This window comes from Xiphophorus maculatus, chromosome 21 (genome assembly GCF_002775205.1).
Source record: "Xiphophorus maculatus strain JP 163 A chromosome 21, X_maculatus-5.0-male, whole genome shotgun sequence".
Lineage (NCBI taxonomy): Eukaryota > Metazoa > Chordata > Actinopteri > Cyprinodontiformes > Poeciliidae > Xiphophorus > Xiphophorus maculatus.
In genome coordinates, this window is record NC_036463.1 from 20906384 (window position 1) to 20967331 (window position 60948).

At 42.6% G+C, this 60948-nt stretch overlaps 1 protein-coding gene across 1 annotated transcript; it reads right to left on the reverse strand.

Annotated features, from left to right (window-relative positions):
* Positions 1-30738: 30738 nt before the first annotated feature.
* Positions 30739-37796, reverse strand: znf438 (zinc finger protein 438). Its single transcript, XM_023326799.1, has 3 exons — positions 37731-37796; positions 34534-36281; positions 30739-34428 (listed from the first exon to the last, which is right to left on the reverse strand). The coding sequence occupies exons 1-3, from the start codon at positions 37794-37796 to the stop codon at positions 33837-33839; spliced, it is 2406 nt and encodes an 801-aa protein (XP_023182567.1). The 3' UTR covers positions 30739-33836.
* Between the last annotated feature and the right edge of the window lie 23152 nt (positions 37797-60948).

The window sequence follows — 60948 nt, forward strand, 5'->3', positions numbered from 1 at the left end:
AAACCACTCTGAAGCATAGCGTGACGGTGTGTACTTCTGTCATCAGGGAGGCTGTAGTTTTGGTTTGGCATCAGCGCCTGGTGGAGGTTACAGGAGAGGATTGGAGGCGTAGACCAATCGGCTAGAAAAAAGAGCATGTCAGGAAAACCAAAAGCATTTGTGATTGATATATACATGAGTCAGAACATTTACAATTACAAATTTGGGTAGAACATGTACATGTCTTACTGTCTTACAAAATTTTTGTACAAAAATGAGAGCAAAATAATGTTTTTATTCTGTCCGGCCAGAATAAAAACATCTTCACATAGTTCATAGAGGCAAATTTGTCATTTTTGCACCTTATTTTGCTCTTATTTTTGTACAAAAATTGTACAGTAAGACAGTAAGACATGTACATGTTCTACCCAAATTTGTAATTGTAAATCTTCTGATTCATGCATAATATAAATCACAAATGCTTTTGTTTTTCCTGACATGCTCTTTTATCTAGCCATCCGGCAAACTGAAAATAGGAGCGTTTCAACTTAGAGACAACATTTATATTGCCATTGATGATGATGCTATGAAATGTATTTAATGGCAACTCAAAGGTCACAGCAATGTGTCCGCTGACTTCTGACAGGCACTTTCTCTGCTTCAAAATTGGTTGAGTCGCTTTTATGTCCTTTGAATTTCTCTCCACATCGTTGAGATCTACTTTCATCCATTCACTTCTCTTTCCGGGGCAAAACTTTTTTTTTACAGTCACGGTTCCTTTCTCACGAGCCGATAGCAGGCAGAGAGCGCAGCGCACAGAGGCCTTCTGTGTGCTTCAAACATCCGGACCGAACCCGGCGAGATAAAAACGTCCCGTTAATCTAACCTTGAAAGCTGCGGCGGCGGAGAGCCCCCCCCCCCTCCCCCAAACCTCAGCAAGAGAAACAGGCGGATTATTTCCATTTGAAAGAACATGCCAAATTACACAAATCTGTTTTCAGACGCTCTTTTCAAAAGTGGCAGATGGAGGTCGCTGTGAGCTGTGAGCAGGTTGGAGACGACGGTGTGCCGTGTGTTTATCAGCACACACACAGGTAGCCCGAGAAGCCATTATGCCGAGCACAGATCTTATTCAAGCAAACACTCTAAGAGACGGCTGCCTAGGTGTGCGCCATCCTTCACACATTTCCTTTTTTTTATTATTATTTGAATACAGACTCTGGACTTCATATGTAGCAGCTGCTGCATAACTTATCTCTGCTGGAGGACGGAACAAAAGCCAGCGAGTGATTAAACAACTGAGGAAGGAAAGTTGGGCGCTAGGTGAGAGCTGGGAGAGATAGCTTAAATCTGTGGCTTTATTTTAGCTCTGACAAAACAACAAAACGTGGTTTCATTGGCTGAAAACAGCTTGAAATGGAAGTTCTTTGCTTTTAACCATGAGATACATAGAAGAAGGCGACAGAAGTAAATACAGGTTGGTCTCTCAGCGGTCTGTGGACCGTCACCTGTCCGTCACACGAAGATACAAAACAGACGACCACAGAAACTCACAATTCAGGTAACCAGTTAGCATAATGTGGATTTTTAATTTTTTTTTAATAGACATGCAAACTCAATGAGGAATTACCCCGGATTTCTACGCTATTCCTGGGTCATTAGAAACTGATGTCTTACAGAATGCAGGGAAAACTCACAGTGACCCAGAAAGGTCGACGACAAAATGCAACAACAAAAGTTACAGAACAACAAAGAGCCACAAAACAATGGCAAAAGCACAACATGAGTTATTTTAAAAGTTATTCTAAGATGAAGTTTATGCTTGTGTTTGTTTGTCTTGTGTTTTTTATTACTGATGTTTTGTTGCTTTGTGGCTTTTGCATTTTGTCGACGCTTCTGTCCGAAGACATTCCATGACCTGAGCAAACACTAAATATTTCATATTCTTCTGATTTCACCAGATTTCCTGTAGTGATCACTCTGGTATCTGACTTTAGATGGTGCATTTTAAGGTTTACAGTATGTAAATAGGTTATTCATGCACGCTGTTTTCAGCTTGAATAAATAACACTTTTATGTCGCTAGTTACTTTCAAGCCATCGTCCATAGACCCCTGTATTGGGCTCATATACTAGCTTTTCAAATCCATTCATTGCTATAAATACAAAGGAATGCTGCTGTATTAAACCTGTCATTATGAGCATCATATTATGTAGATCGATGTGTTTTCCACATCAGACACTGGAGGATCATCTGCTGTGTTTCCACCCAGAGGCTGTTCTGCTGCTTAACCTGTTTTCTTACATTTCATTACATCACACTTGTTCCAAAGTCTAGTCTACAGCTCACACTCATTAAGGATACACTTCTACCTCCTGAGGTGAATTAGCCTCATAACATTGTTGAGTCACCTTCACTCTGCGTCCATCCAGCTGATGCCAAACATAAAGACTGGTTATATGATACGACGCAGCAGCACACATTTTACTGCGGCACGATGGCTATGATGTCATTTTCAGCTTTAAGGAAGGCTTGGAATAGTAAATATAAACTACTGAAGCTCCATCAAACTTCACTCTTCACGGACTTTGATCCAAGGACATTAAGATGACCAGTCACTGCTCCAGAGCGTGTGCTGACCTCCTCACAGGATGGGTAATAATCAACAACCGGGGGCCGACGAGAGTCTATTCAGGTGAGGAGCAGGGAGATGAGAGCCTCTTGAGGAAATGCTAGCCTAGCCTGAAGGTACTGCTCAACCTTCTCCAATCTGGACAACTGGATTGGAGAAGATTGAGCAGAAGATTGAGATGGTCCCTGTCTCAGGGCCAGCCTGAGAGCCCCTATCATCCAGGCCAATGGAGACCATGGACTCATAATTCCACGTCCAGTCCAAGGATTCAAATAAAGACAGGAGATTTAGAAACCGACTAGAAGAAGAAAAAGGACTGGAAACATAAAACCAGAGCTGCAATGGAATGGGTTAGAACAGTACTTCTCAATTCCAGTCCTCAGGGCCTCCCTGCTCTGCATGTTTTAGATGTCCTTCTATTCCAGAACAGCCTAGTCAAATGATTGCATCACCATCAAGTGCTGCAGAAGCCTGTTAATCACCAAAATACTCAATCCAGGTGTGTGGCAGAAGGGAAACACCTAAAACATGCAGGGCAGGGAGGCCTGAGGACCGGAACTGAGAAACGTTGGGTTAGAGCAGGGCTGTCAAACTCCAGTCCTCAAGGGGCGCTGTCCTGCAACATTTAGAGCTGCCTCTGCTGCACCACACCTAATTAGGTCATTAGCAAGGCCTAATGCAAGGCTCTGGAGAACTGATCTACACAAGGAGGAGGTAATGAAGCCATTTCATTCCAGTGTTTTGTACCTGTGGCACATCTAAAAACTGCAGGACAGCAGCTGGAGGACTGGAGTTTGAGAACCCCTGTCCTAAAATAATGACCTGAGTCATATTTTGCCAAAAGTTAATTTAGCTAAAAAAAAATCATTTTTGGCAAAAAATGACTTATGCCATTATTTTAGGAAGGTGAAGATGTTCAGATATTCATGTAAAAGAACGGCACAGTCAAAGTCCAGACTTAAATCAAAATAGGAATCTGTGACAAAGATGGAAAATTGATGTTCACAAACGTTCTCAACTGGATCTGACTGAGCCTGAAATAATTTGCTTAGAACAAGAAAAGTTTCAGCTTCTAAATTTGCAAAGACAAATTGCAAAACACCTGCATCTGTAATTCCAGCGAAGAGCCGTTTTACAGACACATGCCACACTTTGGGTTTTTAACATTTTTATAGTCTATCAACACAGCGATGGATGTTAGTCTATCAGGTAAAATCCAACTAAAATCCACAGAATGTTGTAGTTGTGACGGATGTAAAATTCCAACCAGGTCAAAACTGTCGCGAGGCAAACAGACAGGATGAAAGCTGTTAAATAAAACTTCCTCTGGGTCCGGGTTCTGTGTGGAGGGACAGAATCCACATCATGGTTCCGTGAAGAGGAAGAAAAACCAGGAGAAGCTGGAAGCTTCTGGTCCGACACATCAAAGATTCCACGAAAAACAGCCGAGATGGTTGAGTTATGTGTGGAGGTGTGTGAGGGGTACTTTCCATCCTGCATGCTAAACCTCTCAGGGCCTTTTCTGCCAGCTCTCACCACATGCAAGCCAGCCACACACACACACACACACCTACGCATACACACACACACACCCACATAGTTTCAGTTTCTCAGCCTATTTTGCATCCTTCTTCTGGAAGACTTTACCTTTCTCTTAGCATGCAAGTCCAATTTCCTGGACGGCAGGAAAAGGTTCTTTTCAAGCCTTTTCAAAGCTTTTTTGACACGCAATCCATTCAGCTGCAGCAACATATTGTCTAATAAATGGTGTGTGTGATGAAAGTGGGCTGTAAACTGACAGAGGGGCTGGCTGTGTCTGGTTATATGTGCCTTAATGTGTCTAATCTGATGTCAATGAGAACGGAGCCACCTCTGAACCCGGGAGCGGAGGTGCTGATCCAGAACCACCATATGGCTCCACATGGCACCTACGGCCCTGGAGAGGCTCCAAGCAGCCGTCACCACTTCCTCTGTGTGTGTGTCTGGGGGGAGGGTGTGTGTGTGTGGGGGTGTGTGTGCCAATGTGGACAGACGAGCTGTAACAGCTGTCTGGTGCCATTGGGAATTGTTGACCTTCTTGTCTCTCAGGTGATCGCAGCTCAGTGCAGTTTTGTCCTGCATCCCATCATAGAAACGGTTCAGTTATTTTCACAAATTTGTGCAAACTTTAGTGGTCAGGTGGAAGCAGAGACGAGACGTTTGCCTGAACAATACGTTGGAATTAACTACCTGGAAAACTGTTGAACGTGTCAGGAAAGCAAAACGAAGGGACGCTGAGATCGTTTCTGTTACAAATGTTTGGAAAACTTTGTTGATGTTCGGCTGACATCGGCGTTTCTATTAGAGTTTCTCTTGATTGTTCACACACAAATACTGGGCTGCTTAACACTCAATGGAAACAACATGAAACTTCTGAACCAATTCTGCTAAACTAGAAGCACAACTCTTGCTTTACACACTTCTTGTGAAAACACACTCTTTTTCCAAAAACAATCCACACAGTTTTCATGAGGAAAGTCTCTGACTGCCCTCCTGTGGACACTGACTCGTCATATAAAATAAAGTATATTCATATTGTATAGGTGTTTGTGTGTTTTGAGTTGAAAAACAATTTTTAAAAATATTTTACATCACACTTCTGTATGTACTGTCTGTAGTGAGTAACAGTGAGTCATGATGAATGGAGAGCAGGTGTTTTCCATTCATCATAGTGTTTTTCATTTCATCAACTGGTTCTTATAATTGTCTATTTATATGACGGCTTGTCATCTGAAAACAAAATACAATTTTGCTAATTGCTGCTGGCTAGTCTGAAGGAGCTGAATGGGGGCGTGGCTTCTCTGTGAGGCGGGGCTAAGTCCACCCAGGTGTTTTTCACAGCTAAATGGTTGCCATGGGGATTAAAGGATTCCTCAAACATCCTTGACTGAATCAAGGCAACACTCCAGGTATATTGTTGATGAGAAAATGACATTATAACGTGACGTAAAGCTCAAACATTTTACACAATACTGGCCATTTAATGAATGAACTTTAGTTGTTTTAATTGTTTTAATGCCCAACAGAAAAATAAATGGCAAGAAAATAATGGCTGAAATTTCAGACCTGTAAAGTATAAACAGGCTTGTGCCGTTTAAAACCAAACCAGGATCTGTAAAACATGAAATCATCTAATGTGGAGTTGCTGCTGAAGCTGAAGATGTTCTGCTGCTGCAGCTCTGACCCGGGTTCTGTTCTGTTACCACAGGGTGTCTCTGTGGAGCAGCCAGGAAGCTCTGCAGCAGAGAACCACGGCTTCACTGGACAACACACACCGTTCAAACACCACAACAATCTGCATGCGCTTCAGTCCGGTCAATATTTCTAAGACAGAAATGATTCGTTCCTCTGACAGATTTATTTAGATTTAAAATCCTTTTCATTCCACCAAAATGTTTTCTTCCTGGAAATGAGACAGATCTCTGAAAACACAGAGAAACCATGTGAGAGAAGGATCAATTAAAACCTATCAGTTTTTATTTCCTAACCATCCAGACCTCTCAGGTCTTCAGAACCAAACATGCATTCAGATTCTGTGTCCAGTCCAGAAACGTCCAGAAAACTGCAAACCAGCTGAAACACTGAGTCCCTTTAGATCCAGACTGACCTGAGCCGGAACATCAGAAACTGATTTCAAACCTGTCGTCGTTTTTCCGTTCCTTTGCTGCTGTAATGTGGCTGTTCTATTTCCCTTCTAGTCGTGTGAAGCACTTTGAGTTACCTTGTTGCTGAAAAATGTTACATGTAAATGTATGACTGTAAAATGATTTACACTGTTCTCAATAATCCTTGGAGAAATCTTTTTTTTTTTTTTTTTAAGAGTTACTGCAGTAATGATAAAACTTGTTCTAATTTCTGAGCAGCTTTTTGCTGATTGTTTGAGGAGCTGCAGGTGTGTGAGGCTGGAGGGCCTCCGTCCCATCACCCTAATGTTGAGCTTCCTCCTCAGTTCCACGTTCATGTCAGAATGCTGGCTGATCAGATCCAATCAAAGGTAACATGTTGGTCAAATCAGATCATTTCAACGTGAAATCTGTCAGAAGTTTGGATCATTTTGTGAATTCAAATATTTTTTTAAAATTGTACTGAAATTCTTACTTCTTTTTTTTTTTCTTCATTTTTTAAGATAATGCTTCATAATTTCTTGAAATAAATTAGATTCTGAATTTGAAACAACGGGCAATATTTATCAGCAGCCACTTTTTAAATCTGCTTTTGCTTAAATTTGTTTTATGTATTTAGTTATTTTGTTTGTTGAAGCTTTTTGTGATTTTTACCTTGAAAGTTAAAATGAAAATACATTTTTACTCACCGTCTTTAGACCAGGCTCATCTATTGGATGATCTTTGGTAGCAGAATCATGACTGTAATCCTCCATGTTAAACAGATACGGAAAATAATCATTTATTACAGAAAAAACAAGAAATGTTTTCAATCTAACCTCACAAAGAGGCATGTCAACGTCTCCCACGACAACCACAACTCCACCCTAAGTTGCTAAACAATCTACAGTTAGTTATCAACTAATATTTTGCATGCAAGACTCATTAAAAATCACAGTTTTTAACTTTTATGAAGTTGACATTTTCATTCTTATATTCATGTGTCTGCCTCTTCGTTCTCTGCTGGACCAAATGACAGAATATCAGGTTTTCCTGCTAAAATCTTTAGTTAAATTTCAGTCGAAAAGCTGTTTGATTACAACTGAAATAATTATAAGTGCTAATATTTAATACCTTACAGAACTACTTTGTACAATGTGTTTCTCTCTTTGCTCACCTTCAGACTGCGAGTGAGGGGATGAAAAAGGAAACGGCCGATACTGGTTGGTGCTCTGTGATGTTTGGAGCTGGGTCCAGTTTCCCAGACTGGTGGCGAACAGGTGCGGCCAGCAGTTGCTCTTTTTGAGCCGGACTGGAAACGGAGCCAGCACCTGTTCCACATTCCTCTCTGGTCATGTTGGAAAAAAGAAGAAAAAAAAACAAAACCCGGAGGCGTTTTATAAATGTTGAACAGGAAGTTCAAATCCAGCTAAAGAAACGGCAAAATAAGAATTCACACGTCTGGTAAAACTATCATTCCCAGTCTTGATTTCTCATTAATGAAGAGAGCGTTCATCAGGTTCTTCCTCATCTTGTGCAGATTGAGTTATACTTTTGGATCAAAGAAAAAGAAAAAACACGTTTTCACTGGGTCGTTTTGTTCCAGTTCCTGCTCTGCTCTGGCCACAGCTGTGCACAACTGTCCAGCGGCTCTGATGTCATGCATAATGGCTGCTGGAACCCGATCTGAGCGCCGCGTCCCGCCCTGCTGCTCACAGGCTGCAGGGTGAAGGTTAATGCAGGGGCCACCTGCAGCACATCTGACACCGTCCCACAAAGGAGAGCTGAGAGGAGCGAGGGCAGTGAAGCTGCATCAGGAGAAAATTCATGAACAACATAAACAGACTAAACTTCAGCTGAGCAGAAACAAGAAAGATTCTTTGGTTGGATCACAGGTTCCTCAACTTTTCCAGGGGCCCCAAAACAGCGTTGACCTCACCCACAGGCTGTGCTGCAAAACATGTTCAGAAACATCAACTTTTAGAAGGTTTTTTATTTATTATTCAACAATTATTACATTCATTTAACATAAATGCTGCCTTGTATCACCTGATGTTAGATGACCAGAGGCGGTCCTGGCCTGTCTGCTGCCCTGGGCGGTGATGTTGGGGTGATGATGATGATGATGATGATGGCTTGAATCAGCCCCTATGGACATTCACATCTTCCCCTCTTTCTCTTTTTTTATTTTCTATCCCAGCCTGAGGAGCAAAGCAGCTCCATGAATTTTACTGGCAAAAGGAGAATATTGAGAATATTTTATGGATTAGTTCATATGTTTCTGGTGACAATTTATCAATTCATTGTGTATGCTAAAAAAAAAAAAAAGCTGAAACACATTTTGAATTTCATTTAGACTTGCAAACACTGGAATAAAAATGTTTGTGATTGAAATATAAAATTTTAAATTTAAAATATAAATATATAAGTTAACATGTCAAAAGAAAAAAAACATAACTATAATTTTTTTTCCCTATAATTTCTTGCATCAGGTTTTAAAGAGTTGACTCTAAAACATGTTCTAAATAGGCAGGTTGCAAACAATTAAACCTCATGTTGCTATGGTAACTAGTTGGCTACAGTGTTTTCCTCAGATGTGCTAAGTCGTACTTGGGGCCCCCTTGCTGGAGAGCCTGGGGCCGGCCCTGTGTCCATGCATGGTCAGAGCAGAGAGGGAGTCCTGACAGTTATGGCTGAATCCCACCTGATGCTTCATGGAGCCGCTCTGGATCAGAGAGCTGGACGGAGCAGCGGACCGATGCCCTGCAGCTGCAGGTCTGTTTCTGCTGGACAAGGGAGAGGGTGGATGAGAAGGTGGATGAAAAGGTGGATGAGAAGGTGGATGAGAAGGTGGAGGGCTTTTGTGGAGATGCTTAGCAGCAGGATTGACAGCAGACATTCAGGTGGGCGTGATTCAGCGGCTTCTCGCGTCCTCTTGCACTTCCTGTTTGCAAAAAACTTTTTTGTTGGTTAAAAAAAAAATAATAATAAACCACGATAGACACAAAAATGTTAGCGAGCTAGCAAGTATTAGCCACTAGTTGCCTCAAGACACAGAATGCAGTGACTTTAGCTTCATGAATTTAAGGCCTTTAAAGGGTGAGTGGACGCCCTGGTGTACATGTGGACTTCATATCTGCAGTTTGCTCAAACTGATGACACAGAGGCTCATTTCACACACGGCCACAGAAACGGATTTTTAGAAGTTAATGACACTAAACTGTGCTTCACTAAATTGTCAAAAGAAACTCAAAATTGTCTAAGAAAACACAAGCTAAACATTTGCGGTAATTGTTAGCCTAGCACTGCTTCAGTCCAGCTCAGGATTTTTCTCCGTTTTGAATTCTGACATGTCGCAACGGAATCTCAGACCAGGTGTTCCAGCGAGGCTCTTTCATCAAAATTCCAAAACTCAATGTAGAATTACCGAAACAGAGGAAAATACATGAGCTCAGACAAATACCCAGTAGTGTGTCTGGGGCCTCGGTTCGCCGGTGAGCCCACCTCAGGGTACGTATGCTCGCGCAGATGCACGCGTGTTTGTTTGTGCGTGCATGTTTCCCGTCTGCACTCATTAATCCCCGTCTCCAGCCTTAATGGATAGAATCGGGTTCTCTCCTCCTCTCCTGCTGCTCGGAGAACAAACGCGTTAGCATGCGAGGCCCTCTCCTCCTCATAAGACCCTAAATATGGAAACGGTGATTGGAAATTGTTTAGACAACCTGAAATGGTTTATCCCGGGGCTGCGCACGGCTCCCAGATCAAAGCGGAGGAAACATGAATCATGGAGAGTTTCTGTGCGGAAACAAACCCTTCGCCTTACTTTCTTTTCTGTTTTTTTCTCTCTTTCTTCCTTTTGACACACACACTGCCACAAACGAGAAAGTAAAGGAAAACAAAGGGAAAGAAAAGACTGTCTCTCTCTCGGTTCTGATGTGAAGAACTTCTTTGTTTGATCACAGTCTGCGTGACATGCTTCTGCTGCCACTTCACTCCCACCAGTAAACTGTCTTGCATTAGTAAAGAGCGCCGAGGCGCCCGCCGTCGCTTGTGGAAACTCAAAGATCGAATTCTTCAGAGAAACATCGTCTTCCTTGCTGGACCGTTTCCCTCCCCTCCATGAAGACCCACGGCTCTCCTCAGGAGCGGACCGAGGAGAGAGGGCATCATCACTGCGGCCGTGTCCAGCCTCCTGGACACAGCCTGCCCGAGACTCCTGCCGTGTGTCTCGGGCAGGAGACACACGGCAGATCACAAACTGCTGAAAGACGAGCCCTGTAGACGGCTAGAGAGGGCCAACGTCTGACAAATGATGAAAAATCTTTCCCTGCTGGTCGGCAACTCTAATGAAAAACAAACAAACAAAAAAACATTCTGTCTTCTTCTATGGTTTACATTGATGATTGATTGATTGATTGACTCGGTTCTCCTCTGTTCTTGAAGTTCTTTGGCCTGAAGAAGTTGAGATCTTAGCCAGGTCGCGTTTAAAGCTGCAGTGTGTGACTTTTTGCAAACATGTTAAAGCTGTCAGCATGTCGTAACGGTGCAGAATGAGACAGATAATCTGTGAAAAGATGGAGCTCCTCCACCTTCTCCCAGTGCTGCTATTACCGTATGAAGTAATGCACAGTCAGCCAATCAGCCAATCAGAGCCAGCAGGGTTTCATGTAGATAAGCCTCAAACATCTGAGAGCTGCAGCTGATGTTTACAGAGCGCAAGAGTAGCTTTAAGAACAAACCAGAAAAGGTTTCCTGCGTTTGTACCTGAGATTATCTTTTATATTAAAATTTGGTTTGTGTTCAGGAACACTTAAGGGTGACAAAAAAAAACAACTAAGGATTTGGTAGAGGAGGAAATACTTTTTCACAGCCCTGAAGATGATGGGATAAAGTCATACGGATACATAATGTTTTTTAAAACATTTACATGCCAGTCATTTGTATTCCTCCTCTTTTCCCTCCGTCAGGCGGACCGGAGTGGCTGACTCACTGGTTTCAGGGAAAAGAAGCGGCGCTGATGTCATCCTGACGGGCAGAGCGGCCCGGTGAACGCAGCGGGATGGCGTCAGGTCCCAGACGCATCACTCTCAGCTGACGGAGGTGCCAGGTGATGTCAGCACGGGATGAAGCACCGGCTCAGCACTCTGGAGCTGCTTCACCCAAATCTCAGCAGAACACAGAACGACGCTTGTAAATGTGCGATGAAGATGTTTCAGGATCCTGTCACTTCACAAACGTCAATATATGGATCAGATGTTGGCATTTTATGTGACAGACCAACACTGAGTAGATTTTTTTTTAGGCCATATTCATATTAAACCCACTTTACAGTAGCAGCATTTTCATTGACCATATCATTGCACAATTTGACATTTCGAAAAATAAATTTGCTTAATGGAATTGCGCCTATTTAGGAAAAACCCTCGTTTCCAAAAAAATGTTTTGCCACTTGGATGAGATCGTTTTTCAGCCATATCAACATTAGTTTATTTCGTAAAAGTGAAATAGAAACACTTTTTTGCATCACACGAGTCACATGATCAACAACTGGATGTTACTACTGCCGGAAACAGCAAAGAAGACAGGAAGCAGTGATCCTCCAGATCACGGCGCAGAAGGTTTTTAATGACTTATTGTCTGAACAAACTTATTTTTGTGTGATTTTAATTACATTTCTTACTTAATGGAAATTATAACATAACAAACACTGAAAACATATGAAAAAGTTTGAGTGTCAGTATGTTTGCTACACACTGTAATTAATTCAATTACAACATTTCCCATTTTTGCAATGTTCCAATGTTTGTTAAAGACGAGGGAAGCTGGAGGACAAGGCAGAATTGCAAAGATACACCTGGGATCCGTTGGAAAGCAGTAAGGATGAACTTCAGCTCAGATGTTTAAAACTCATTTTTGAATCATTAATACATCAGTGGTGGTTGTTGTGTGTCTTGTCTCTATGCTGCTGTAACTGCGAAATAATTTCCCTGCTGGGATGAATAAAGTAATTCTATTCTATTCTATTCTATTCTATTCTATTCTATTCTATTCTATTCTATTCTATTCTATTCTATTCTATTCTATTCTATTCTTTTCTAATTAATAAAGAAAGACCAATTGCAGAAAATGACATCTACATCAAACACAAAGTCCCTGTCCTGGTGTGAGGCTGCAGTAATATGAGCTTTTTTCCTCTTCATTTCTGCCTCAGTCCTTTCAGTACTTGCGTGTTAGTGAACATGAGTCTAAGCTGTTCAGCTGGAGACGTTGCTGCATATTTTCCTCCACAGAACAAACCGCATTCTTTGGCTAAAAAGCCCATAAACGCCTGTTTCCCACAGGACAAAGTCCCACCCACAAGCCACTAACATCTGGCTCTGCTCTGGGTTTATATGTCCAGTGACTCTGCACAGCTATCAGGTACAGATTCTCTCTGTTGCTCTGACTGACAGCTGCAACAGGCAATCTGGATTATTTCCCTTTCTCTCACACTATGACGCTGAAAACAACGACGGTAAATAAAAACGTGGAGGCTCATGGTGTCCAACTGTGGTGAATCTGTCACAGTTAAACTAGAAATGATATCCATCCACATTGTAGGGAGGATAGAATATTCTCTACAGGATTGTCCGTACTTCATCTGAAAAGTTGAAATTGTGTCATCTTGTTCACAGGAAGGTCTTTTCCTCTTCTTGACACCAGGCTTGGGTCGAACTTTTTTGGACAGAGCTCTGTATGCAGTGTTGTGTGATTGGTCAGAATTATGTGGCTGTGTTTTACACAGGAAAGTGATTGGACAGCAATGTTGATATTTTTGCTTCAACTAGTTTGTCTCCGCTATCCTGTTTTTGTGTCCGCAGTTGACATGAACACTTGAGGAAAAGGAGGAGTTATGTACATTTTTATGATTCCTGTGACAGAGATTGTCACACGGCATCTTCATGCTCACCCAACATCATCTCTTCCTCCAACGAATCAGTGTCTGCCCTGGCTTCTGCTGCTGTCTTTTAGTCTGTCAGGAAACTATGAGGTGTACTGAAACAGGAGGGGTGTGTAGGGGTGTGTGTGTGAAACTTGTGCGCAAATACAAACTTCCCACAACTACATGACCGCTCATCAACTGGTCGTCTTTGGGTGTAGTATGGAAAAGTCTTATATCACCCTTAGGTATGAGTGAGTGACCTGAAGGTCACTGGCGTCTGCTGTGGATGCAACTGGAGGACCTGTTGGTTGACACTACCAGTGATAGAAGCTGTGAACCTGCCATTCAGGCCAAGTTGTCATTGGATACTCCTAAATCTGACAGGTATCAGGTGGAGAAAGATTGTGGCATTAGAAAAGTAAAAATTTGGGCATACAATAATTTGGAGAGATTCTGGAGGACTTTGATTTGTTTCAAAGATTGGGATCAGGGACCCTTCCATACTCTGCATGTTGTGGAGGAGTGACTATAGACCCAAATGAGCAACTTCAGGATCTCTTTAATTCAGGCGGTGTGTCTTCTATCAAAGACTCGGAATGAGCATCTGAGGACTCGAGAGTAGGGGTGTCCATCACTGTGACATCGGCCACTACGATAGTAAAAAGCTCACTGGGGCTGGCTAGAGTTTGACAAGATTTGGCTCCAGATGATGTGGCTTCTGGACTTTGTTGCAAGTGACAGGCCTCGTTAATGTTGGATAAAGGCTCTCTAAATTTGAAGCTACGGTTCTGAACCAGAAAAAGGTGGAGCTGTCTCTTCCAGTAGCCTGAAGTGAATGAGTTCACAGAAAGATGGGTAGATGGATCTGGACTGGGACTGCTCCAGTTTATTATAACAAAGGTTCTCGATGTAGCAGTCTGCCTTTGTTTGACTATTATCGGACATGATTTATGATGAAAAGATTGACGATTAACTGATTAATTTCCTACTCAATTCTTTAACAGTCGGAGTCTAACTTCACCAGACAGCGTTAACACACCTTGCTCTAATCGTTGTATAATTCTGCTTTCAGAAGATCAGATGATCAGGATTGTAAAGCATCAACAAGCACTGCTGGTTCTCTATAACAGTGTTCATAAACTAAAGGGGTCCAAGTATAACATCCATTTGCAGGGATATGGAGATAAATAATGATATTTGTGAGCATAAATTTTCTCCGTGCTCTGTAATCCTTCACAAAAACTGAATAAAACAGGAGGAGCTAATAGGTTTATAACGACATCACCTAGACTCGGTTCCCGAGGAGAAGAGAGCAAAGCAGTTCTTTTACAGAACTATGTAATATCTGGCTGTAGCACCAGCTCGGATTAGGAACTGGAACCTCTTTGGTGGAAAAGCCTTATAAGAGCACTAATACCACAAAGGTTAACACCCAATCTCACAGTTCTCCTTTCTTCACACTCTGGGCTGCAGTAAAGTACCCTGAGGCCTGAGGCAACAATTTCTCTAGGAGCTCTGTAAAATATTAGGCTTTCAGTCTGCAGGAACATTAGCTTCACTTCATTTGCATACCACAACGCAATAACAAATACAAGACGACAACACCGCATCAACAAATGCATCTTAGAACTGTAAAAGCATAATGAAAAGATAAATCAAACCCAAACTGCTTGTGTTTATTTCTACGGCTAATAGTGCTTCAGGTTAATGCTTGAACACAAACACACATACACACGCCTACACACACACACACATATCTTGAGGACTTTGTATTGACTTGCATTTATAACTGCATTTCTGCCTAACCCAGACATTTTCCCTAACCACAGTCTGTGTTCTAGCTAGGGACGTAAAGCATGGACTGCCCTTTATTTTTTGAGTTTCTTCAGGAGATTCATTCTGCACAGTTTAAGCAGCTGAAGCTTAACGAACAATTACAAAGCAAACCTGAAACTTGAAATTTGGCCTGCATACCTCAGCCTAAAACCCTCTGAAACAATCCCAGCACTATCCCGGACCAGGGAACACTGGCAGCAGGATTAAACACTCTTATGAAAACACCTGCGCTGGAAACAGAGCTGAGTAAAGTGGTCAAATGTAAGAGCTGTTAGTCACGTACATGTACATGTACAACCTGTACATATCAAATACAGAACGTAGCCTCGTCCACAGCGGTCAAATGAAACCCCACAATGCTTTTGTGCAAGCAGCGTGAGTCGTTCAAGGATTCTGTGTCGCTTTGTGTTTCCCTCCAGACTCAGGCTGCACTCGGTGCACCACCTCTCTCTGCGAGGTTGCCCATCTCTCCCGTATCACGTGTCGCTTTAAATACACCTCTGTGGACGGTTCATTTCATGGTCACTTGAACATACAAGGCATGTAGGATTTAGCGCCTTATTGTGTCACTTCCCGTGTTGCTCAGCTGTGGCCGGCCGAGCTCAGACAGGATTAGGTGGAGGAGAATTTCTGCCCTCCGTGTTTCTGGACTTCATGGAGGGCAGGTGTACTGGTCACCCAGCCTTCCACCCCCCCAGACTCAGCTCCCCCCAGACCCAGCTCCCTCCCCACTCCAGAGCACGTTGGAACACCTAGTGCACACTCGATCCGCACTAACTCCTAGAGGTGCTCGAGTTGCTGGGAATGAGAGACCGGTAAAAGATCTATCAGCAGGAAAATCACGAGGTAATGACATGCTTAACTCCCCCGGTGTGTGTGCGTGTGCCGGCGTGTGCCTGTGTGTTGCGTTCATGTGGGCTCTCGTTCGTTTTCACATGTGCACAAAATACTGCCGAGGCAAGCCCCCCCCAAACCCCCTGCCCCCTTCTTTCCTCTTCCTTCCCCATGCACTCGCCAACTTTTGCCTTGCCTCATTTGCTTCATGGTGAAGGGGCTGATTAAATATTTAAAGTATGGAGTGCTTTCCCTTGGCATCAGGTGTAATTCACCCCTGTAATCTCAGATAGCCTGGTGCACAGCGCAGTAATTATAGCAGCGTTAACAGTGTGAGGTGGGGGGGGGGGGGGCAGGGGGGTCTACGACAGGCGAGGCTTTGTTGTAAATGTGTGCTTACGGTTTTATAGGCCGTTCCTGACTTCATTTTGTGCTGCGAGCAGGAACGCGGCATTTCTTGAATCTGCTCTTGCAGGAATGATGTTGTGTTTGGAGGGAGATGGTGATACTGGTATGTGAACATTGGGGATAGAAAAGATTTAGCTCATTTCTAATTGATGGATGTGATGCAAAGCAGAGGTGTTTGATCTTCTCTAGGTTGAAACTCACAATGCTAAATTAGAAAAGGATCAAATAAAACACACACACATAGATAGATCGATAGATCGATAGATAGATAGATAGATAGTGAAACTGACTCTTTTGAGCTTCTCATTGTGTTATGATTTTTCCTCTTCAAAAACATTCCTGGAGTTTCGCCTTGATTCTTTCATGCATGTTTAAGAAATCCTTCAAGACGCAGCTCCACCTTGAATCTTCCACCTCACAGAGCACAACTTCCCTCTGCCCCCCCCCCCCCCCCCCTCCCCCACCCACCGCCCCCTTCAGCTCCTTCAGACTAGCAAGCAGCAAGCAGCAAACACCTGGTGGAACTACGCTTCTGCTGAACTCATTATAGAAGCTACTTCTCGGTGCAACACTAGTGAAAACATTGTTAAAGGGTAAATAGAGGAGCCTTGTGGTGTTGACTTCCTGAAGGCAGAGTTTCAGAAAGAACAGGAGCTTCTTAAAGAGACAGAGGTCCAATTTCAAGGCCTTATTACAAAGTAAAACTTTTTAAGTTATATTTGATATATATAGCATTTTCATGACTGAAGTTACTTGATTGTGCAATAAAATGGCACTATGTGCCTGGAAAACACATAACACTTCCTCTAAGTGAAATTAGATTTTTTTGAAGGGCCTTCAAAAAATGGTATGACTATAATTTTATCCCATAATATTTTCTGGCTGTCTGGATGTTTGGATGGACAGATTGATTACTTTATTGATTCCCAAAGGGAGGAAATTGGTTTGTCCCAGCATAGCACACAACAATAATAAAAATAAAAACGCAAAACAAAAATGAACAAACAATAAGCAATAACCAGTCATAGTCTTAAAGACACACATCACTCAATAAAGCAAGAAATGATAATGATCACTTAAAACAAACAACTCTAGAGTCTACGTGTGCTACTGAATTACATGCCTTGGCTGAGGTAGCATCAGGAACTTTTACTTGCAAACTTGCACAACATGACGTCCATCTAGCGTTTTAAACAGTTCTAAAACTTCTGTTTCCAACTTAACGTTTGTGAAAAGTGCTGCCATTTATTATTTCAGCCCATAAGTCCTGCTGGTCTTGCAGCAGGGAGTATCTCTGCTCTCTGTCGAAAGCGTCTGCAAGGGATGTTTGGCTTGAACTCACGTCCTGCTGAAGCTTTTCCAAGTTTGGATGTGGAGGGTGCCAGTTTTCATTTTAAAACATCTTACATCTTCTTGATATAGTGCAGCATCAAGTTTTGGAAATGGAGATTTTTTTTTTTTTTAACATTATGCTGCACTAACAATAACTCTAGATTTTAAATACACGTTCTTCTTTTTATGTTGAACTGGTTCACACAAAAACACTACTTGTTCATGGAGGTACAAAACATGACTAAACAACGTTGTTGACAATTCTTCAGGGGTGCAAATAGTTTGTGGATCTTTTTAAAAATACAAAAACAACACTGCGACTGAATTTCTTGTAACGTATGCTGCGGATGTGATCCAACATTTCCATGATGGTTTGTTGGGAGACGTCCATTTGTTGAAAATTGAACAGGAAAACATAAAAAACAAGAAGAAGTAGTTTGAGCAAAGCAAACCCTCCAATCACAGAGGAAATATGAAAAAGTACTAAACCCAGGTAAGGTGAAGGGGTAGCCAAACGCACTTTTGACAAAACTTCCACCGTGTGCAGAGAATCTCCACAGACAGGCTCCGTTTTAATCTGTGAAAACAATACGCTTCCAAGCATGCAGCGCAGCCCAGGAGCTTTAAAAAGAAGAACAATAGATGGCAGTGTTAGGCACCTCCAAATGTTTGGAGCTAAGCTGCACTGAACAGACAATTCAGCAGCTGGAAGAAAGTCACAGTGGGCGGCTGGTTCGACATCAAAGCATACAGTCACAAAGATACAGAGGAGAGGATATATGCCTAAATATCTGTTTTGTGCAAAGAGCGAATTGTGACTTTAATCCATTTAGGTGCGTACCTCCTCCAAAAAGGATCCTCTGAATGTAAGATGAGTAATAAAGCAAAAGGAACCACATCCATGCTCTACCTTAATCCCACACACTCGTTTTTTGTCACTAATCTGACAGATTTACACCCTTTTATTACCTGAATACACCGCCCTCCACATAATTCACCTCACCGAGGATCCTTTTGGAGCATGTTTAAGTTGTGGGAGCTATTCTTTGTGCTTTCCGAGAGCCCGTTATCTGAGACAACAGCTGAATAGACTTGGAGGGGGTTAAAAAAAAAAAAAAAAGGTGCAGCTCAAGCTACCAGTGAAGCAGAAGCAGTTTAGCGTTCAGGCCGAGACAGCTGTGAAAGTTTGGTCCTAAATAAACTTTATGGAGTTGTTATTCCATCTGGATTTTAAAATACAAGCACCGTAATTAGAAATTAGAGCATCCTTTAGAGGACATGCTGTTAAAAGTTTAGGGAAAAAAAGACAAAAAATAACTTCTATTTTCACACTTTATCCTCAAGTGGAGCAGAATGAGTTATCGGTACTTGTGGTGTTGGTGGAAACCTTCCCACCGTTTCCATTACGCCGCCTGGGTCGTCCCGCTCTTTTGCAGTTCTTCTCTTGCAAAAACTGATTTGTTCATTTGCTCGGTTGCCAAGGATATTTATGAGTTTTTGGCTGCCAACGCACTCAAATAAATACACTCTCGCTGTTTCCACGGCGAACCGCAGCGATCAATGAGGGGTTCCAGCCTCTGACTAAGCGGAGGTCCTCGTCACGTCGAGCCGCGCTGCCAGGCCGCTCATTAACGCCGCTCACGTGGAAGTGGTTACAGATAAGGATTCCACTTGTCTTGCTTGTTGTAGTTTTACTTGTATATATATATATTTGTTGATTGACGAACTGATTTTAGGAGACTGAATGTGGAGAGGTAGGTGGTTTGGCCGCGACTCCTTCCGGCGGGAACAACGAAGGTTTTCTTTGATTGTTTCACGTTCACCTCTCCAACTTCGCGGCCTCGGATGCACTCGGAGGTGCTTTTTCCGCATGTGCTTTCGAAGAGAACATCTCCCCGGTTGTGTTGAGTGGGCGGAGGTGAGTTTTCGTGAAACGGCTGAGTGAGAGGTTGCTTGTTTTCCCTCAAGTCTCGGGGGGATTTCCCCTCTCATCTCGGCACTGTAAACCAGCCGCTGATGGACGTCTCTGTTTGGCAGGTGCTCATATATTTGGCGCCTACCGTTGCCCACAGCGATGAGGCTGCCAGGGCAGGATGCCTTCTCCAAGAGTGCAGGGGAACATTATATTTCACATTATCTCAGAACAATAGGTCATTTCCTGCTTGCTGCGGGCCAGAGAGGCTGATCAAGAGCTGCCAAGCTCCAGGAAGGGAGCAGAGAGTGCAGGAGCAGGTTGGCATCTAAAGATGGAGAAGTGATGGTGCTGATGAAATGTTCTTGAGGTGCCTCCAGAGTAAAGTGTAGTCCTGGAGTGTAAATGAAGCATAAATTTGAATAAAATGTGTGTGGAATTTTCAGAGACGACCCACACAGTCCAGAGGATGGGCCCTGTTGAGTGTGTTGATCCGCAGACTTCCTGCAGTCTTTGATGTAATATCAACGGGACGAGGATCACGGTCCTGTTTCCATTCAACGCTTCTTTCGTAAAACAATTCGAGCCAGTCCCACTTCCTGGCTTGTCCGTCATATTTCTGAAAGCATGAAAGTGGCGAGTGGGGCCTAAAGTTAACCGTCCGCTGTTACGTGAGGTAGTGACAGTCCTATAACGGTCAATTTATGAAAGGTTAAGCCAGCTGAGCAGTCAGCTGAAACCCGACTGGGTACAACTTGCTTTTTGTTGCCTTTAACACTCTGCAGATGAATCAAGCCGGAAGAGATTGCTTGACTTTCACGAGTTGCAAAGCAGTTGTGAAGGATTGGACACTTTTTGTGTGGGTTTATATTAAAATACGAAAGAGGCACTTTTTTTTTTAAACATACATCACTGGCCGCTGATGGACCTCTGATGGGCAATCCGGTAGACGTCCATCACAGATTTTATTAAAGGATTCATGGAGCTGGTTCTCAGTGAAACTGTACCAGTGATCCGAGTCTCTGACACCGGTACCGTTTGAAAGCGGGTCTCAGAGTGGAACCTTTCGGGAAATGCTCCGAAGTACTAGACAGGTGGGAAGGCGCACGTTCAGAACGCATGCAGATAACAGTAAAAGAAAAAAGAAACAGATAGCATTGTATTGTGTGTGATACTTAACCTTTTCAGTTGAACACATTCTCTGGAGTATAAGGGTGTTACATGAGTTCTAGGGTTATCATAGAGGTCAGATGGAGGTTAAGGGTAAAAGCCCAAGTGTGTTTCTATGACTTGCGAACATCACAGTGCCATCTAGTGCCCTGGCATGACAACTACAGCTGATCCAAGGTATCTTGGCAGTCTCTTATAGGTGTGGAACTTTTCTCCAATCAATATCTGAAAACAGCATCAGTTTCTAAACAGCGGTTTGGTGTATACAAAGACCTTTTCCCTGTTAGGTAAAAATTATCCCTGAATTAATTTCTGTTGTATGTGATGCGTCAAAATCAACAGCATAACAGCAAATTCATGTTTTTAAATAATTAATTGAGGCAGTAGAAACTTTATTACATCATTATACATAATAAAAGTTAATATTTGTTGATTCACTAAGAAAGTCCACATTATTTTTCTATGGACACGAATGCAATTTTACATTCCTAATGGGGTAAATATGCTCCTTATTAGTTTTCAATGCTCCTATTTTGTTTTAACTGAGTCATGTGATTCCCTACATGCAACAATTATCACATGCATTCATACTTCAGTCAATAGAGACAGACTTGCCTCTCAAAGACTTTTCTTGGACTTGTGAAAAATATCTTTGAAGGAAAAGTTGGCTTCGTGTAAACAGATTTTCACCTGCAAGTTATTGTGCTTGCATAGAAACTGCAACCAACAACTCAGCGGGTATAGTTAAGAGTTGGAAGCAGTTAACCTCCTCTGTGTTGTCCTGATCTGTGAGGTCACGGTGTTAACACTGGGCCCTAACCCCGGCTGCACCGCCTCGCTGACTCACCTCCGCCTCTGTTTATCCCAGATTGTTTGGAAGCTGTTAACTCTTTGCAGCTGCTCTCGGAAAGGCACGAGTGTGTTGGTAAATCAGAAAGATTTCAGCATGCTGTTATTGCATGTAAAACAAGCCGGAGTCCGGCTAAGGTCATTGGCTCGCCCTCAACCCCACCCAGATCCATCTGAGCATTAAGCCCGGGCGCCAAAATGCTGCGCAACCCCCTGGAAACACCTCCATACCGACTGTTCCTTCTCCCCCCTTCTCAGCCCCTTTTCTTCGGGTTGCGTAACCGCTCCTGTGTTGTATTATTGAAACGTTTGGCTCTGATTAGTGCAGCAGATGAAAAAGCTAAATGCTAATGTGTGATTTCCCAGGGGGTCGCGGGGGCTTCATGGGCTGCAGGTGTTTGCGGAGGAGGAGGAGGGCTTTTAAAGCACATCAGTGCCAATTACACCAAGCATTGTTTGTGTTTTATGTTACTCATCGGGGCAGGTAAACACTCCGGGTCTGCCTCAGAAAGGGTTTCTTAAGGTGACTGTGGATGCCAGTTGGTGCTGAAGCACTCTTCCTCCTCCCTGCACATGGAGTGTGTGAGCTATTAAAGTCAGTCAGGCATTAAATATGAAGAAATACAGCACGTCTCTTTCACTCTGCTCTCGCGGCAGAGCATGGTATTGATTATCCTCATGGACACATATCCACCCCCTGGTCACAGATCTGTTGTTTTCATCTCAGGATGATACCTGGGCTTTTACTTTAACAACTGAACATGGCAGACCCAATGTGAATCTGCTTTGTTTTAATACTGGAGCTTATTTTTTACAGGTCTGGTTCATAGGGATGTGCTAACAGCCTCCAGCTTCAAGATACTCTGTGAGAAACTGCTGCTGACTTCAAGGGTGTATTCACACCAGTCCTGTTTAGTTCACTTTAATCAAACTCTGGTTTGTTTGCCTGGAAAGTCCCATTCATTTGGGGAGGTGTGAATGCACAAACGAACTCTGACACAGACCAGAAAAGTGAACTCTGGTCTGTCTAAAACCTAAAAGTGAACTCTGCATATGTGAATGCTAAGTGGACCAGCGAGCGCTCCAAAAGAAGGACGCGGCCTTAAGTGCAGATCATTCTGGGCACAACTAAAACAAATCCACATGTCTATTGCAAGTGACTGGTGGTCTTTTACCAAAGACAAAAGAGAAACGGCACAGCCTCTAAAATTTGACGCCTCTCCATTTTTGTTTACATTTTGTGAAGAATGAAGTTGTGCTCAGTGTCTTCGGAGGTTTTCATGTTGTTTCCTTCAACGGTTCTTGGTGCAGCGCCACCACAGGCAAGGAGGGGAACATGTTGTTCAAAGGGTTTTGTTTGTATGAACAACCAACTGTAAATGTAACAGCTGGTTGCAATTTTGGTCCCCAAAACAACAGAACGCTTTTCCTCTCCTGATAATTTTCTACTTTTCAGAATTATGACAGTAATCCAGGGAGCCACACTGCCAGACACGTTAAAAAAAATATATTTTTTTGCTTCACTCTGTTTCTTCTCGTGCATTGTGCTCTTTCTTCTCAAACCTCCAGTTGGTTGTAGCAGAGGTCTGCTCATACTGAGCCAGGTTCTGGTTCTGGTTTTGCTGGAGGTTTCTTCCTGTTAAGACTTTTTCCTCTTCACTATCGCTACATGCATTCTCAGTGCGAAGATTTGCTTTAAATTAAACGACAACGCAAGTGATTGTCTTCTGTTGCTCCATAGTCGTACAGGAGGAGAGAATGCTGCAAGTCAACGACTTGTTGCAATCTGCTGGTTTTCCTTGGACATACGTGTTAACAGCTAAACCTTGATGCAAACTTTGGCTTCCTTCTACTGCTACCTTTAATGAATGCATTTCAGTTTTCATTTTACTAGTATAGCTGAAGAAATGCTGGTATAAGAAAGATACCAGATAGTGAAAGCGGACTAGTTCAAGCGAAACATCAATACTGCAGCACAAACCTCTGACCAATCACACAACATGTCACAAAGAGCTCTTTGCAAAACAGTCCGGTGTCGAGAAGTGAAGGAAGACGCCTCCCTGAGTACAAAATGATGCAATTTTGTTTGCACAACTACGCCAATGTGAGCTGATTTCAACCCTTCGGTTGAAGTATGGTTACACCCTTGCTCCATTTCCATCCTTCCAGGACAGACTATTCTTCTCAAAATTTCTGCTGTGCTGAGCAGTCTGTACTGCTGAGCCTCCAGGCCTCCTTTCTCTTTCCCTTCATTTCATTTTCTTCTACAGTACATCGCCACAGATTTATCATCTAGTGCTGTTTTCAGCCCCTAAGCATGGGATAAGCATTGGATCGGTGCGGCGGGGAGGGGGGCGAGTCTGCCGTGAAGACGCATGGTAAGGAAAGAAGGAAGGAGAAAAATAACGGGTCTGAAAAATGTGAGTCATGTAAACGCTGGCGAGGAGAAAAAGGGGGGGATGAGGATAATTGATTCTGACGACCCGAGTCGGATGGCGGTCTTCCCCAAGGGGGAGACGGTGAGTGGATCCCAGCTAGAGTCACTGTCGCGGGGTGGGCAGGAGGGACAGAGGAGTGGAGGTGGGGAGAGTATTTCTTCGTGTTTCACTTTTAAAAATCGAACCCATTCTGTGGTCTGATTCTCCTTAAAGAAATAAGACGCATCACGCCAAGACCCGCCTGCTTTTGTCTGGCCAATCGACCGTCCACAGCATCGCGCCTCACATTCATGAGCTAGGTGAGCTGTCAAAACCATGGTGGATACTTCTCCATTGCCCTCTTTTAATTCTGGTTGTTGGAGAAAAGAAACAAAAGGGGAAATGTTGGGCCTCCTGAAGATGAATCTCAGTTTTCCTTCCTATGTTCTGTTCTCCACAGAACAGCTCCCCTCCTCTTATTAGTCCCCGCCCATGGCTCCTTGGAGCCAGACTAAATAAATTAATTACACATTCAGATGCCTGCTCACTTGCTGACCTTGTTAGCTTTTCTTGCGCTACAGCAAACAGAAACCTCCTTGTTGGTGTGTGTGTGTGGAGTGTCTGCATTGATGGTTGCTATATCTGTGTATGCGTGTGTGTGTGTGTGTTTGAAGGATCTGTTCGTCCTCCAGCAGGTCTGATTCGTTTAACCTTACGTGTAAGAGTGATCAGTAAATGTAGGTTACGGCTCAGGCAGACGCAGCTCCCCAAAGGCAAAGAGTGGGATGAGCATCCGGTCGTTTCACCACGTTCCCCGGAGCTAAAATGACTACAGAAAGATGCTCTCTGTCTTGTTTGAATTCTATTGGACACACACACACACAGAAGCCGCTGTGAGACTGAGGAATGAAGACGAGGCAACGCTTAACAGGAAAAAGCTTGAGACAGGACAGACAACCCACTGTAGGTATTAATCAGCCATAGAGGAGCATGGAAGGTAATCCGACAGACGCGAGGCTTTATGCACAGCACTTCCGGGACTTGAGACGGTGAGTTATACGAGTAGAGAGGAGAGGACAGGAGCAGATGGCAGGCCTCCCCCTGGGGCGGACGGCGCCCAGCCTGCGGAACGCTGGGAGCTCTTGACCATCTGGACCAAAAGGCAACGAGCAGCAACCCTGTAGCGGATTTCCCAGTGAAGCATCATGGAAAAAGGAGGTCTGACTTCGAGCAATGTCACCGACAGACATTCCATCAGCTCCGTGTGAGAATAAACTGTCCCATTTATTGAGTTGAGTGACCTGCAAACAAAGCGGATCTGATGTTCCGGTTGCGTAGAGATCACAGCAATGTCAAATGTTTGCATCTGTCGAAGCTTTCAAGCGTTGATGAGGAATGTTTAGGCGCTACAGTGAGGGATAGTTTTCAAAATCCCATGTGGCTGGACGCATTAAAACCAGACTGTCCAGGGACTTAGCATGTAGGTGTGAAGTGGAAAATTCACTATGAAAGTGCACATCTTTATGAAACATGGTTAACTTTAAAGGATGACCTTCAAAGTCTTCATCTTTAGAACCACAAGCACATAAATAAAGGCTTTGTTCCACTAGAACTCATCAGCCCAACTCAGCTCAACTCTACAGTTTGGGCTGTTCTTCATTGCCACTGAACAACAGCTGTAATGGGTGGGGTCATCATACACTCAGATGGCCCCAGAGTTCAGAAAGATGTATGATGTAATCGGTTCCTTACACAAACACTATACAACAATTGAGAATGTAAGCTGTATTAAAAATTACATGGAAGAGAAATCAAAAATTCTTCAAAGTAGATTATTGTAAGCACAGCTCTCAAACCACGTGCCTTGAGAGTTGGAGTCCTGCAACTTTTAGATGTCTCTCTGCTTCAGTGCACCTGCCTCCAAAATTAGCTCATTAGCATAGCTTTGTAGAGCTTCACTCCCTGCTAGTGAGGCAATTTAGCCATTGAATTCAAATGTGTAGGACAAGAGAAATCTAAAAGTTTCAGGACTGTAGCCCTTGAAGAATGCACTTTGAGACCACCTTTGTAAGGGAAGTCGTTCTTGTGACGCAACCAATGAATTCAACTCCTAGCTAATCAGTGACCGACAGTCTTCTGACGTAGCATTTTATCCCCGACTCCGTACACTTGGAACTCCAGAAAAGTAGGTTCTAAAAATGGAGTTACGATTGAGTGACAGCTCTAATGGTTGGGGTCGTCTATTGCAATGGTTAGTTTTTACAAATACCAGTCGAGAGGGAGTCGCTGTTGTGACGCAACCAATGACTCCACCGTCAAGCCAATCACTAACAGTCTTTTAACATCAGCCAAACTCTACAAAAGTAGGTTCTGAAAGAGGGACTGGTACCAAGAAACCATTACTAGTGGAAAACTGATTGAACCACATAGAGCTGAGTCAAGCACCACTGAGTTCAGACAAGTGGACACAGACCAAAAATCGTACATAATGGTAAAGTGGAAGCAAAGATGAAACCTGATTGTCAACCTCTCAGATTGAAATTTCTGAAGGTCTTCCGTTTACAGTTTTCGACTATTCTATGCAACGGTTTTGATTTTGATTGGTAAAGCTCTTTAGTCAAGGATGGTTTCTTGGATCTGAATCCCATCTGGCCAATAGAACAAACAGCATTACAGCGAAGAATCTACGGCTTCTTGTCCTCCCCAGTCGCCTCTTTCTCTGCTCCATTTAGAGCTGCAGCCCCGCTTGGATCGATGGCTTTCTCCAAGCCGCCCCGCCATCAATTATTTACCTGATCAGCACTGCTGCTCATTAGATGACTAATCTGGGAGGGTGAGGAGAGCCAGGACGCTGCGTTGAAACCTGAAACCGAGAGGCAGCAGAAGAAGAGAAGGGCGGATCCAGGTCTCCAGATTCATCGAAAGACATCTTTAGGGAGGCACTCGTAGATGTGGGGCAACCGATTTGTATGCCTGGGCTCTGTCACTGGGTAGAGTTGAATTACTTTTGATGAAGGTGCGCATGTATCGCTGTCAAAGTCCGCATGCGGTCCAAAGCGTCACGGCTGTTAGTGCATTGAGAAAAAAACGGCATCAGAAGGTGAATGAGGGGGCCTTCAATTAGCCTGAGTCTGCGAGCAGGACTCAGGTTTCACCCCACCTAAGTGGTTCACAAAAACATCTGTGGTCAGTGTGGGTCACATTTTTACTGTCCCATAAATCTCTCCCCTGGTGTCCCTCCATGTGACTCCAGTTCTGTTATTCCAAGTGTCCCTGCGTGTTGTTTGACGCTCTTGTTTCATTCCTGCCAGCTCCGCGAAATCAGGGTCAACCGTGGAAGAGACAACAAAACCCGAACAGGTACAAATTAGAGCGCTTCACTATTAATCCCTCGTGCTTTCTCGCTCGGTCCCGACACTTCCAAAGCTGTCTTGAAGGGGGGTGTTGCTCAAAGACGGAGATAAAGAAGGAGAGCAGCCCCCAGCTCTCCTGATCATGTACAAGCGAGGTGTATGTGTGTGTGAGTGAGTGTGTTTGGGGGTGTTGCTTTGATCTCCCCTGTCCCCCCCTGAGAACCACAGCGAGGTGGGAGTGCACTGTGAAGGCTGTGCTACACGTTAGCTCTGATTAAAAGGAAATATGCATCACTGTACAGCGAGCTCCTTTTTATCTGTGCCTGCGATGAGGTGCGATGGCGACACTAGATTGAGACCGGGTTTGTGCTCGCGTGGCAGCATTATCTGTGTTCTTCCAGAGCTGGAAGCCACCCTGGGGTGACCTGCCCTCATTTCAAACCCTCTGGATGCTCGGAAAGTCGAGAGTTGTTTGTTTGGGCGACGGCAGGAATTATGCCGGCGTTGCACTTTGACCTCATGATACAAGGTTGTGCTCTTTCGAATCAATTAGAGCTGAAGATGTGCATTCCACACCGGCGTGGCAATGGCTGCCAGGGATGGGCCTGTGGAACACCACGGCAGGGAACAAACACCCCATTTCCTGGGAACTGCATTCGTCTCGGTTGTGAGTGGAGTCAGATCATTAAATATGAAGCCATTGTACCACACGGCCTGTATTTTTGAGAGTTCTTGTCAGAGGATCACAACTTCAACTTTCACAGGACAAATGAAGGAAGGACAAACTAAAGTTTTTAATCTTCCATCTCAAATCCACAGCTGGAGTGTTGAAACTTGGACACTCTTAAAAAAATATTTTCCATAATACTTCAAGCTGTTTGTTATATGATAGCTGTACATTGGGAAAACAATAACCAAATACTCCTTAAAAAAAACATTATTTTAAAAATACTGAGAGCGGGAGATTTAAAGTTCTCACCTACACTGTATATGGAATCTGAATGAACTGTGACACTAAATCAGGCAGATGGAAGGCCCGCTAAGTGGGGGAGGAGCACAGAGGTGAGGCAGATGTAGGTTACCAACAGCCCCTTGGCTTCTCCCACTTTGCTTGATCCTCCTTCACTCCACACACACTTCTCCAGTTAATATCAGGCTCTAAAACACTTTTTCTGAGCACTTTCAGTGTTTGTTGTTCCCTTTTGCTTCTGTTAAAACACGCCGGTTTAACAATTTGTCTCAGCCAAGACGACACGAGAGCCTAAATAAAATCTGTCACATCAACTTTCCTGTCGGCCTCTTGTCATTTAACCTAAACAGGGCAAAGGAAAGAGAATATTGACTATGAAACATGTCAAAAAGGGTGACAGAAGAATCGGGCTCCGTCGCCCAAGAGATGGAAGTTCATTTAGGATTCCCAGTTAAAACTGTACAAAGGACGATCCACTGAGACTTGTCACGCTCATCATGCTGCCAGGGACTCGGTGTGCTCATAGCAGTCAACCTGAGACAACCTGGACCTGAACGTTAATAAAAAATGTCTTTAATTTCGCAAAGCTCCACTAACTCCTCCCTAGTGGAACAAAGTGGAAGAAAGCTTCTTGAAACTACTTTTTATTGGGTTTTCACTGAATAAAAATCTAAACAAGCTACTAAATTAGATGATTAGCTTTGGTTACTTTCTCTGTTTTTGCTGCTACAACCCTTTGAGTGAGTGTAGGGTGTAACACAAATTGTAGATTAAAAGTAAAGCCAGTCATTTACTTTCCATTAGTCCACTGGCTCAGGGCCTTACTGACACAAGGGAAGTAAAACGACTTCAGGGTTTCCAAGGCCAAATCAACAAACAAAAATAAACTCCTTCGAGGTCAAAAACAAAAATCTGAAGTCTGAACAAAAAAACAAAAACTACAATTTCCAAACTCTGGCTGGCCACAAAGACAGGGAAGAAAATGGCAGAGAAACCCTACCAAGCTGCCCATCTAAACACTTTCTAACATGCAAGAGTTCAAATGTCAACATGACCTAAACAGAATTTGCCACAACACTGAGTACTCTGTTCAGAGTTAAACACAGAAATGCCCGGCACCGGACCAGGAGCCGCGTTTCAATTACCAATGTATGCAAATCTTTGTCAATATTCCGCCAATGTAGAAGAAAACAATATAATGCAATTGAGGTGTTTCCATTAAATAAGAAATGCAATTAAAATCTCGTGTGAATCCATTTGTTCACGTGATAAGAAACATGTTGCGCCATCATCCTCCAACTACTTCCTATTGTTTATTTCTTTGTGGTTAATGCCAGTGGCAACATCCAGGTGTTGATCTTAGTTTTGATGCGCAAAAAATATTTTCATCGCAGTTTTGTGAAATAAATCAATTTCGACACAACCAAAAAAAAGAGAAAAAAAAACAAAACCCCGACATCTCATCGTAGTGCCAAATGTTTAATCAAAAACAAGGTTTTTTGAAATTGAAAAGTTTCCATTAAACAAATGTATTTTCAAAATTACAAATTGCGCGATATGGTCAACGGAACCACAGCTACTGGTGCATTTTTTGCACTGCCCTGATGAGAAGTGATTCCAGGTGTGACAGTAAGCCTGCAAACAAAAAAGGAGCAAAGGTCCACTGCCCCCTATAGGCCAGTGGATGTAACATTTGCAAAAAAAAACAATTGATTTTCATCTGTAGAAAAGTTGAATCCAATGTGTGAATACAAGTCAAAAAAAATTTAAACAATGGGACTACTAAAGACAAAACTTTGGAAATTGTATTTCTTTTAATAAAGGCTCATATCTGGATCTCTAATGGTTTACAGATTTCATTAAAAATGTTGTGCAAGTAAAACTTAAAAATAATCATAAAAATAAATAATTTTTGCATTCTTGATTTAATGAATTTTGTGGCCTGCTAGAAGTTAGAATTTGAAAATTTTGACTAAAACTTTCGACATTACTGCTATAGAACATCTCGAGTTATTGAAAATGTGAATAACACTCCACTACTACTAATAAATATCTGCCTGTAAATGCTCTACATGCAGCATCCTGTACACTAACCTAACGTTTTTGAAGGATCTCCGGGGTTTTACGTTTCCATTCACACCTCTGAGTGAAACGCTGAAGTGACTCAACAACCAGCCAGCTGTTGGCAGCAGAGTCAGACTCTGTTTGGGGTGAATGTTGAGTAAAACCTGGGAATCACTGCTAACCTGTTCCACGGCGTTTTAAAGGCACTGTATTTTGGGCTACTTGTCACTTACCTCATCTGAACCAATCACCAGAGATGACTGCTTTTGTTTTCACCAAACAGAATTATGAAGTTCAGTAAGGGCCTCTGATAACTTAGCAGTGCACAGCAATAGGTTGCTAAAGGAGAAGAAAAAGTGACAGAAAAACATTTCAACCTGCGAAAGTCTGTTCCTGTCACCCTAAAGAACAACACGACATCATCAACGAACAACGTTTATTCTCACATCAGGTTCTTCAGGTGCACAAACAGTCACAAGCACAAAACATTTTCAGTCTTTTTTCCTTCCTTTGTTTAGTTTTTTTTTTTTATTTACCCGGGTGACCATCAGCGTGTTAAAGTGAATAAAACATGAGTTTTTCCATTTCCAAGCGCGTGCCGACAGTGGCGCGTATTCCTCCTGTTGCTGAGGAACGAAGAGACTGACCCTGAACTCTGTCACTTCCTGCCTGATGTTTAAGGGCTTGAGAAAGAAATAAAAAATAAAGGACAACTCACCGATGACCCCCACAGTGGAGCTTACTGTAGCCGACTCCCATCGGTGCTTTGGCCTCGGCCCGGACACAAAGACCGCTCTGCATGGCTTTTGTCGTAATCATATCTGCACCTGCACTCTTCCATGTAGACAGAACAAAGCAGCTGATTCACTAGTGACTCTGTAAATATAGATATTTTCTTCTCAATATATATCTCAAGGTATCTATCCATAGAATAATGTCTATATAGCATATATTTTTAATATATATTTACTTTTGTTTTTTTTTTTTTGTTTTTTTTTTTAAACATTCAGGTACATTCACTTGACCCTGGGAACTTTTATATGAAACATAAACACAGACATATGGTAACAGAGCTACATATTGTGTAATAATGCCAACCCAACCATGAAACGGGACATTAAAGGGATAGTTTGGGTTTTTTGAAGTGAGATTATATGAAGTTGGCAGTAATAGATACCCTATCTATAACAGATAGTCAGATGCACTAGCGAAATATTAGTCTGTGGGACACAACAAGCCAGATTAGCTGATAACCTTCAAATACTTAGCTATGAATTTGTTGCTGGGATTAAGGTATACCGATGCTTTTACAAAGTTTCAGAACTCCCTCTCTCACCTGCTGTTGTGGATTACTCATCATCTGGCTGCTAAACTTCTTCCCTTGCTTATAAAAAAGACAAAAATATAGTCATTTGGCAATACTTCTGCTCATGAAACCGAAGGTCCATGAGCAGAAAGTACAGTTCGCTGTAAAGCGCCGAGCAGCGTGTTTTTAAAACAACCTGCAGCAACAAATTAAATCAGTTAAGATCAACTCAGAGCTTCACTTAGAGAGAGAAGAACAAAAAGGGTGACCTTTTGCTTGACAAGAACTTGAAAATCAAAATGAAATTATGAGTGTTTATTCCACATTGTGGCTTGATTCATAGATTCAAGGTCACAAATAAACTAGAGACGCACCGATAATTCGGCCCAGACTTTCTTAATTTTGGGAAATTGACAAACCAAGCTTATTCACCGATCTTGATTACCTCTGTAAAGGTCTGAAAATCAGCCGCTAAACCCTTTTTGCTCTGCCAGGTCACGTCCGCATGTGCACGGCTAACAATACTCACCCCACTATTTCCAATGAACCACTTTGTGGCTGTATTTAGCAACTTTTTGGATAAACAAGATTTAAAGATTGGTCAATAGCCAGGAAACTGCAATTGGAGCACTGCTAAAACAATTTTTCTAGCCCCCCTAATATTCTTTTTAAGTCTCTAGCAGCAGAAGGAATAAATAGTGCTTCTTTGTTTTACAAAACAGCAATTAGATCATGTAAAATATTTTTGTTTCACCTTTTGACACCATGAATCTGCGGTGTTTTTACTCAATATTTTCCTACTGTGACGCTACCAGCCCTTCACTTTTCCACGACTCCATACCACATCCTCCTGCTACAGGCGGGGGAAGCAACTTCCGAAGACTCACTTCATTAAATCCAAGCTAACCCTTGAGGGAAAAACACCCCCAAAAAACACCCCTTCCCCAAAATATAATGCGGCAAACAAAACAAAAATGTTTCAGTGCTGGTTCTGTAATCACCAACCACAAGCATAAATATTCTCTGTAGTAATCTAAAGTACAAAATAGCATATTCTTCTGGATTTAACGACAGTTTCTATTAACTCTACTCAGTCTGGGTGCACGAAACTCCACAGGTGCATACAAGAGCTGGCAACAACAGCTAGGCAATCCATTGCGTATTTACTAAAATCAGCGAACAGTACTCATTTCAACAATCACTACTTTGAATAGACCCTGGCATATCACAGAATACACACACACACAGGCATTAATCGACTGAAACAGGCCTAAAGGGAATCATAGTAACGATTAGCCTCATGAACACTTTCTGCTTTTCTCTTCTATGTTTCTTTAAAGGCCACGAGGATGTCACTTGGTGCTGTTTACAAAACTCTTTCCTTCATGGGTCTTAATAGAAACGGGACCCTGCAAAACACGGAGCTTGATGACAGATGTCGTTTTTTGACTCCGTGAAAAATGTTACATCGGAGGATTGTACAAACACTCATTTCTTTTCATCTTTGATGACCAAAAGCCAATGGAGAAAACTGTCAGCCAGCACAATAAGTAGACGACGTCCTACAGTCGTGATCTTTACCTCGTCACTTGCTCCAAGTTTTATCTAACCATGCAGACTTTTTAAACACACTGTGTTGGTTGTGCTCAAAGCTTTTCCAAGAGACATCATTTATGAAAAATATGACTTTTGACGACGGGTCAGGATGCTAACAGAGCTAACAAAAGACCACTGATGCAGCCAGTTTTCCTCTAATCACCACTCAGCAGATGTTGGGTGACAAAACTAAATGAGGAGAACTCCAGCACAAAATGAACCAATGATCTGCATGGTTAGATTAGTTAAAGGGTGAAGAGACCCTTAATTAGTTAACAGTTGTGTCAGTTGGATTAAATATTAGCCACAATAACATTTAAATAAAACGTAGAAAAAATATTTTAAACAGTATCTTAAATACCTCCAAATTCACAGAACAGAACAGTGCAATCAGAAAAATAAAAATGATCGTGTTTCTATAAGTGAATTGGTGAGAGAATCTCTTACGACTTGTAACATCAGACACTTTCATTTCTTATGCCTTGTCTAACCATGTGAAAAACCAAACTAGAGTTCAAAAGACCTAAGAGAAACTCTCCATCCCTGTGCTGCTGATTGTTAGGACTGAGTGAGTATGAGGAGGAGCTACGGTAAGGGCCTCGCCCGTTCAGCCGCTTAATGTGGGCTTGGAGAAGGAGTGTCTAAGTCTCCGTCCACCTCCCCCTCTTCTTGTCCAGAGTAGGAGCTCAGGGCGTCCCACAGCAGGACCGGCTGCTCACAGTGATGGTGACTTCTCCAGTGCTCCATAATCAACTCCTTAGTGTCCAGCACCTTACTGCAAAGCACACAGTTAAAGGCCGCCCCTGCAGCCAGAACCCCCAAGTCACTGCCGTTCTCAGGAGAGGTCGATCTCGGTTCGTCGCCGTCCCCGTCCCTGACACGGTGGTGGGACATGATGTGCTTCTTAAGTTTGGAGAAGGAAAAGAATTCCTCGTCGCAGTTGCCGCACTTCACCAGGTTGCGCTTCTCGTTCAGCTGGTGCCAGTAGTGAGCGGCGTGCTTTACCAGCTCGTTCTCGACCTCGCGGCCGACACATTGGGCCACACCGTCATGGGCACGGATGTGGACTTCCTCCTCATGTACATACAGCAAATGCATCTTCATGTCAGCAAAGGTGGGAGTGGTAGCTTGACATCGGCCGCATTTGATCTGCAGCTCTACAGGGTCTTCCCGATCTTGTTCGTCCGACGGCTCTGGAGAGACAGTTCTGGGGAGAAAATGGGAAAATGCTTAGTTAGGCAATCAATCTGCTTCAAGCTAAAAGGTCAAGAGGCTTTGCACATGTTCAATAGCTATCCAAGAGTTACCTTACCCCTCCAAAGACACATCATCCTCATGACGACTGATTGAGGGCTCCACGGTCAGCACAACCCTGTGGACCTCCCTCAGGTGACGGAAGTACACCCCCACATATCCAAAGACCTTGTCGCAGAACTCACAACACAGAGATCGGCGCGGCCGTACTTCAGAGTGATGAAGCTTCATGTGAGTGCTCAGGCTACCTCTGTGAGCGTATGCTTTGCGGCACAGGGGGCAGATGTAGGGCCGACTATTTGTGTGAGTGTTCATGTGGTTCTGGAGGTGGTGCTTGAACTGGAAACAGCGGTTGCAGATTGAGCAGCGGTGGAGCGGACGGCTGCCAATGAACACTTTTGGGTTGGAACCGGCTCTCAGGTGAAGGGTCACTGGAGCCGTTTGGGGGGAACAGTCCAGAGCCTTGGTTGTGGCAGACGTGGAGAGTTGGTGACCAAGTAAGAGCTCCTGTTCTTGGCCATCTGGTGCTAATGTAGGCAAGCTCACCAGTTGTGGAACCGTCTCCATAACCAACATGGGCTTGGGACGGATAGTTCGGTACTTCTTGGAAATATCAACTTCTTTTTGTTTGAAGCCTGGAATTACTGCTGGAGGTTTTTCAGGGACCCTTTTACGAAAGAAAGACAAAGACCTCTTCTTTCTGGCTTCAAAAGCCAAGATGTCTTCCATTGTCTTTCTCTTCCTCCCTCTTTTCTTCCCAGGTGGCTTCTGAAGAGTAACAGGAACCAGTGAGGGTTTGGAGTTCAGCACCGGGTTTTGCCTCAAGACGTCGGTATTCTCCATGTTCTTGGACGTAGTATCTCCAGAAGAGAAGACCCCTGCCTGTCCACAGAAGCCTTTTCTCTCTGGGGTCAAACTGCTGAGCTTTGTAGCTGGTATCAGAGAGCTCTTTATCTTAGCATAAGGCAGAATGGGTAGCTTACCCTTAGGTGGTGAAGGAATAATCTGAACTGCTTTACTGAAGATGGCTGGTGACAAAACAGTGATACTGCCCTGAGGCTGAGCAGCAGTCGATTTAGTTTGGCACAACCCCACTGTGGTCTTAGTTTCCTCAGGGGGGTTGCTTGTAGAGTTTGAGGATGCTGCAGAAGAGTAATGGAGGTTCTGAACAAGGCTTGCTGAAGCAGGTCGCTCATTGCCATCTGCCGTTTGCTCTAACTTCGAACCAGGACAGAGGAGAGCCTTCTCTGGTAATACGGCAGTGACAGAGATGTCAGAAGAGGCTGGGTCAATCAGAAATACCTTTTCTAAAGATTCTTTTGTGGTTTCCCTTGTGTGCTTAGTCTCTTCTAGCTTTAGTTTTGACACTGCAGATGTTCCACTCCCCACTGACTTGGTCTGAGGCAGTACAGGAACGTTGAAAGCTGCTTTTGTACTTACAGCAATCGGTGATTTGACCTTTTCTGAGCTCCTCTTGCTTCTCGCCGATGGATATCTGGGTATGGGTAACTTGAGGTTTTTCTGGATTGACTGGGTTTGTTGCTGTGGCGTCTGAGAGGAGACAGAAGGTGGGAGTGCAACCAGGGAGAATGTTCCATCCTGACCTGCTATTTGCATCAGTGCATAGTTTTGTGTGGGTACGAGGATGGACTTGGGGCTAGAGGCAGTAGTTGCCTCAGGTAAAGCTGATAGAGGCTGGCAGGATGGGGCCAAAGGGGAGGTTGAGGGCACCACAGCTGGGGCCTTGGGAGCAATGCTCCGGAACTGAAGGCTCTTCATCTGATGGGATGGATCACTTGCAACCAACTGAAACACATAGAAAAAAGAAAATCATTTCTTACATGAGCTATACTGCCAAATTCTGGACAACACTTGAAAGCATCAACATCATTGATGCTTTCACATTAACATCAATATTAGAAATGCATCAAAATATCAGCTAGCAAGACAACAGGTTTTCAGCCAATGTTTTTGGCCAGTTAGTGTGGGAAACTGAAAAATTCCAGGATTTTCCAATTTGTGAATACCCAAGTGCTAAATGTAGCAGTAGAAATGACCACACTCTTCAGAGTGGAAGCTGTTACTGAAGGAAGAGTCTAAATTTAATGGGATGTTTAAGCAACAGAAGAAGCTAGATGCTATGACATATCGAGTCATGCCTGGGGTTCATTCAGACATTCAGAAAAGCATTACAGCAACGTTGCTGTAACATTAAATTCAAGAAGTTGGTATCTGATAGTAAATGAGACATTTGACTCTTAAAAGATTGAAGTATGTAAAAGGAGAATTAAATTAGAAAAAAAAGCATAATGGTATATTAAAATATGACAAATTTGCACCGGTTTCAAAACTCAACTGAAAAGTCTATTTTCTGTATATCTATCGAACCCTTCTTAGAATTTCCACTGTTTTTTTGGTTTTTTTTTAAACAATTTCTCTTTGGTGATGAGCTCTAAAGTTTGAGGTTGGACACCCGCTTCAACATCACAGATTCTCTGTCAGTCTCATGCTACTTACCCTGAATGGCCACAATAATATGACTTTCAGTCAGAAGAAACACATTTGTATGCCTAAAAGATCTGTTTAAAAATATATCTGCAAGGACTATGAATAATTCTGGGCCTAACTATACCATTTTATATTAAAGTTTTTAAAAGTGAAATCAGAATTAGGTAAATATTGATATGGGGAGATTGAAACTGGCCACTTAGATTAGTGCATCTTTATCCAACAATGCTGCATCATTCAAACTAAAATCTCTGTTCAAAGATAAAGATCAGAAATAATGGACATTGCTGCAGAATGTTGTGGTCATATAACAATGTATTTAATGTATATATGTGACTTTTCCATTACTATATGGTCTGATTAAGTGGAAAGCCAAGCAAGACAAAGCAATAAAATACATCGTCAAAAAAAATCATGGATTTTCATAAGTGTGACAAGGTGTCCTATTATCCATGGCTCTCTGGTCCCACACAGCACAGTCTCTCTGCCCCAGGCTAAGGGCAGACTGCCCCCTTTGATATGTACTCAGCATGCTGCCACGGTACATGCTGAGGATCTGCAGGGGGCTTCTTGTCCCTCCCACTTCCTGGAACAATCAGCCAGTGCGTGAAAGCTGCCCAGCGGCAGAATCTTTAGGAGATGAAGAGGGGTTTCCCTCTTCGTCGCCCCATCCACTGACCAGTTCTACAACCTGGCCGAAGGCAACGAGGATGTTTCACACAATCTCTAGAATTTACTTTATCCTACCTTGTTCACTAATAACATTTCATGCTTTCGCAACGGGGGTGAGGCCGTTCCACACCGTTCTGCCATTCTGACAGCAGTGATACAGAATACGGCTGAACTCCGCAGGGAAACAGTAACCTCAAAGTGAGGTTTTACACAAGTCTTTATTATCTCAATCGACCGTAGAGTTTCCATCCATCAATCAAAAGCCACAGGTATGGCTATAAAAACAAGAGAGAAATTCCCGACGATTGTATCAACACAGCGTCGTCGTATCAAAAGAAGGAGAAGATTACAGAGGTAAACTTCAAAGGGCCTAATTGTCAAAAAAAATGGTAAAGGTTTGAATTTCACATTTTGAGCCAATGTTCAATCGCAACATGTGGTCCTGCCAAAGTTCAAACTGCGCTCTGAAACAATAATCAGCAAAAGGAGCAACAATCTGGAGGTGTTACTAAAGGCAAACATTCGAGCAATCATTCCTCAATAAATAAAAGGGATTCTTTTCACTCAAAAGAATGAGAAGAAAAGAAAAACCGCTCAGGCATATTGTTTAACAGCTGGAAGTATTTTTGTGCTGGCAGATTATTTATACAGTACCCTACCGCATTACGACTCCATAAAACTGGAGATATTCCTCGTCTGTGCGGACAGTTAATTCTAGTTTGACTGTGACTTTGGCTGAACACGGAATGGAATAAAAACCACAGGATGTGTGTTTCTCTGGGCGTTTTATGCAAGTATAGAAAGAGGGATGATGGGCAAAGGCCATGCATGTTGAATAACACTCCAATGTTAATTTAAACCGTTGGACATTAAGGAATGGAAAAATAAGGTGTGTATGAACAGCTGGAGAAGTAGTCAGGAGGATCGTAGTACTTTTGTCACTTTTGGCTCTCGGAAGAAAATTCAACTTCAATAAATCTGTCTCAATCCATTGAAGGAGAGATGGTACAGTTTAGGGGGTATGACTTGGAACTTTCTTACGTGAAATTATCTAAATCTTAATCTTGATAGATGTAGCACAATTTACCATTTGTGGGTGGTAAGTTTCTAACTTTAAACAAACCCTAAAGTAAGAGAGATTTGTCAGTGGTGCTGCTGGAGTTTGGTCCTGATTCAGTGATAGAAGCATTTAACTTTGACTAGTAAGGTTGGTTTAGGTACAGTCCAAAAACATGACTGTTGGGTTAACTCAGTGGTTCTCAAATGGGGGTACGCGTACCCCTGGGGGTACGTGGAGGTACTGCAGGGGGTACGTGAAGCTTTTCAAAATATCTTTAAAAAATCAGTAGGCTCCTCATAATAAGTCTTGGGAAAAATTATTTTGTAAAAAGTTCGATAAAATATAAATGTGTGTTCATGCACTGAAATTTATATTCAGTATTTAGTTTCAATATCCTTTAAAATAAAACGGTTTGACTGGTTTTATACCTTCCTGGTGGTCACCGTCTTCTGTTTTTCTTTTTTGTTTAACCATGCAATGTTTGCAATATGGATGTATTTGTCAGGTTCACTGATATAAGTTGTTTGGCTTTAATAAATCAGACAGTGATTTTACAGCACTGGACCTCTTTTTAATTCCAAAAATGTTTTGCCCGTGTCAGGGGGTACTTGACTAAAAATATATTCTTAAGAGGGTACATCACTGAAAAAAGTTTGAGAACCACTGGGTTAACTGGTCTCTCTAAATTGTCCTTAAGTATCTCATCTCCTTCCCAATGACTACTGGAGATAGGCAGTCTCTTATTTCTTTTGCTCAGTCAATAAAACTGTCCCTTTCAGTCACATTTTCAAAAGGTTCATAATTCCCCCTGTGAACTTTTTGCCACCCTTCAAAAGATGAAAAATATCTCCTAAACCAGTTTTTTAAACGATGACAATTGATCTCCTGGTTGGCAATTGGTCAACCAGCTGCTTACTAGTTTTATACCACCATTGAGCCAATAAGCAAACTTGACAATAATGAAACTGCCTCTACTTTGTTTAGCAGTTCTAAAGTTGATCACACCTCCAGAGTGCAGTTGTTTTTGTCAAGAGGCAACTTTGGTAAAGTATGTGGATGCAGATCAGACTACTGCTTGCAAGGGCTCTGATTGGTCGGGTTGAACTGCCCAGATAAATTCTCAGTGTCTCAGTTGTAAGACGAAAATTGCATCATTTTGTACGTAGCCTCATGTCATCCACCCCTTCTTGTCACAATTCTCCTTGTGAACGTTTTGCCATCCTGTGGATGGAAAAAAATATTGTGTGATTGGTCAGAATTTTGCGGATGTGATTGTTAATACAGAAGACATTCCCAGTTACTCAACTTCCAGAAACCGATTTTGATGTACTTGATGAACAGAACATCAAGTACTACTTCAGTTGTTTCACAGATCCCACCTTGATGGCCTGAAGACGCCTCAGGCCTGGCATGAAGAGGCGTTTTCTGGAATAATCTTTACTTTCTTCCAGCAGAATCTCAGAAAGTGTGCTGTGCAATCGGCGACCGCACTGCTTTAGGCTCCATCAAGTTGTTCACTTCCCTGAACAGATCAATCATCAAGCAATATTACATTTTAAAAACAGACAGTCTGGGCACCAGGCAACCATTACGTTGCTCTTCTTACTATGTGCTTCCATTAGCCTAATGAGAATTTTAATAAGTTTCTCCATCTTGTGGTTAACCAAAGAAGATACATGAGGCAAAAGGAATGACAGACAAGAGTCTGCTCTCATTGCTAATGTAAAGGTAGTGAAAATATGACCAAGTTCATAATGACACAATAAGAAAGACGCGAGTAGCAGAGAGGAGTGTTTCCTTTTACGCTTGCCTTCCTACCCAGGCTGGGTGGCTGGTTCTTCTCTTCGCTTCCAGACCTCAAAGGTAAATCAACTGACCGCTGTCTGTTTACAACACTTTGAGATGTTTGGAGACGTTCCATAACCCTGGCCAGCACACATTCCTCAACACAGTTTGACCTCGAAGATCAACAGAGACACATCTGTGTGCTCACCAAATCATATCCAGTCAATTCGATTTACCACCAATTAAGGATTGTGCCGTGTGCCAAAAAGACAGAACAAGCTAGGAAATTTTCCTGGAGCTTAATTCACTTGTTTCATAGCAACCTTTTTGATCAAATTGGCCATTTCAATATATAAGCCTTGACCCGAACAAAAGCTTTAAATGTTCTGTAGATTTGAGAAGCCTCAACTAATAAAAATAATAACATGGCATGGCTGGGAGAGAATTGCACAGAGAGGTCACAGATGCTACTCAATCTGCTGCTCAATTCGAAACGCCAAATGCTCTGTTATGCCCGAGGTCAGAGGTCGGAGCCAGGGAGAGGGTTACTGATGGAGAGACGGGAGGGCTGATCCAGAGAGACATATTATCAGGTAAAGGCAACAGGGTGAGAGGTGACAATCTGTTGTTTAGGCTGGAAACGGGTCAGGGTTGAGCAGGAGGGCAGACCAGGGATCCACCTGGAGCAGAATGGAATGGGATGTCGTAAACGGACAAAAACACCAATTTCAACCTGGACCTGGGTCACATCAAGAGTTGGACAAGCACTTGCCTAATGGGCTGATCAGTTAAAACAATGGCCCAATTGTTAGCTGGTAATGCAATTTAGTGCGGCTGAACGAGCCTTTCTGAGATTTTACAGTATGCAGAGGACATGCTGTAAAATGGGTTTATGATGAATTCACTTTCCACTTTGTCTCACTAATACTCAATCTGCAGTCAAACTATTTATTTCACCCTCTGTTTATCCTGAAAGCAGCCAAGACCCAAATACACAGCAACAAAAAAAAGAGTTAAAGCTTAAAAGTAATTTGTGTGTTAAACAGTAGAAAACAAAAGCCATAGCTTCACTGCCTTTTTGTGCTGAAGATTTCAAAAGTCTGATCAGAAGCGTATTGAGGAAAACCAAGCAGAGAGAAAGAACAGTCGTATAGGGCTTGTTATCTTCCATGTAGGTGAGAGCAAAGCTCATCTGGGACTCCCAGATAGAGCCGGTGCATGGAGGGGGTCTGGAATGGAGTGTATTGGTGTGTATGCAGGAGAAAGAGCTGAAAACCCCAGCAGAAGCCAAGCAGCCCCCAGGTTCTATCCCAGATGAAAGGCCAGGATCTGGGCTAGATAAGAGGGAAGATCATGGGGGAAGTGGAAGGGAGGGGGGTTGGGACCAGCCAGCTGTGAGAAGCCATGTCCAGCGGCCATATTTTACCACCCTCCTACTTTTCCCTCAAACAAATACCCAAACACGTACAAGCAAAATGTCGGATTAGGAAAGAGAGGCCAGATGAGTAAAACGAGGATGAGGATCATCTATTTTAGGGGTTAGGTGTAGGACTAAGGTGTGAATTGAGTTTAGGTTGAGTTTAGGTTAGATTTAGGGTTTTGTATCTAGAGGTAATGGTTAGGTGTAGGATAAGAGTCAGGATGTAGAAATAAATGGCAGTCAATGAAAAGTCCTAGTAAAAACAGAAAACCATACCTCTGTGTGTATATATATATATATATATATATATATATATATATATATATATATATATATACACTGTATATACTTGTATATAATGCATTTAGAGGACTACTTTCACCATTTTCAGTGATAAAGGGAGGTCATTTGTGGCAGTGAGGACATTTTCCTCAATTTTTTCTCACTTCTAATGCGTTCTACTAGTTAAGTTTAGAGGTGTGGTGTGAGACATATTATCAGGTCAAGGCAGCAGGGTGATTTACCCACACCTTATGATTTGGGTAAGGGGTGGGTAAATCACTTTATATCACTTTATGTGATATACCCATAAGGTCTATCCACACCTTATGGGTATATCACATAAAGTTATATACCCACCTAGGCCAAGGCATTTTTGGGTAAAAATGCCTAGGCTAGGCATAAATGTAGTTACTAAAATGAATGAAAATCATTACAAAGTCCTCAGTTGGATAGAAGTATAAGAAGGTTGGGTGTGTGTGATTCGTGTAGCAGTGCAGGGTGTGGATCTAAAAGCAGTCATGGGGAAAATGAAATCAGTGTTTTGCAGAGGTCCTGGTTTCATCCCAGGGCCCCTGAATGAGTTAAAAGACAGATACACACACACACACACACACACACACACATCAATGCCAGGCGATTCAGTAACATCCAGCTGCTCCGTTTTACCTTTTCACCCGACAACAAGCAGCGAAAGGTGTTGCAGGAAGGACATTAGAGCACCATATGGTATTTGGAGGACGAACAAAAAAAACCCTCATGGCCACAAACAAATGTGCATTTCTGTCCTAATCCAGACGTCTATCCATGTGTAATCCTAACCCAAAAATTGCATCTCTCTTTTGGTCACCATAAACCGACATTCTAGGGCACAGGTGTCAAACTCCAGTCCTCGAGGGCCGCTGTCCTGCAACTTTTAGATGTGCCTCTGCTGCACCACACCTGAATAGAATAATTAGGTCATTAAAGCTCTGGAGAACTGATCTACACAAGGAGGAGGAAATTAAGCCATTTCATTCCAGTGTTTTGTACCTGTGACACATCTAAAAACTGCAGGACAGCGGCCCTCGAGGACTGGAGTTTGACACCCCTGTTCTAGGGGATTACACCAGAAAACGTCCTAAAGAGGCAACAAAAACCAGGTACACACACAAACACACACTGCTGTATGTCATCTACTGTCACCTGAGCAAATCAATGCAGTGGAGAAATCCATTCCAATTAGAATCCAGCTGCTCCCCCCTGCATGAGGAGGCTGATTAATCAATACAGAAATCCCACAGCTGACCTGCGATTTTTCATAACGAAACACAAAAATGGGGCCGGGCCAGGATGCAGAAATGATTGCACTTATCTTCACATTTATTGCGACAAGTTTTTTTTAGGCAGGACAGAAAACTCCAAGCCGAAACATTATGAAGCGGACGCTCTAGCACCGATGTCAAATTGGACCTTTCCATTTGCAGGCAGGATGCTATAAACCTCTGACGAATGATGACCTCTGACCCGGTGTCCAACGGGAGGCACGTTGAGGGCATGTGTCATTCCGGGGGAAGCTGTAACGTTCCCAATCATCCGAGCGAATGCAGGCAGAGTCGCGTGCGCCAACGTGACATGTTTGCTGGCTCGGAGCTGAGTGGCATTGAACTGGAGCGGAGGTGACAGCAGTGTGTTCGAATGTGTGTAAGCATGGAGAGGTGTGTGTTCAAGGTCTCAAGTGTCAACTTGCCCCCAACCCCCTCGACTACCACGCCCTCAGGCAGCCAGGACTGTATTAGCCATTCAGACTTAGCTCGGTGCTAAACCTTTACCTGACCTTTCCCTTGACGGTGACATTTGGACTCCACTGAATAGGTCAAACAGCACTAAAGAGTCGCAGCACAAAATAGAAGAGGAGGTGGGGGGGGGGGGGGGAGAAAGGAAAAGGAAATTCCAAGAAGTTAAACTGAGCAAACATCAGGAAGCTGATATATTGGACCGGTCAGAAAACTGCAATCTGTGCACCCTGAATTCAAACTATCAACCTGAAAGCGCATCAAGGAGAATGCCTCTCTGAGAAATATTGAACTCACAAACTAACAAACTCTATTCTAAATGCAGTTCTCAAATGATAGTTTTATTTATCAGGAAGAAAACGGCTATTGAGACTAACCTGATCCAATGTAAACCAGGGTCCGGACCTGAAATGCTGAGCCTGATTAAAGGTGCAGAATCAAGAATCACTTGAGTTCTAGAACTGTGCTGCAGAGCAGAAACATCTCTTCCATCAATCCTAACGGACAAGAGTTGTATCCCCTACTCCAGCGTTTCTCTGCCCGACTTTCTAAACAAACAGCCAGACAGAGATTTAAAGAGGAGCGGCGAAAGCAAATGCAAATGGATTAGCAGAGCTGGCCAACAACCGATGTCTTCCAGAATGTGTTACTGTGGAATATCATCTCTGTTGCCTTGATCTTGAGCTGCTGGCATGTCATGACACTCATTAGACTGTCTTCCACCAACAGTCTCTTTGGTCAGAGGCTTCTTCGGATTTTTGCAAGACCAATCGCTAAAAGATATCCTTCCTGCTCACAGCATCACCATCCACAAGGACTCTGAAGAATTTTGGATGATATGAGTTACAACAACATTTAATTTCACTTTGGGAAGAATAAAGTAAAGAAATTCAAGCACAGATGAGAAACGGTCACTGTCATCCATCAGCTTGGCAAGGATGGCTTCTGGACTCTAGCGAACTACAGAGAGAACTGTCAGAGTGGCTGATGTGACGTTAAGCTCAAGAGTGGTTTTCATTTTTTAAAAAGAGTTTTTTCTCCTACACATAAACTCTGAGGTGGATTTTGCTCCAACTCCAACAGGAACTCTAAGAAAACACCTACACTCCCAGTCCCACCTTAAAGATTTCTCGATGTAATGGAAGAACGTTAATGGCTCCCCCGGAAGGAAGGGAGGAAGAAAGGAAGGAAGCTGCCAAATTGCTAATTTTAGGCACTCTGCGTCTCAGATGAAACGCTGGAAAAGGCAGAGGGGAGGCATGGGGAGGCGGGAAACTTATCCGTCTCTCACTTTCTCGACTCAGAGCATCATGTCTTTCTAACCATCATTACACCCTTCATCCGGAATGAGGGAGTCTCACGGCTCTTTGATTGTCTGCACAGTTTCTCCCTCTCTCCCTGTTCCCAGCCCTCTCTCCTTCCAGCTTTCTCCCTCTCCGTTTTCCCTCCTCAGCTCTTTCATTCTCACCCCCCTCCACGTCTGAAGGTACCTGGGTAAATAAACAGTGTTGTGTGGGATGCTAATTAGAGCAGGTTCAGGGACGTGACGAGCCCTGAGACGGATAAACAGCTAAGGGAGGAGGAGAAAAGATGAGATAAGAGGGGGTGGAGGTGAGGGGAACGTTGCCCCAAGAGGGCAAGGCAACACAGACGCACATAAAGCAACTGAGCGGTGAAGGACAGGCAAGAGTGGTCCTGGTCTCACCCCAAACTTCAGAACACAGGTAGCACCGAACACTGAGCAGTGTGAAAACGTTCTTAATGACGCCGGCTCTGTCAAGATCAAACGATTATGCAGATGAATCCAACAGTTCCTCGCCTGTTAAGGTGAAACATGGGCATCTAAAAGCAGGTCAATGCAAACCAGCTTGTTCCCAATGAACAGGAAATGACCTCATACAGTTGAATTAGGTGCTGGATAATCAGATGAGACAGAGGAAAGATGGGACCAAACATGCCTGCTCACACTTGCTGGTAACTTTGACAACACTGTGCAAGAAAATTTTAAAGACAGCTTAAGGAGCAAATGTGTTTGCTTGGTTCTCTAAATGGGTCTTGAAATTGGGGATGTGTTACAAGACACACACAAAAAATGTGGTTTTAATTTTTAAAATCCTTTTGGTATTTTGTCAGATGTGAATGGAAACGTTCAATCTTTTCTACCATGAGTGCTGCCTATGAAGCCTACTGCTCAAATGAGTGGATGTATAACAAAACTTTCAGCTAACAGGACTAAGACAACATTGAGTTCATGAAAAGAAGACAAAGGTTTAAAAGTATTTCAGGGTGTATTCACACTAGCCCCGGTTAGTCTGCTTTACTGGAACTCCAGTTTGTTCATCTAGAAAGTCCAGTTTGTTTGGGGAGGTGTGAATGCATAACCGAACTCTGATGCGGACCAAAAATAAGGAAGCTCTGGTCGGCCTACAAACCAAGGTCTTAGTTCGGTGTAAGTGAACTCTGGTGCATATGTGAATGCAAGTGGACCGAAAACCACTCCAAAAGTAGGAAGCGGACTAAAATGCAGGGCGTTCTGGGTAAATGCTACCAAAAACAAACACAAGTATAGGCCTAGCAGGAGAAATGCCTTGTGGTTTTTTTTGCCAAAGATGAAAACTGAAATCCTACAAACACTAAAATTTGACATTATGCCATTTTTGTTTACATTTCGTGAAGAAGAATGTTGCTCTCAGTGTCTTCTTCAGAGGTTGCGTGTTTCCTTTGCGTGAGTTCTTGGTGCAGCGCCATCACAGTCGAGGAGGGCAACAAGTTGCTCAAAAGATTTGGCTAATTTGACAAAGTGGAATGTGAAAGCGAGACACACCAAATGAAACTGGAAGAAATGTTGCAATTTTGATCAGTATCAGTAACAATGTTGTGAACTTTGAACAAATCAAATAGCCTGAAGTTTTTGGCCAACTTTCCTCATTCTTTGCTAAATTCTATAATCAAGCATCCTGCTTTGTCGTCTTTGGTGAGTCATTTAAACAATAGCGAATAGAATCTGGAACAATAGGAGCCAGCCGTGAATAAGAGCAACCACTGAAGCTGTTGTTAAATTAAACAGACATGAACACTGCTTAATACGACAGAAACGGTTAGCTTCCATTTTCAAAAAGAAAAAAGAATAACGCTAGTTCCTTAACCAGGAGACAATGGGAACAGATCAAGCAAACAATCTGAATTGTAGCACAGAGGTCTTCATGATTAAAAGGCATCACAGATTAAGGCCAGATTGGGCATGGCAGGTTTACGAGAAATTTTACTATTACAAGCACTTGCATAAGCTTTAATCTCATGTTAAGTCTGATGAAAACACTGACAGAGAGACAAGGGAGCAGCAGGTAGGACGGATCAGTCCATATCCAAGGCTGAGGAGAAAAAGGAAACTGGGATTGCTGGATAGACGAGCTATTTTTATAATGAGGTCAATGTGAGCTGTGGGACTTTATTCTCTTGGGGAACACACAGAAGCTGTGGCGAAGGATGGCTCCTGCTGAGAGGGGCTGCCTCTGTCCACAGCAGGAAGATGGCAGAGACAGAACGGGAAGGACTTTTTCCAAGATGATGATCACAAGGTTCTCTTAATTTCTACTGAGAATAAAATCTTATGCGTGGATTTTACACAATGGCACATCTAGATCATATGGTCTTTGACATGTCATGTTTCAGTCTTACAGGAAAACATAGAAGATTCATACAACCAGTATAAGTAAGATGAACTCCAAGTATATTAAGCAAAGCATTTACCAGTTGAAAGACTCTTCCTTCCTCAGCTGCTGCCCCTGCCCTCCTCTCTCTGGGTGGTGCCCCGGTGGTCCTGTCCCCCACTCACCACACTCCCCCTGGTAACAAACAAAACAACGTTAGCAACAGTTGTTAAAAATAATAAGAATAAAAAATAGCACCAGAGTGAAGCCCTGAACCTCTATTGTAAAATAGTTTTAAACTAAAATGATTTTTTTCCCTGAGTTTCTCATGTAACACAGTGGGCAAAAACACAGTTGTGAAGTACAGTAGATATACTTCCAGTGTATATCATATTTAGCAAAAACAAGCCACAGTGAAAGCCTAGCTAACAATTACTGTTTGCTTTCATTTTTAATCAAACTGTTACGTCGCGCTAAAGAAATGATCTGATGTTAATTATTTGAAGGGTGAGTTTAAGTTCTGGGGTTTTATCCTTGGAAGGCCGCATTAAAAGGCTGATTATGTCAAAGTGATGCAACAAAGGCAGTCCGTTTATCTATGTTCTGGAAAGACAATCTTTGGTTTCTCTGTGAAATTGCCCCATTTTTGTTTTGTTTTTGCTCAACAAAACTTTTTCAAAAGCTCTTTGAAAAAGAACTTTTGGTTCTTTTCATTATTTTTTGTGGACACAAGAATTAGAATTACTGATTGGAGTAAGACGGTTAAATGCATGTTTGAAAACATGATTCCAATCTATATTTGTGACTTTTTTTTGTTGTATTTTGATGGGCTAAACTCCAGCTATTTTATCATTGTAACATGTATGCATCATGTCACTTTATTTATGAATGTGGACCTTTTTTTTTCAATTTGCAAAAAAATATCTTAAAGACAGCACTACCTGTGAACATGATGAACAAATCCTATAATCAGCATATTGAAAGGGACAACTATTTTCCAATTGTAATTTGTGTATTTAGATGGAGTGGGGACCATCAGAAGGATTTGAATTGGATTCTACTGATCCAACCACATAACGAGTCACATTATTCTGCTTTTGGTTTTTTGGCTACATTGTTTATAGCAGTAAATTTATTTAACCTTCTGTGATTTTTCATCAATAAATGTTACTTTATGTACATGAACAGAATAACTGAAGGTGTTCTATTTATGTAGTCACAGAAAACAAGAGTGTGCAGTGTTTTAATTTGTTTTTTTTATGTCTCTTCCTTACTAGGTTCTAAAATGTATCTAACCTCAGGTAAACAAAACCACAAACCACAAACTCCTTCACGTAATAACTTATTAAACAAATATATATTTAAAGAGGTAAAACCCTTGAATTTTAAAGGTGTTCTTCCATTTTTCACGACTGAAGTCCTGACTGCTTCATAGGGACCTTTACTTAGAGCCTCATATAGTAGGACACAAAAGATTATAGTAACTATTGTATAGGCATTAAGCTATCCCTTACATTTCAGGAAGCATTTTAAGATTGGGGAGAGGGTCTAAATAGAGACGCACTGATCCACTTTTTTCACTTCCTACACCGATATCTGAGGTTTAGTATTGGCCGATACCGATCTGATGCAAGAAATCACTGCTGGATTAATTTAAAATGTTTTTAAAAAAAAAAAAAAAAAAACACAGACAAAAATGTAATGAATTACAAATTAACTTGACAACTTTGTACCAGTACAGCACACTTAAATACACCAATAGCTTCACAAGTTTGGTCAAACATATAAAAACAACAACTTTAACCTGTTCAGTCAGAGCAGTTAGGAGTAGAACAGAAAATGGAAACTAAATGATAAAGAAACTGAAACTGACAAAAACAACAGTTAGACTACCTCGGCAAAACGTTGAAAAATAAACTGCAATAAACCTCCATTCAAATCACCAATATCCGATTTAGAATTTTTTTCAATATTGGGACCGATACAGGTGTAAATATCGGTGCATCTCTAGCTCTAATCTGACCTGGGCTCTTTGAAGGCATGGTGTGTTGACCCTGAGAATACAGCAGACAGCAGCTCTGTGGTTTTACAGACTAGCTCAGCTCTGCGTGGCCCGTTTTGAGAATGCAAACACTCAGAGATGCACAGAACAAACTCTCCGTTGCAGCCCCTTACTCGCTCTAAATGCCTGTCGCCTTGGCCCTCCATTAAGCTGAGTGAGAGCTCGTTTAGCCAACAGCGTCTCTGCAGTTGGGGACGCACGCTGCCCACTCAGTCACATTCAGCCGTATTAAATAAATAAGGAGCGCTCTTCTGTGTAAATTATTCATTTAACACGCCTTATCCTCTTCCAACAACCTTGTTAGAGCAACTCAGGAGTGGAGGAGGAAGAGGGGGGAGCGGAGACGAAGAGGCAGACACCCCGGCTCATGCGCGACTCAGCAGAACCTGTGGTGCATCCCTAAGCCCTCTTGGCGTTCAGTTGTTTGTGTGTGTGAACGTGTGTGTGGGGGTGGGCGTGGGTGTGTGTGTGTGTGTGTGTGTAGAGGGGCTAATTCGCCATGACACCTCCATTGTTTCTGGCGGAAAAGAGCTGCGTACACACAGCTGTATATTTGTTCGCATGCACACACACACACACACACTCAAATACACGCAAAAATTGTACAAACCTAAAGAGAAAGAGCACAGGAAAGGAATTTTTAGTGCATATTCATAGAACAATCATTCTAGTTGTCTGGATGAATTATTGAGAAATAGAAGCTCAGGCCATGTGATGCACGACTGTGATGGGGTGTGTGTTTTTTTTGTTGTTTTTTTTTAGATCCACAAATTCAAATGAGAAAACACAGCAAGTCATCCGCTTTAAACATGGTGATAATAACGAGACATGATGGGAACAAATGGGGAAAAAACGCTCAACTCCTGCTTAACTTAACAAATATTAGCCTCCTAGTTAAATGCAGAACACGGCACAGCAGTTTATGCCAGATCCGTCTCATGGCATGGATAAAAAGAAAAACGATGCATTTTTACCCATACTTAAGGAGGACAAAAAGTCTTACTCCAGCATAATTATCGTAGTGCACATTCACACATCCCACCTAAACTGCCCTCAAAGAAAGCTTAACTTATAATACTCCATGAAGCTGAAAAAAGATGAAAAAAAAGACTTCAAAGTAGAATAAGAATAAGTCTGCTTGCATATGCCAGCATTAAAAGTAAAGATAATCTTTCATACTCTAGCTTTGAGGCCATACAGTTTTACCGTGAACCCCAAACTAATCCTAACTGTTGACTTCAGTAGGAAGAGCAGAGACGACCCCAGAAAGAGTCCGACTGCAAGGACCAGTGGTGAGCAGGTTGTTATGTCAACCCTGACAGGATTCATTACCAGGTTCTACTGCCTCAATTGAAGTCAACAGGCTTTGGCCCAAGCAGAGGCCAGCCAGGCCCTGAGTGCTACAACAGGATCGGTGTGTGTTTGGGGGGAAGCTTGTGCTAAAGGTTAGTCAGCGGACAAAAAAAAGAAAGAAAAGAAAAATCACATACAACAGATACTGTAGGTTACAGGGGTGGTGGTATTCAACTCACAATGACATTTGCTGCTTATTTTGTATTTTTGGTGATTGTAATAATATATGCTAATCAGTAGCTGTTTTTTAATAACAATATGCGTACAAGGGTACACAAGGGTGTGAGAAAATGGATGGATGGAAGGATGCGTATGTCTTTGCCGATATGCCACCAATGTGGAAAAAACACAATTTTGCAATTGCCGTGTTGCCATTAAATAAGAAACGCAATTAAAATTACACGTGAATAAGTTTGTTCACGCGATGGGTTAATAAAAGACACGTTGCATCATCACTTCCTGATGTCTTCATTTTCTTTACCACCAGTAGTAACATCCGGTTGTTGATTATGTGACTCGCGATGAAAAAAAGTGTTTCCACTGCAGTTTTGCGAAATTCGCTAATTTTAACGCGGCTGAAATACCACCTCACCATGGCGCAAAAACATTTTATCAAAGAACATAAGATTTTGTTTTTCAATATTGCTGTATTTCCATTTCCGTAATTCTAATTTGTGCAATTTTAGGGTTAATGGAAACGCAGTGATGTCATGAAATACATATAGGATGTAAATATGTAGGAAGTCGACTTTGTCAACACTTAGACTCTTTTGTTTGATGAAGTATTAGTTTTACCTAAAACTATTCTACCCTGCAGGTTTTGAAGGTGTCCCCTTCCCTCCCACTAGTCCTCCCCTTTGCATTTAGTCACAACCTAGAAATGTTGGTGATTACACATGATTAAGGCTTTCCACTTCAAACAGACCTGATGTTGACACAAGGTCTGACATGGCGGTATAAAGAACAGTCAGTGGTCTGACGGTCTGGTTATGGATTTAAGTGTTTGTTTTGGTGAAAGAACAAATATCAATGTAGGTTTCAAAGACATTCAAAATGTCATTACGTAAATATTTCCTTGCACAAACTCAGCAAAAGTAATTGATAAATACAGCTCATTATCTGTTGTTTGAACTGTATTTAAAAGCTTTGTTAGCATAGCTAAACTCTATAATTAATACAGTTTTAAACTCTTCTTTTCGTACATTTTTGTTTTTTTGAACAAGTGTCAACCCATCTTAAGTCCCATTTGGGGTTTACGGACTTCAACCTCACCGTTTTAAGTCAGTTCTGCAGTGCAGGTAGTGCCAAGTCTTTGACATTACCTTATAAACAGGCTGATTTTCCATATTTCTTTTATTTCTTGGAAGCCTATACGGGACTAAAGTATGAGGTGTTCCACAGTTGCAGCACTGCAGCCCAAATTAGCCTGGACCACATGAAAAGCTCTCGTCTCTATTCCAGGCCAGGACAGGAAAATTACAGCCCTGCTCGCTCTACTCTAGCATTAAACCTGAATTAGTGCACAAGCACACAAATGATGTCATCAGTGAGGGACCCAAAGGCCCTGGAAATTCAGGGTGCTTTTTCTACAGAAGAAACTGAAAGTTGAGCATTCTTAGAACTTTTAGGTTCTTTCTCTATGCAGTCGGACCAAGGCAGGAGAAACCTGAAGCTCAGTTTGGCTAAGTTTACCTGGAATTTTAATCCAGACTCTTGACGGGTGATTCCCCCTCCCCTAAGAGATGAGAGGTCAGTGAGGAAGGACAAGAAAAACTTTGGTGTGACCTCTGGTGACCTTGCAGGAGACAGAGGAGGGGGAAGGACAAGGAGCAGGAGGGTGACAGACCCAGATGGAGACCTTTAGCTGCCCTAACCTGACCTCTGCCAGCCACCTTTGTCACAAGGAGGTATAATATAGAGGAAATTTCCCTTGAGAAGTGGAAACTAAACAAGGCTGGAAGTATTGCCCAACTCTTTCTAAGCTTTTGCTGTTAATAGCACAGTTTTATCATTTATAAAATATGAAGGTCCCTGTGGGGAGTCATCTCTGAACTCAACAAGTCAACCAAGATGGCTTCCTTTGACACCACAACAGAACAATGTGATAATTTCACTAAAAAGCAGTAGAAAGAAATTAGTTAACTTTGACTGAAGTTTGATTTCTGTTCAGTTCCATCAACATTCACCCCTAAAATGCAATGAAAAAACAGCAACCTGTGTATCTCAGACTGTTCAAGGTTCTTACCCGGCCAACAACCATGAAGCTACACACCTACACTAAAGTGTATACATTCCAACAAAGCAGAGAGGCTTCTCCACCATTATGTTAGAAAAACGTCCAAGGTCCAGAAGAACTAGAAATTAGCAAATTCTTTTATTACATGCGTTTACATCATATGAGCAAAGAAAATGACGCTTTATGCCAACTATTGCCTCACTGTGACTACAAGCTGCTCTAACCTTAAAATTTCAGAAGAACTCTTCACTTAAGCTTGGACAACATGATTACTTTCCAGTCTAGACCTACAAAATGTCTTCCTTTATGGACACAAGTAAATTTAAGTTAAAGTGAGCTGTCTAAAGTCAAGGCCCAAAACTTAATTTTAATCACTTTTTTTTCATTATTAATTTTCAGGATTTTAAGTTTTACTGAGTAAACATTTTCAGACATAAATGAAACAGAATCTAAACATGAAGCTACTATGTAAAAATAAACATTTCAATATGAAGAAAACGACCCCAATATAGTGGGATTAATGTGATGTTTTTGCTTTAAATAAGCTACCGGTCAGTAGTACAAAGTAGCACACCTTTCATAAATACAGTTAAGAAGAGTACAATTCAGGAGATTTTTGCCAGAACTGACAACAGGACTGAAAAGCTGAACGTGTAATTTCATTCGTTTTGTTGAGTTGTCGAGAGTTTATTGCCTTGGAAAGCTATTTTAAGAAAACCAAAAGAAATGATTGCAAGAAGCAACTAAGATGAAACCTGTGTTCTGATGAAATGAATTCTTGCTAGATTTGTCTAAGAAAGTTGGACAGGCACAACCTGGATGATTTTGTAGTTGAAGGTACCCCCTTGGCTACAGGGTCACTGTTCAAGTAGTACAAGGAGAGGAACGACTTCAATGCAGCCCAGCATGGGAACGCTCGCAGGCCCCACCTTGTACTTTTTCTTCTCTTTGTAACAGAGACGGCCGTTCCCCACACAGAGTGAATAATACATTGCCGCTTCCAGCAACTTCCCACTAGTTGTTCAAGAGAGCAGCCTGAGGAGCATAGGTCCTCCTCAGTCTACCTTTACCTGGAGAGATAGATCGCTCTTGCATCTTCAAAGCGAAGTCAATCACGCCATGGGTTGTTAGTACCACCCAGTGGGTTTACAAAACGGCGCCTCCGTTCAACACAGGTGAAGAGAAAAAAGGGAATGGGGCCCAGATTTCTCAGAAAGTGGAACAGATTTTTTTTTTCCAAGAGCCGAGCTCCAACAAAAACTTTGAGCAGGGGTGGAGGCGGTGACGGGGGTGGCTGAGATCAAAAGCCTGTGAGTTCCTGGCGAGCGGACCCAATCAGCCGAGAGGGCCAAGGAGAGGAGGAAGAGACGAGCACTTCCCTTTTAAATTGATCCCACTGAGACCCTCAAGGTTCCCCTCGCAGGACTCGCAGAAAAGCGATAAAGATCTAACCCCACAGATCTGACGAGGTGTCGGGGAGGGGAGGCGGAGGAGAAGAAAGATAAATCTGAGGGAAGAGAAGGAGAAAGGAAAGGAATGGTGGGGGGGGAGAACAGAAAGGTGGGCTCGTTCTCTGAGGGTACATCCAGGCGGCCGATGTGTGCCAGCAGAGAGTCGGACTCACACAAGAAGGAATGGCGCGCTCCGCTGTCAAAGCTATATTACACATCCGATGAGGTCCTCGTCCAATCAAATGCAAGTGGATCTTTATATCCAAACTAGGTCCTGGCTGCTGAAACATGGGATCATTTCAAACTGGCCAGAGATCTGACTCTGGATTAGGCTGGTGTTCTTATCCACTTCAAGCTGGGGGGCCTCAAGGGAACAAATGCTATCAGGGCAACCAGAGACCCCTCATCTTGGCAACGCACAGTAAACCTGCCTGGTTGCCAGAACAAAGGGGAAAAAAAAGGTGGTGTGATAAAAATACATGCATTTCATTTCTCTCTAATATTATCCAGAAGCAGAGATACATGTTGGAGATTACTTCCTGCAGACAGAGGAAACTAAATCCGCACATTAAAAAGAAGATTCAGAAGATTAAGTTGAGTTCTGACTATAAAATGAAGATGAGACGCCTTAAGCTAATGTCACAAAGAAATAGCTGTAATAGTTTGTTAATCACTGAATATATATCCACTTCTGATATGAAATACTGAAAAAAAATATATCATCAAAATTTGCTACAATATTATTACCTTTTTCCACTAGTACCTACTCAGCCTGACTCAACTTCTCCATTGTAATGGAGAACACGTAGTACCAGCCCGCATTCAGCACCTACTTTACCAGGGTTCCAAGCATGCCGAGTTGGGCTGAAAAGTTGATGTCATGAGATTGTTGTTCACTGGATGTCTAGGGGTGGAGTCACCGGTTAACTCACAGGAGCGACTATGTTGACGGCTCCTTTCATGTACCAGTAGACACCAAAACAATGTCGTGAGAAGTTTGAAATGCTGTTAAACATTACTGGGTCATCAAGGACCACGAGGGTGTGGTCTCCCAGAGTGGTTCAACCAAACACCATAGAGTTGCTAACTTCCATGATGTAGGATGGTGTTTGGAGACTTTAAGCATCTATCTGGTGAGCCTTTTTTGAACAGACAAGGCAACCAATGGAATAGCATTAAGAGAAACTATAAGACTGGATAGGGACTCTGAATTTTTCTAATTATTTGGTTAGTTGGCTTGGTCGGAGTATCCCTAAAACTAGAAATGCAAGTTATCGACTAACTGTTTGCATCCCTACCCAAAACTCTGGCTGTTGTAGTGTTTCCAGTCTGGTGTGGCTTTTAGTAGGGATGGAATATATGAGTTGTAAATTTTCTTCAAAATTTTTGTGGCATTTACTGCCACAACAATTTCTTAAGCAGTGCATTTTTGCAGTTATACAGCAATCGATGCTTACATTTAATCATGCCTTTTAAATGTTTAGTATCATTTATTGATGTTGTTATGCAACCAACAGTGGATATAAGGAAGACTGTAGATATTAGCTTCTGCCGCAGTGCTAAGACTTTTTCCAGTGGCTGTACTAATGCATATTGATGTATATTTGGCATTTAAACTATTAAAAACAGTTATAAGCGTTTTTAGAGAGGGTCTCAAGTCTTAGATGAGCGATTTAGCAGCTGTGGTACATAATCCCTGCAAAAACTGGAGGTTCACTGTATATGATTGGCAAGCAATGATTTAATGCATTGCAGATGAAATGCTATACTCACCACAATATTGTATCCAACAGTCCTTTATATGCGATACTCTATTGAAGACTGAGATTAACATATTGTGCTGCTCTAACCTTAATGAAAACATGGGATAAATGAAATGAAAATCAATATTTCATTGTAATGTTTCAGTAATGTGTGCACGCATGTATTTGATTCCCCAACAAGCACTTCCAGCACGAGCTGGATGACTCAGGAACAGAAGGAAACCTCTCAGGTATATTAAAAATGGCCGCACTTCAACAAAGGCTGATGTGGCTCGATTTAAGATTACTCAGCAAATGACGTTAATATTCAGACGTTCTCCCTTGGGAGGTAATCATAGCGAGGCTTTGAGTTACACACAGATGAGTAAGACACGGAGGTCTTACCCCTACATATTAAAGCATCAACAGCTGGGAAATCAGGGATTGTTTGTTGTTAAAAGTTAACAACATCCTAAAGTTTGAAGGAGGGTTCAGCCATCTAAAGATGACCTGAGCATTTCACAGTAAAAGAGCACCAAAATTAGGTTACTGCAACTGGTGAGGTAGTCGGAAGACTTCCGAAGTTCACTGCACCACCTTCTGCTTTATGACTTTCTAAGCAGCTAATAACACTTCTACCTTCATATGTGGTTGCACGCTGTTGATCTTGTTCATTCCAGGCATGCTGAGCTTGTTAGCAAGCGCTACAGCATGAGGCAGGTGGGAGGCGAAATCAGGCCAACCTGCTACGACGAAAAACAGCCGACGTTCACTGAAACTCACACACTGGAAAATAGTAAAAGTAGCCGAATCACCAGACTTGTCCAGCAGCTTCCTGATCTGAGCGACTGATCACAAGCAAACTTGATGATCAACACTGCATTTCCGAGCCGTGTCACTGCAGCACGCTACACCTAACCAACTCCTCTGTGATGGATCACCTAAGCTGAGCATGAATCACTTAGAGCCTCATAAATAAGCAAATCTCTACTAATATTATTAAACTAGCCCCGAGGCTGCACGCTAACCCCTCATCCATGCGTGCCACTTTCCCTCCCTTTGACAAATGTCTTGAAATTGAGCAACAATCCAGCGTCAGAATTTGACAGTTTTTATAGCTACCTCTCCAGACAGATCCATTTATTTAATTAGCAGAATAAGAACTGGCAGGAGAAGCGAAACCGGAGTTAGTTGCCACAGGTAACCTTTCTGGAGGGACGCAGCGTAGCGAATTGATTGCTGAGAGAGCAGACTCATCATGAGGGCTAATTTTGAGAAGCAGAACAAAGTGTTGTGCAGGCAAAAAGAAAAAAAAGCAACCTCTATTTATAACAGAAAGAAACAGGAGAAAGGGATTAGGCTGTCAATGGAATGAAGAGCAGAGAGAAAGAATCAATTTCAGGGTTTAAAAAGCTGACAAACACAGTTCACTTTTTCTTTCTCCTCTTTCCTCTCTGGCTCAGAGTTCACCTTGCGACGGAGCAGCCCGCTGCTTTAAAGATACAAATGGGAGATTTTCACTGAACTCCCTTGAGTCAGTTACTTTATAATCTGCTTAAATCCACACATGGCGGTTGAATCACTTGTTGATATTTCTCTCAGGTTCAGAGAATAACCTGAACGTTCGTCCTAAGGTCTAACACATAACTTATGTCACACCTGATGTGTTGGATTTGTTTTTACAGCTTAAGTGGCTTCAAGAGTTAAACTCTGAAGGAGAAACTGATAATCCCAGCTAGCTTGAATTTACAACCACAATGAGTGTCTTTGGCTCTTTGCCTCCAAATGTGATGAATGGAGAATATGTTCATGAGCTTGAATTTGAGCTGAAATGCTGCCGAAAACATCACCAACAGTTTGGAGAATGAAGCTAGCTCTACTCAGATTTTGTAGCATATCTTTCCTCTAGTTGATTTTTTTCCTAATATTTCCAAGTTCAAAGCAACTGGTGGAATCCAGGCTATAAATGTACCATCCATCAGTGTTAGCATCAGTGCTATCATAGTGTGACATCATCACTGCTGGTGTATCATGAGCATCTCTCCCACAGAGCCTTCGGGGAACCAACTGAGGAAGGGAGCTTGTGAAGTGGGCACAAACCAACCTGTTCACCCCTCAATCTTAGGACAGGAACCACAGAGGAAGCGGAGCAAGTTGAATCGAACAGGAATGGATGCAGCGGGTGGTTGGAAGGACTCAAGAGGGTGGAGGCGCTGGTGCTTTCCGTACGCCGAGGAGCTAAGCTGACTGTGGGAGGGTTTTATTAGTCATAAGAGAGGCTTCTGCCTTGCAATGTCACTCACAGAAGACGCTGCCAAGACGTTTTACATTAGCAGTACAAAATATTCCATTAATACAACGAGGTAGACAGAAATGCTGGACGCTTCAGTCCAATCCGCTTAGAGGATATCTGGGAATATATGAGGAGGAAGCGTAATGTGCTAATTTGTCTTGTCTGCGGCACGCTCTGACAGCCCCATTGATGCCGACGGCCCCGTAACACGAGGTTAGTGGGCGTTTGGCCTCCCCTCCAGTCGTTTGTGAGCTGCAGAGCCTGGAAATGATTAGGCCTGGGAGGGCAATTAGCATGATCATCGCTGGGCTAAATATAGTCCGCGTGGGTCCCGGCTCTGCTCCAGGGTCACATCCACAATCCAGCCTTCTACACAGATACGGCAGCGCAACCTGGGTCCCCGCCTGCTTTACGAGCGCCGTGGACCCTGCGCTGACTCAGCCCGGAGAACATAACTCAGCCGTCGATCAGATGTCAGAGAGATGGGGAGGTACGTGACCGGGTAGGAGACGTGTTCGCCAGGAAGACGGAGACGCTATGCTTTTTCACAACCCAACCTTCAGCTCAAATCACAAGAAAACACAATCCTAAGTGAACCATGGTTGGGAAAATATGCTTTCCCACAGTCTTACAACAACTAAATGGAATGCAACGAAGAAATACTTTCCCATCGCACGGCTCCGTGCTCCTCCGGTACCCTTTTCTCCCAAAACCCCCTCCCCCACGTCCTACCCCCCCATGTGAGTAAAGAGGGGAAAAAAATGAAGATTTTATCCTTAAAAACGGCGATTCGCCCACTCGTTCACCTGGGACGGGTCTTGGATGGAGGAGGCGAGCTGAAAGGTTATAGGAGCCTGGGAATGTTTAACATCAAGAAAGCAATCAGAATGTTGCTGGCGCTCTGGGAATTACACAGGAAACATGGAGAGTAACCCCTTCCAGAATGAGAGGGGAACAAAGAGGAAGTGCCTTGGCTAATGTGATGACATTGTACTGTAACCTAAAAGGCAGCGTTTAAGATGGAATTTTTACACTGCTAATTTCAGACGGTTACAAAAGAAAAACTTGTCTTGAACAAGACGTGAAAGTCTATAAAAAGCCAACAGTTCAAGAGTGATAGTGGGAACAAGTCAGTGAACACTAACCTGATCCAGACCTTTTTGCTGACTTGATGCGTCTTTTTATACTAAATATCTCAAAACAAAAAGAAAATTACGTCATCGTTCACAGCTTTTTCTTTTTTCTGATCGGCTCAGTAGATATTCTACTTGAGGAATCCAGCTCAATGGGAGAAATCCCAGACAGAGAACTTTGAAGAAAGATGGGACTTGAGCAGAATTATGCAGGAAGGCAATGGTCAGGCTAAAGGTACGTTAAAATCGAAACGTGCCCATTTGATTGACATCGGCATCCTTGGACAAAGCACAGCTGGCTTCACACAAAACTTCACCAAAAGTTGAGCTTAGCATTGGAAAGTGTAGAATAAATTACTCTTCTATAAAAGGCCTGTCCCTCCAATGCCTCACCAAGTCTCCAGTGTCTCCTCTGATGAGTGCTAGCACAGTGTTGGATTATCTATATATCTCCTGTTTACATTAGTGCCATGAGTTTTAATGACTTATCGCATGAACAAATGTAAACACGTGTGATTATAATTGCATTTCTTATTTAATGGAAACACCGCAATTGGAAAATTGTTTGTCTTTGACTTGCAAAATACAAAGTTTTGTGCTTATTTGTAATGGAAACGCAGCTTGTAATGCTGCCCTGCTCTTTTTCACAGATATCCTGTGTGAACTCACAGCACACATCACTCTAAGTAAAGAATGTGAATGCTTTAATTTGCCTCTCTCATGAATAGGGGTTGGGGGGATTTTTACTTTGCCTATTTGAAAGCACTGTGTCCTCCTCTAAGCAAAGATTTGAATCTTAATTGCTTCCTTAATTAGTTGAAGATGTCCTGCCCTAGCAGAAATCCCTCTGTTCTGCTGAGGGGGCTCTACACAAACGCTTACATCCTTACCTCGCTTTCTAAAAGCACCAGTTCCTTACCTGTGGCGCAGATTTTAAAGTCTGTCTTTGCCGACTTGAAAAGACTTTTGAAGGTAGGCTCTTTTCTCTCTCTCACATCAAATGTCAGCAAATCCCAAAGAACTCCGGCCTGCTAATTTTCCTGACTGGGTAAAA

Coding starts and splice junctions, on each gene's coding strand:
- znf438 (XM_023326799.1), bottom strand. CDS start 37,796: ATGGCAGAACGGTGTGGAACGGCCTCACCCCCGTTGCGAAAGCATGAA. Junction 36,282..37,730: donor AAATGTTATTAGTGAACAAG/GTAGGATAAAGT, acceptor TATGTGTTTCAG/TTGGTTGCAAGTGATCCATC. Junction 34,429..34,533: donor GATGATGTGTCTTTGGAGGG/GTAAGGTAACTC, acceptor TTTTCTCCCCAG/AACTGTCTCTCCAGAGCCGT.